Source organism: Amblyraja radiata, chromosome 29 (genome assembly GCF_010909765.2).
Source record: "Amblyraja radiata isolate CabotCenter1 chromosome 29, sAmbRad1.1.pri, whole genome shotgun sequence".
Taxonomy (NCBI): domain Eukaryota; kingdom Metazoa; phylum Chordata; class Chondrichthyes; order Rajiformes; family Rajidae; genus Amblyraja; species Amblyraja radiata.
Genome location: NC_045984.1, coordinates 3,826,124 through 3,898,212, shown reverse-complemented (window position 1 = coordinate 3,898,212; position 72,089 = coordinate 3,826,124). Strand labels below are relative to the sequence as shown.

At 45.5% G+C, this 72,089-nt stretch overlaps 1 protein-coding gene across 2 annotated transcripts; it reads right to left on the bottom strand.

Annotated features, from left to right (window-relative positions):
* Nucleotides 1–27,389: 27,389 nt before the first annotated feature.
* On the bottom strand, nt 27,390–59,872 carry fam174c (family with sequence similarity 174 member C). 2 transcript variants are annotated; one of them, XM_033046452.1, is made up of 4 exons: nt 59,516–59,872; nt 44,208–44,330; nt 40,429–40,509; nt 27,390–28,142 (listed from the first exon to the last, which is right to left on the bottom strand). In XM_033046452.1, exons 1-3 carry the CDS (start codon nt 59,761–59,763, stop codon nt 40,476–40,478), a joined length of 405 nt encoding a protein of 134 aa, XP_032902343.1. In that variant the 5' UTR covers nt 59,764–59,872; the 3' UTR covers nt 27,390–28,142; nt 40,429–40,475. The 2 variants fall into 2 exon arrangements, with proteins under 2 accessions (XP_032902343.1, XP_032902344.1); XM_033046453.1 differs by lacking the exon at nt 40,429–40,509 and having other exon boundaries at nt 59,516–59,863.
* Between the last annotated feature and the right edge of the window lie 12,217 nt (nt 59,873–72,089).

The window sequence follows — 72,089 nt, the reverse complement described above, 5'->3', positions numbered from 1 at the left end:
GCCTGTCCCGCTGAATTACTCCAGCATTTAGTGTCAATCTTCGGTTTAAACCAGCGTCTGCAGTTCTTTCTTACACATCTGGCTAATCTCAGGTGATTAACGTGGCTCCAGAGACTTTGCTTAGTTTAGTTTAGAGATACAGCGCGGAAACAGGCCCTTCGGCCCACCGAGTCGACGCCAACCAGCGATCCCCGTACATTAACACTCTCCTACACACACTAGGGACAATTTTACATTCATACCAATACTGATTAACCTACAAACCTGTAAGGCTTTGGAGTGTGGGAGGAAACTGAAGATCTCGGAGAAAACCCACACAGATCACGGGGAGAACGTGCAAACTCCATACAGAAAAGCACCTGTAGTCAAGATCGAACCCGGGTCTCTGGCGCTCCATGGTAGCAACTCTACCGCTGCGCCACCGTGCCACTACATCTCCAGGTCTGCTGAAGGTGAGGTGTAGGAAGGAACTGCAGACTTATACCAAAGATAAGACACGAAATGTTGGAGTAGCTCAGCGGGTCAGGCAACATCTCCGGAGAAAAGGAATAGGTGACGTCTCGGGTCGGAACCCTTCTCCTGACTGAAAGATTGTGAAGGCCAGAACAAAACAGATGTCCTCAGGAAGGGTTGATTCCACAATTGCCCTTGGTTGGCTGGAGAAGATGTGCTAACAATAGGGATACAAGCGTATGAACTGTGTAACTGTGTGGGGGAGAGGGTGGGGCAGCGCTGGGCGGGGGGGGGGGGTGGAGAGAGAGAAGGAAGAGGGGGGAAGAAATACAGGAATTACTTGAAATTAAAGAAATCAACAATCAGGTCTTGGCCGAAGTTAGACACAAAAAGCTGGAGTAACTCAGCGGGACAGGCAGCATCTCTGGAGAGAAGGAATGGGTGACGTTTCGGGTCGAGACCCTTCTTCAGACTGGTTAGGGGTAAGGGAGCGCCGTTTTCAAAGTCCTGAGAAGAACAGTCCTGTATTTTACAACACATGTAGTTCAGATACTGTTGGGGTGTCAGAGGTTATGGGTTGAAGGCAGGAGAATGGGGGTGAGAGGGAAAGATAGATCCAGCCATGATTGAATGGCGGAGTAGTGTTGTTGGGCCAATTGGCCTTATTCGGCTCCTATAACTCGAGAACTTATGAACAGGTAGTTCTGCTGTAACGTGTATTTCCATCACACGAGTAACGAACTAAAGAACAACAATTGCATTAATTCGAGCCCAATTGATTCTAAAGTGATTTCAATCGGGAGCTAAAAAATAAATGCTTAAAAGTTGCTTTGGAAACTGACGATGAGGAAAAAAAGCTGTCTTGCATTTAAATAAATCTAAAAGAAAAACCTGCTGTAATCAGACACCATTGTCTCTGTAGAACATAAATGCTACTATAACCGCAGGTGGCCAGAGAAAATGACAATTGCATCCTTTAACACTAGTGCTATGATACTCTATTAAATAATGTAACATACAACCTTACGTATTTTTAGCTTGCAGTTAAAAAAAATAAACTTATTGCTATTGAAGAGACAAGAAAAATAACTTTGCAGATAAATAAGATCATGGCCTGCAGGAGGAAATCGTCGAGCTGGTCCCCTGCTCTTTCCCCGAAGACCTGGGAGGATGGAGCCGGTGATGTCGGATGTGAGGGGCGAGCAGCGTGGGAGAGGAGAGGGAACTCTCTGGCCCACTGCGACCTCGAGGTCAGCTGCGGGAAGCACCACCGGGCAACAAAGGTGGACGGTCGAGGGGAGGGACGTGGTGTCCAAGGAAGGAGATGGCTGGAGGCCCTGCAACAGCCTGGGGCTCGCCTGGAAAAGGCACTGCTCACAAGAACCAGAGCGTAGACGTTGAAAATGGTGCCAAAACATGGGGCCTCTTCCATGTGGGCTCAGTAGACCATTTTTGTACACTTGCTAATCGGGGATCGGGGGAATAGCAATACTCTACTGGACTGTTTGTAAGATAAAGAATTTCACTGTGTTAGCACTTTGCACATGTGAAGATAAAAGCACCATCGAAACGTTGAACTTTGATATTGTGCATCTGAATCTCTCTTACCCCATTTCCCCCATGGATATAACATAGACATAAAAAGCTGGAGTAACTCAGCGGGACAGGAAGCATATCTGGAGAGAATGTATGGGTGACGTTTCGGGTCGAGACCCTTTCTTAGACCCACGCAGGTATCAGGGAGAACATCCAAACTCTGTACAGACAGCACCCGTAGTCAGGATCAAAGCTGGGTCTCTGGGCAGCAACTCTACGGCTCAGCCACCGTGCCGACCATTAACACAGTTGTCTTTATAATGCAACTTTCTATTACATGAGCTTTCTTATGAACTCAGATGTTAATCTGTAACACACCTACCTGTTTCAGTAACGTCACACAAGATAACTCATATATCATTCCTGTCTGTCCCCATTCCTCAGCAAGAGTCTTAATTTAAGATGTTAAAGTGTGCATTTAAAAAGTCCCCCATTGACAGAATGGTCTTTATAACGCAATTATATAACACGAGGTTTAGTTTAGTTTAGAGATACAGCGCAGAAACAGGCTCTTCTGTCCACCGAGTCCGTATGACCAGTGATCCCCAGGGACTATTTAGATCATAAAGTCATGTGATAGGAGTAGAATTAGGCCATTCAGCCCATCAACTCTACTCCGCCATTCAATAATGGCTGATCTATCTCTCCCTCCTAACCCCATTCTCCTCCTTCTCCCCATAACCTCTGACACCTGTATTAATCAAGAATCTATCTATCTCTGCCTTAAAAATATCCACAGACTTGGCCTTGACTGCCTTCTGTGGCAAAGAATTCTATAGATTCACCACCCTCTGACCAAACAAATTTCTCCTCATCTCCTTCCTAAAATAACGTCCTTTAATTCTGAGGCTATGACCTCTAGTCCTAGACTTTCCCACTAGTGGAAACATCCTCCCCACATCCACTCTATCCAAGCCTTTCACTATTCTGTATGTTTCAATGAGGTTCCCCCCTCATTCTTCTAATCTCCAGCGAGTACAGGCCCAGTGCTTTCAAAAGCGCATCATAGGTTAACCTACTCATTCCTGGGATCATTCATCTAAACCTCCTCTGGACCCTCTCCAGAGCCAGCACATTTACAATTATACCAAGTCAATTAAACTACAAACCTGAACGGCTCCGGGAGGAAACCGGAGCACCCGGAGAAAATCCACACCAGTCATGGGAAAAATGTACAAACTCCGTCAGACAGCACCTGTAGTCAGGATTGAACACAGGTCTCTGTTGCTGTAAGGCAGTAACTCTACCGCTGTGCCACCGTGCCCCTCATTGACACAGTTGTCTTTATAATGCAATTCTCGACAGTATTACATGAGGTTTCTTAGGAACTCAAATGTTAATCTGTAGCACACCTACCTGTTTCAGTAACCTCACACAAGATAACTCATATATCATTCCAGTCTCTCCCCATTCCTCAGCAAGAGGCTTAATTTAAGATGTTAAAGTGTGCATTTAAAAAAAAAGATAAACACTCAGAAAAATCTACATCACTAAAATCAAACAGCAGGTCAGTTGTGTTACATTTGTTATGAAATATATATTTAATAAAACTTAAGGCACTATAAGTTTAATATATTTTAGTTGGTGCTGCTTAATTAGGTAACTAGACTAAGTGGGACCCGTTGGTTCCCATGTTCACACGGGAGGGCTGGTCCCCCAACGCAAAATTCCATCTCTCCACCAATTCCAATATTGCTGGCCAGTGGGGGGGGGGGGTGGGCCGAATGGATTCTGTATTGTGGGCCGAAGGGACTGGTTTCCAGAGGGCTAGTATGGACATTGTGGGCCGAATGGATTCTTGGGCTGGCAGCTCAGTCAATCAGGCTTGGCGGGCTGGCAGCTCAGTCACTCAGGCCAGGTGGGCTGGCAGCTCAGAAACTGCCAGAAATTCTGCCCAAACCAGGTGAGAGACTCTGTGAGAGAGAAGGAGGAGAGAGGGTGGTGAATCAATTTTAGACATTTTTCATCTTTTTCTGCAGATCACAGCAATGATGGAGGGAAGTCCATCCTGGCCTTGATCTCACAGGGAGCAAATGAAGGGAAGGGGAAAAATACTGGGGTGAGGTTTAATACTTGCAAGGGGAATACTTACTGATGGGCTGAAGGGACTCCTCCTGGGCTAGTAAAGGCCTGATGGGCCGAAGGGGCTCTTAAAAAAAAAAATCGGAGTGGAATCTCTGTGAAAGGCACTTTTTCTGGACTTTTCCTGGCCTGGCACGGGCCTTTTGGGCCAAAATGCTCCTCCTTGGCTAATGCAGAAAAGTTAAGGGCTTTTGGGCAAAATGGACTGGTTCCTCGGCTAATAGGGGCCTTGTGGGCCAAAATTAGTGGTTTCAGGCAGGCCAAACAACTCATTTCATTTCATTTCCTTCATTTCAAGCACATGGCAGGCCAAACAGCTCATTGGATTTTCATTTAATGTCCAATTCCATTGCAGTTTCAAGCGCAAGGCAGGCCGAACAGCTCATTGCATTTTCATTTCACTTCCATTGCCATTGCAGTTTCAAGCACAGGGCAGGCCGAACAGCTCATTGCATTTTCATTTCATTTCCATTGCCATTGCAGTTTCAAGCACAAGGCAGGCCAAGCCAAACAGCTGATTGCATTTTCACTTCACTTCCATTGCCATTGCAGTTTCAAGCACAGAGCAGGCCAAACAGCTGATTGCATTATCATTTCACTTCCATTGCCATTGCAGTTTCAGGCACGCCAAACAGCTGATTGCATTTTCACTTCATTTCCATCGCAGTTTCGAGCACAGGGCAGGCCAAGCCAAACAGCTGATTGCCTTTTCACTTCATTTCCATTGAAACTGCTGTTTCGAGCACAAGGCAGGCCAAGTCAAACAGCTCATTGCATTTTCACTTCATTTCCATTGCCATTGCAGTTTCAAGCACAGGGCTGGCCAAATAACTCGTTTCATTTTCATTAAGGGCTAACAAATCATTTATTGCAAGTACATTGCAGACTCACAGTTCAATTGATTCACAGCCTAGAATGAGATTCATGTCCACTCTCTCGCAATCTTGCAGAGTGACTGAGTTATGTTCAGGCATCCGGGGTTTTATAGTCCTGCACCCCACGGTAGGGGCGTTACCTTCATCGTGGTGATTGGCAGGCAAGAGGATCTCAAGGTTTTTTAAACACTCATAACTTTTTTATTTTTCATCGATGGGAAAATCCTCAGGGCCTGCTCAGCGGAGGAGGACTGTGAGTGAGATGGCCAAAAATCATAGCGATACAGGGTAGCGTTTTTTCTAAAATCAATATACAACGCAGACATGAAGTGGTCAAGATGACACTTTTAATTATATAGATATACATGATGGTTTATTACTGACCACCTTCGGGTGCAGCAATTGCCCGGAGTTGTCAATAGCGATTATGCTGACCCCAGCTCAGTTACCCTGGTGTTTACACAGAGCAAGAGGAAAGGTCGCAGACCTGAATTTGGGAAAGTGAACAGACGTTAATTTCGAGGTACAATGAAGAATCAGGCCCTTCGGCCCAACGAGTCCGTGCCGACCAGCGATTCCCCCTTCATTGACACTATCCTACACACTGGGATAGACACAAAAAGCTGGAGAGAAGGAATCGGTGACTCAGTCTGAAGAAGGGTCTCGACCCAAAATGTCACCTATTCCTTGTCTCCAGGGATGCTGTCTGACCCACTGAGTTACTCCAGCTTTTTGTGTCTGCTGTATCTTCACCGAGTCTGAAGAAGGGTCTCCACCCGAAACATCATCCATTCCTTTTCTCCACAGATGCTGCCTGTCCCGCTGAGTTACTCCAGCTTTTTGTGTCTATCTTCAATTTAAACCAGCATCTGCAGTTCCTTCCTGCACACTGGGGACAGTCTACAATTTCAACAAAGCCAATTAACCTACAAACCTGTACATTGTGTACATTGATCATCTACACTAAACCATTTGCCTGCATTAGTTCCATAGATTTCTATTCCTTACCCCACCAAATATCCCTTGAATGTAGAGACGAAATCTGATTTCATTAACTTTCTCTGGCAGTGTTCCAGATACTAATGAAAAATTCCCCTCAAATCTCTTAAAAACTCCCTTCTCTAATCTTAAAATCTGTTATTTTTGATGTCTTTGCCATGGGAAAAATATTATGTCTACCCTAAGCCTCTGATAATTGTACTGTATGTGCATTTACTGCATAATATCACCCCTCAACCTCCAACACTCTAGAGAAGATAATCACAATGTATCCAATCTCTCCCTATAACTCTTCAATCCAGGTCATATTCTGGTGAATCTCTAGTGGAACCACACTCAATGGTACAGTGGTTCAATGGTCATTTATTGTCGCATGTACAATGAATTTCATTTTTGTAAACAGTTCAGTACAAGTATCACTCACTATACATGAGCACCGAGATACATCTTAGATCAGCATCTCAGATACAGTACAAGTGTATAGCAGCAGTACACTGAGACAGTGTAGAGTCACCAGTTTGGTGCTATTTTCAAGTCCCAGTTGTTGTAAGTGCAGTGTTCTTGACCTGACCATGAAGGCCCGTTGTCCTGGCGATGTTGCAGGATCGGCCTGGCCAACATAGCCGTTGTGTCCTCCGCCGCTGCTCCACCGCTGTACTCCGCGTCCGGTCCACGCGCTCAGCCTCAAAGCGGTGCCCGGTCCAGCCGAGGCCCTGGCTGCTGCAGGGCCTCCAGCGGCCCACTCCACCGTCGAAGCAGTGCACTCGCTCCCACAGCCGGTCTGCTCACCGGCCCATTCCCTCCTCTCTGGGCCTGCGAGCAGGGCGTTCTGGGTGGGTTCTTGGCGGGCAATGGACCCTTTCTGTCATGCAGCCACTAGAATTACTCCAAGTGCAATCTAAAGTGTTTTAAGCCCCTGTCCCACTTAAACCTGAATGGACACCTCTGGAAACTTTGCGCCCCACCCAAGGTTTCCATGCAGTTCCCGGAGGTTCCCGGAGGTTTTTGTCAGTCTCCCTACCTGCTTCCACTACCTGCAATCTCCGGCAACCACCTGCAAACTCCGGGAACCGCACGGAAACCTTGGGTGGGGCGCAAAGTCTCCACAGGTTTCCGTTCAGGTTTCCTAAGTGGGACAGGGGCATTACAATATAACGTTCCAAATGATATCTACAGTTACAGTTTAGTTTATTGTCACGTGTACCGAGGTACAGTGAAAAGCTTTTGTTGCGTGCTAACCAGTCAGTGGAAAGCCAATACATGTTTACAATCGAGCCATTTACAGTGTATAGATACACGATAGGGGAATAACATTTAGTGCAAGGTAAAGCCAGCAAAGTCTGATCAAGGATAGTCCGAGGGTCACCAAAGAGGTAGATAGTATTTCGGGACTGCTCTCTGGTTGCGGTAGGAAGATTCAGTTGCCAGATAACAGCTGGGAAGAAACTGTCCCTGAATCTGGAGGTGTGCGTTTTCACAATTCAAATCTGAAATAAAAACACACGTCGCCGGAAACATTTGTGGAGAGAAAACCAGAATTAATATTTCACAGTAATCATCCTTCATCAGGCCCCATAGCAGAAGTGTCCTCGTCGCGGGGCTGAAAACTGGAAGTATCCTGAACTAATTCTGCTACCACCATCTCTATTGCGACAAGTGATGGCTTCCACTGATTGTCGCCGGAGGTTTGCGTCCTTTTCAGGACGGACGATGACAGCGAGGTCAACATTTGTAACAAGATGGACACGAAAAGAAGAAGAGATCCTTCATCAGATCAGACTGATGGCCATTGAATTCTAAGATTATAGGTAACAAATCAACAAATCCTATCAATCCCTCTCCCCTCAATATGCCCTTCCACTCTTTTCCACCCCCTCACTTCCCTGTGTCCAGCTGCGTACGCATCCATTTCGTCCACTATCCTTCCCCCCTTCCACTGATAACCCTCCCTCTTCACTCCTTATCTCACACCTTTTTGTCTTCCATGCAGTTCCAACCTTTGTCCACCCATCTGCCAATGAAACCACTGTGTGAGATGCCCCTGGGGAACAAAGGCGGACGGGCGAGGAGAGGAACGTCGGTTCGCTGGTCGATGCACACGGACAAGGAAGGCGACGGCTGGAGGCCCTGCAGCAGCCTGGGGCTCGCCTGGAACGAACACTGGAACGCAGTCTGGACTTTGAAAATGCCGCCAAAATCTGGCGTCTCTTGCATGCCGGCTCAGTGGACTATTTCCGTACAATTTGCTAATCGCGGATGTTAGGTATGGCAATACTCTACTGGACTGTTTGTAAGAAAATAACTTCACTGTGCGTTTGCACTTCGTACACGAGACAATAAAAGCACCGTTGAATCTCTCTCGTATTCGCTTGTGATTTACTCAGCTTTGTTTCCCCCACCCCCTCTACCTCACTTCCAGTTACATCCTCCTTACTCCAACCTGTCCAAAGAAGGGTCCTGACCCAAAACGTCGTCTCTCCGTGTCCTCCAGAGATGCTGCCTGACCCGTTGAGTTACTCCAACAATTTCTTTAGTTTAGCTGAGTTGAGTTGAGTTGAGTTGAGTTAAGTTGGCTTTAGTTTAGAGATGCAGCGTGGAAACAGACCATTCGGCCCACCGAGTCCATGCCAACTGATGATCACCCGTATACTATTCTATCATCCACACTTTGGATGTGGAGAGGGTGTTTCCACTAGTGGGAGAGTCTAGAACCAGAGTCACAGTCTCAGAATAAAATGTTGTACCTTTAGAAAGGTCATGAGCAGGAATCTCTTTAGCCAGAGGGTGGCGAATCAGTGGAATTCATTGCCACAGACAGCTGTGGAGGTCAAGTCGTGTTTGGTATTTTTAAAGTGGAGATTGACAGGTATGTGTAAGAAGGAACTGCAGATGCTGGATTAAACTGGATTAAACCAAAGATAGACACAAAAAGACTGCAGTCTGAAGAAGGGTCTCAACCTGAAATGTCACCCATTCCTTCTCTCCAGAGATGCTGCCTGTCCCTCTGAGTTACTCCAGCTTTTTGCATCTATTGACAGGTATGCGATTAGTAACGGTGTCAAAGGTTATGGGGAGAAGGCAGGAGAATGGGATTGAGAGGGAAAGGGAGCATAGAAACATAGAAAATAGGTGCAGGAGGAGGCCATTCAGCCCGAGTCATCATGGCTGATCGTCCCGAATCAATAACCCGTGCCTGCCTTCTCCCCATATCCCTTGATTCCACTAGCCCCTAGAGCTCTACCTAACTCTCTCTTAAATCCATCCAGTGACTTGGCCTCCACTGCCCTCTGTGGCAGGGAATTCCACAAATTCACAACTCTCTGGGTGAAAACGTTTTTTCTCACCTCAGTCTTAAATGGCCTCCCCTATATTCTAAGACTGTGGCCCCTGGTTCTGGACTCGCCCATCATTGGGAACATTTTTCCTGCACCTAGCTTGTCCAGTCCTTTTATAATTTTATATGTTTCTATAAGAAACCCCCTCATCCTTCTAAACTTCAGTGAATACAAGCCTAGTCTTTTCAATCTTTCCTCATATGACAGTCCCACCATCCTAGGGATCAATCTCGTGAACCTACGCTGCACTGCCTCAATCACAAGGATGTCCTTCCTCAAATTAGGAGGCCAAAACTGTACACAATACTCCAGATGTGGTCTCACCAGAGCCCTATACAACTGCAGAAGAGCGTTGGGAGTGGCTGTGAAAGTGGAATAACATAGAACTAGTGTAAATGGTTGATCGATGGTCGGCACGGACCCGGTGGGTCGAAGGGCCTGTTTCCTTGAGAAATCTTTAACTAAACTAAAGCTTATGAAGCAAAAATCCCACCAAAGGATCCTGTTTCTTTGCTGAAGCTTTCAATCAATCAATGAATAAAACTATTCCTTACATTAATGCTGTGCATTAATGAGAAATTAGTTTTGTGTAGATTAGTTTATTGTCACATGTACCGAGGTACAGTGAAAAGTTATTTTTGTTGCGTGCTATCCAGTCAGCGGGATGGTGATACATGACGGTGATACAAGCTGTCCACAGTATAAAGACACAGGATAAAGGGAATAACGTTTAGTGCAAGATACAGTCCAATAAAGTTTAAAGATAGTCTGAGGGTCCCCAATTTATTTATACTTGACTGGGTTTGGGGTTGGGTGTGGGTATTAGACATTAGGCAATAGGTGCAGGAGGAGGCCATTCGGCACTTCGAGCCAGCACCGCCATTCAATGTGATCATGCATGATCATCCACAATCAGTACCCCGTTCCTGCCTTCTCCCCATATCCCTTGACTCCGCTATCTTTAAGAGGATGTTGCCAGGACTCAAGGGTGTGAGCTAAAGGGAGAGGTTGAGCAGGCTGGGACTCTATTCTTTGGAGCTAGGAGGATAAGGGGGTGATCTTATAGAGGTGTACAAAATCATGAGAGAAATCGACCGTGTAGGCACAAAAAGTCACTTGCCCTGAGTAGGGGAATCGAGAACCCGAGGATGCAGGTTTAAGGTGAAGGGGAAAATATTGAATAGGTACCTGAAAGGTAATTTTTTCACACAAAGGATGGTGGGCGAATGGAACGAGCAGCCAGAGGAGGCAGTTGAGGCAGGGACCATCGAAATGTTTAAGAGGCAATTAGACAGGTACATGGACAGGACAAGTTTAGAGGGATGTGGGCCAAACACAGGCAGGTGGGACTAGTGTAGATGGGACAAGCTGGTCAGTGTGGGCAAATTGGGCCAAAAGGTCTGTTTCCACACTGTATAAAACTCCGGCTCCAAATGAGTGAATGTGAAAATATTAAAATTCAAAACACTTCTGATGCTCGGTACAGGATTCATTGCTTTGCAGTCCAAGACTGCCCTCCTATGGCCCTGTGGAGGCTTGACATCTGAACAACTCATTAATCAAAAATGTAGTCTGGTTTAGTTTAGAGATACAGCATGGAAAAAGCCCTTCGACCCACCGAGTCTGCACTGAACAGCGATCCCTGTACGCTACCACTATCCTACACACTAGGGACAAGTTACAATGATACCAAGCCATGATAAGGGAATAACGCAAATAAAGTTTAGTGCAGGGTAAAGTCAGTAAAGTCCGATCAAAGATAGTCTGAGGGTCACCAATGAGGTAGATCGTAGTTCAGAACTGCTCTCCAATTGTAGTTCTGGTTGTCCCACACTGACCTTTCTGTCCTGGGTCTCTTCCATTAGTTTAGAGATACAGCGTGGAAACAGGCCATTCGACCCATCGAGTCCATGCTGACCAGCTTTACCGAAGGCAATTAACCTAAAAACCTGCACGCCTTTGAAGTGTGGGAGGAAACGGGAGCACCCGGAGAAAGCCCATGCAGTCGAGGGGAGAAGGTACAAACTTCGTACAGACAGCACCCGTAGTTAGTATCGAAGCCGGGTCACTGGCGCCGTGAGGCAGTAACTCTACCGTTGCACCACTGCGGTGTTCATCAACAAAGAATATTTGTGGACACTTCCAATTAAATCTTTCATTTCCCGAACTCTGTACCTGGTGTAAGAGACGAGTCTGGTTAGGGAGGGGGAGAAGACTCTTAAACATGAACATGCCAAGATATCGGGCCCAGGAGACCACCATCTTCTCTCAGTGAAGTGCCCAGAGACAAGTTCTCTACACAATAGACAGTGCAGGGAAAGCAAGCTTCTATCAGTTAAGTTAAATTACAAAATACCAAGTAAACAATGAGCTAAAAAAAAATGAATGCAGCCCATGGGCCAAGTTAGAGTCTGATGAGAGGAAAGCAATATCTCAAATGTGTACGATTTACAAAACCCAATTAAAACTGAAATATAAAGTGTCTAATTAACGCAGAATTCATTAACACTTTCCCCCAATAGTACTAACCAAGAGTTCACCGGAACTGGTGACACTACTCCTGGGATCGCATGTTTGAGGATGCAGTTCCCCGTATCTTGTTCGAGACAAAGTGTTATTTTCCCCCATCTCGTTCTTCACACTGTCATTTATAGCTGCTGGTGAGAATTATACGGTGGGCATGTTAAACTGGGAGAGCAACTTCTGCACCTGAAGGGCAGAACAGAACCGCTGGCTTGGGAACAATCCAAGACAAGAATGTACTTGATCATTAACAAAGCTGCCTCCACCTCAAACTCACTGCTGCTGTTGTAATAAAAAATCTTCTCCTATAACTACAACGGCTTGGTGGCGCAGCGATAGAGTTGCTGCCTTACAGTGCCAGAGACCCGGGTTCGATTCTGACTACGGGTGTTGCCTGTACAGAGTTTGTACGTTCTCCCTGAGACCAGCGTGGGTTTTCTCCAGGTGCTCCGCTTTCCTCCCACACTCCAAAGATGTGCAGGTTTGTAAGTTAAAACAGGACCTTCTGCCCAACTTGACTATGCCGGCCAACATGTCCCATCTGCACTAGTCCAATCTGCCTGCATCTGACCCATATCTCTCTAAACCTGTCTTCTCCATGTACCTGCCTAATTGTTTCTTAAACATTGCGATAGTCTCTGCCTCAACTACCTCCTCCGCAGGTCATTCCACTGTGTGAAAACCCCTCCTTTGTGTGTAGTATTGTGCTTCTGTACGGGGTGATCGTTGATCAGCATAGACTCAGTGGGCCGGAGGACCCGTTTCCACGATGTATCTCCTCTCAAAATCTTGATGAGCTGGAATAAGGCCACTATGACCAGGGTAGAACTGCTGCCTACAACGATCCATCCTCGAGCAAAACACTAAGTACTGGAGCAACTTAACGGGTCAGGCAGCATCAGTGGAGGGAATGGGCAGGTGGCGTTTCAGATCGGGACCCTTCTTCAAACTGCTGGTAGTTTCTTGGAGTGATACAGCACAGAAACAGGCCCTTCAGCCCAACTTGCTCATACCGACTAAGATGCTCCATCTACACTAGTGCCACTTGCCTGCATTTGGCCCATATCGGTCTAAACCTTTACTATCCACAGTGGTCCAAATGTCTTTGAAATGTTGTTATTGTGTCTCCTGTGTCCCCTCCTTGTTGCAAACTCTCCCAATATGCTGCCATTTATCACTGGATCTTACACTTGGAACTAGGGGCAGCACAGTGGCGCAGCGATGAGTAGCTGCCTTGCAGGGCCAGAGACCCAGGTTCGATCCCGACTACTGGTGCTGTCTGTACGAAGATCCTTGTGACTGCATGGGATTTCTCCGGGTGCTCTGGATTTTTCCCACATTCCAAAGGTGTACAGGTTTGTAGGTTAATTGGTTTTGGTAAAATTGTAAATAGGCCCTAATGTGTCGGATAAACTAAAGTAACGCCTCGTATTGTGGCCAGGCACATTAAAGCTTTCAGATTGAACATTAGTTTAGTTTAGAGATACAGCGTGGAAACAGGCCCTTCGGCACACCGACTCCGCAGCGACCAGCGATCCCCGCACACTAACACTACCCTATACACACTAGGGGCAGTTTACACTTACACCAAGCCGATTAACCTGCAAACTTGTACATTCCGGAGGTGGCGGCGCTGCCCAAGCAGCAGCGGCTCGCCTGCAGTCCGTCTGTCTTTCCTTTTTTTGTTTGCTTTTTGCCTTGTTAGATGTGTTTTAGTTTATTTTTGTGGTGTATATGTGGGGGGTGGGGGAAACATTTTTAAAATCTCTTCCTTCTACAGGGATGCGACCTTTTCCTTGTCGTATCTCCGTCTCCGTCTGCACTGAGGCCTAATATCGTGGAGCCGGCGGCCTCCAACTGGAATGGACCTTGGGGGCTCCGGTGGCCGAGCCTGTGCACTCACCATCACAGAGCTGGCTGACTTCGGAGGCTGTGGTAGCGCTGTGACTGCAACCCGACTTCGGAGCTTCGGAGGCTTCGGCCCCGAGCCCTGTGGATGGTAACATCGAGAGCCTCGATCGCCTCGATGCAGCGGGAGAACAAGCAAGGAAGAGATAAGACTTTTTGCCTTCCATCACAGTGAGGAGGTGCCTGGAGATTCACTGTGATGGATGTTTGTGGTAAATTGTGTGTTTTGTTGCTTTTTACTGTCATGATTGCGTGGTATGAAATTTTGTTCGAACTTGTTTGAATGACAATAAAGGAAATTCAATTCAATCATTGGAGCGTGGGAGGAATCCGAAGATCTTGGAGAAAGCCCACGCGGTCACGGGGAAAACGTACAATCTCCGTACAGACAGCACCCGTAGTTGGGATCAAACCCGGGCCTCTGGCACAATTCTACCGCTGTGCCACCATTAATTGTTTGGAATTGATGAGTTTAATCTTATTTCCAGTTCCCACTGCCCTCTGTGATGCGAACCTCTTCAGGTCACCCTCCTGTTTAGAGAAACAGGCCCTTCGGCCCACCGAGTCTACGCCAACCAGTGATACCCGCACAATAACACTATCCTAAACACATTTGGGGCAATTTACAATTTTTACCCAGGTCAATTAACCTACAAACCTGTATGTCTTTGGAGTGTGGGAGGAAACCAGAACACCCAGAGAAAACCCATGCAATCATGGCGAGAACGTATAAAGTCTGCATACAAAATCCATAGTCAGGATCGAACCTGGGTCTCTGGCGCTGTAAGGCAGCGACTCTACCACTGCGCCACCGTGCCGCTCTGGGTTGTAATGGAACAGTACAGATAGAATAAACAATCTTTGCAGCATTCTGCAGTTTTGTATTTAGTGTTGTATTTATCATTGCCGCATTTACTGTTAACTCTGTGAGCTTCATGTCAACAAGGACTTTCATTGTTTGTGCATTGTCACCTTGTCGTGGTGGAGAAGCTTGTGTGGTCCTGAGATCCTGTGAGCGATGCTGTCTGGAGCTATGCTCCTGGTAGGGCCACCCATGGCAGTAAGGTCGAGGGGGGAGGTCCCTGACAAAGAGCAATCCAACCAAGACCTCAACGGTGGAACAGGCGGAGGACGATGGGTGACTTTAGTGGAGCGTCACAACGGCTGGGAAGGCGGATGAAGGCTGCAGCAGAAAAGAGTCTCCGGTCGTCTTGGACTCCATGCCACTGGATCCTGACCCAGATCTGTCAAGGACCGTCTGGTGGCTGTCTGTGCACCAGTCTCTCCACGTTAAACAAAGTCATGCACAGGCATCCTCCCAAAAGAGGACAGTCAACTCGTTTCGAGTGACCGCCGACGATGATGATGATGATACAATCAACTAAACTGAACCTGAATGGTCAGACTGAGTAAACTGGAGGGCCAGGCCTTCAACCCCTTTCAGGTTTAGTTTAGTTTAGAGATGCAGCATGGAAACAGGCCCTTCGGCCCATCTAGTCTGCAATGACCAGCGATCCCCGTTCACTGGCACTATCCTACACACCAGGGACAACATATAATTTTTACAGAAGCCAATTAACCTACAAACCTGCACGTCTTTGGAGCGTGGATGAAAACTGGAACAGCGAGAGAAAACCCACACGTCCACGGGGTGAATGTGCAAACTCTATACAAACTGCACCTGTAGTCAGCATCAAACCCGGGTGTCTGCCGCTGCAAGGCAGCAACTCTACCGTTGTGTCTCCATGCCACCATGAGGCATCAATTTACTCAAATTTACTATTTCACATTGTCTCAATTGGCAGTAATATGCTTTTACATTTTGTGTGTGGCTGGCCAATTAAAAAGCAGAAATGTGGCAGGGGAGCAGCTGGTAGAGCCGTTGCCTCACACGCCTGAGGCCCAGCTTCAATCCTGACCTTGGGTGCTGTCTGTGTGGTTTGCACATTCTCCCTGTGACCGCGTGGGTTTCCCACTGGGTGTTCTGGTTTCCTCCCATATCGCAAAGACGTGCGGGTTTGTAGGTTAATTGTAAAATGCCCCTGTGTGGGGAGTGGATATGAAAGTGGGTTAACATAGAACTCGTGTAAACGGGTAATCAATGGACGGCATGGACTCGGTGGGACGAAGGGCCTGTTTTCATGCTACATCTCTATACCAAACTAAACTAAAGTTTATTATGCAAAAATTACCTTAAAGTTATGCCCTTTAGTCTTTGACATTTCCACCCTGGGGAAAAGATTCTGACTGTAAATCCTAACAATTTTAAATTATTCTGTCAGATCTCTCGTTAATCTCTGCTGTTTTAGACAAGTTTGTCCAACACCTCCTTGTGGCTAATATCCCCTAATCTAGGATTTTAATGTTAATATTCAGGGGGTCATCCCTGATGTTCCAGGCAGTGTTCATACTTCAATCTACCTCACATAAGACTGTTTATAATTACAACGTTGTTACTTTAGCAGCTCATAATGCACTGACTGGGTACCATGCATTCCTAAACAGTGACCACACTTTGACGAGTATCTTATTGGCTGCAGGAGCTATATTAACATATAGCTTCCTTTCTTTTGCCATCTTTCAGGAGGTGTATCTCCAAAGGCCACTGTATCTCCACTGAGGCCGCACCGACCAATAATCACTCTGTACACTAACACTATCTTACACACTAGGGACAGCTAATTAACCGACAAACCTGCACATCTTTGGAGTGTGGGAAGAAACCGGAGCGCCCAGAGAAAATCCACGTTCACAGCAAGAACGTACAAACTCCGTACAGACAGCACCTGTGGTCAGGATCGAACCTGGGTCTCTGGCGTTGTAAGGCAGCAACTCTACCGCTACACCACTGTGTCACCCCATCCTATGCACTTCTAACCTCATGGTCTATTTAACAGGGCTTAGTGCGACTAATGTGACCGGAGACCAATTTAAACTTACAAACTGACAGCATTAAACGTGCATGGGCAGGTCGGAAATGCATCAGAAATCAACATTAAAATAATGGCGCAAAATATATATTTTTAAATCAAAAGCAATTTATTGGTTGTAGTTGAACACCTCAAGTTACCCAAGTACATTATGTACACGTCACATTTGTTTTTCTTTGTGTAGTTTCAGTCTTGGTTATAATATGCTCTCCTTTCAATCTGAATCCAACCACTAAAGAAAAGCAAAAATACAATCTATATATCAAGAGGGGTTGAAACTAAAGTTACATTAATCGCAAACACGTTGAACTGCCGTCCAATGTCGGCCTTTTAACCCTGAATAAACCATGTTAACAGTGACATTTGGCATCAAATGTAAGTGTTTATGATCATTGAAAAATAAATATTTTCTCCATCCATCCATCCGGGAGGGGCGGGAATTGGTCCAGAGTACCTCAAGGAGATAGTACGTACCTTCAAAATGGTTTTGTCAGGAAACATCCCACTCCAATTAGCAGAAATGTGGAATTCACATCGCACCACCATCTCGGTCCCTTAGTTCCTACCACACTCGAGGATGTTGCTATGGAGGGCCTGAGCTGTAGAGAGGTTGAGCTGGCTAGGGCTCTATTCCTTGGAGCACAGTAGGATGAGGGGTGATCTCATAGAGGTGTACAAAATCATGAGAGGAATAGATTGGGTAGACACACAGAGTCTCTTGCCCAGAGCAGGGGAATCGAGAACCAGGGGACATAGGTTTAAGGTGTGGGGAGGGGGAATCTGAGGGGTAACTTTTATTCTCAAAGGGTGGTGGGTGTATGGAACGAGCTGCTGGAGGAGATAGTTGAGGCAAGTACGATCACAAAGTTTAAGAAACATTAAGACAGCAACATGGATAGGATAGGTTTAGAGGGATATGGGTCAATTGTTGGCCGGCATGGGCAAGTTGGGCCGAAGGATCTGTGCACAGATATGGCCAAGATAGATACAGGCATGAATGGTGGTTCAGGTTTGTGGGGATGCAAATCCTAAACTTGTCCTTATTAAAATGAGGAAACAAACAACTGCAATGAAGGCTTATTACCAAAGATATATACAAAGTACTGGAGCAAACCAGCAGGTCAGACAGCATCACTGGTGAAAGAGGTTGGATGACTGAAGGTAACCCAGTCTGAAGAAGGGTCCAGACCCGAAACGTCAACCGTCCGTTTTCTCCAGAGATGCTGCCTGACCCGCTGAGTTACTCCAGCACTTAGTGTCTGTCTTAATAAAATGTGACCATGGTATATGGTGTTCCAATATGGACAATGCAATTTAAAGTCAACACCCCAAGTTCCACTCGCACTGCATTGGGAAGGTTTGCAACATCCGGAAGACAAAGAACTTGGTTCTATTTAGCAATACTTTGTGAGCAGTGAGCAGAAACAACTGAAGTGAAGGGCAAAGCTGGGTCAGAAATAAGACAAGGTCAGGGAACACTTAGCAGGCGAAGAACATTGGTTAAAAAAGTTGCCAGTCGATATTTCAAGCATAAACTCTGTTTTAGGACTGGATGATTATAAAAATAGTTTGTTTGGATGATGGTGAATTCATTTAAGGCAGCAACTCTACCGCTGCTCCACCGTGCCACCCACTACACTAATCTGCTTCCCAGGACTCGGGCCTGTCGCATGGTTCACCCCCATCTGAATAACATTTGTCCAAGTCAGTTACAAAAGACCTCACTCAAAATACCCAACAGATCATTTGATCTGCATGCCAAATGTGCAGGAAGGTACTGTAGATGCTGGTTTATAACGAAGATAGACACAAAATGCCGGAATAACCCAACGGGACAGGCAGCATCTCCGAAGAAAAGGAATAGGCGACATGTCAGGACGGACCCTTCTTCAGACAGAAACTGAAACAGTCTGAAGTAGGGTTCCGACCCGAAACATCACCTATTCCTTTTCTCCAGAGATGCTGCCCGACGGAAACAGTCTGAAGAAGGGTTCCAACCTGAAACGCCACATATTCCTTTTCTCCAAAGATATTGCCTGACCTGCTGAGTTACTCCAGCATTTTGTCAATCTTTGATCTGCATGTATGGATCAGAGTATTTTAACAAAATAGTGCCACAAAGGTAATGAGACAGACCCCAGCCCATACAAAAGAAAAAAGTTTATTTTACCCCAACCACTCCAACTAATCCAAAATGGCTGCCCTCCATCACAATGTAGATCGCTAAACAGGCCAAACCCAAAATACACCAGTGGGCGATCACATGAAGCATTTAAATGATCCAAGATAAATTCACTTCAAGATCACAATACGTTCTTATTGCAGGTCCTCCCCAGGTCATGACTGGTTTGCATTTCGTTCACAACCCAAAAGTGGGAACTGAGTCTACCTGATAATATATTGAAATTAAAAAGTCGCTAACCTAGGCCTAGATGCAGTTATACCAGAAGCTGCCAACCAGGGGGCAACGTGCAGTTATACCAGAAGCTGCCAACCAGGGGGCAACGTGCAGTTATACCAGAAGCTGCCAACCAAGGCCAAAATGTAGTTATACCGGAAGATCCCCGTTGCCTCAGAGCAACAGGCAAATCCATCCAACTGGTCTCCCAAACATTCAATTGTATGTCCATGTCAGTTGATCGTAACCTAAAGAGGACTTATACGTGACTTTTAACAATAGATTGAGGTTAGTTCCTCCAACAATAATTATACGGCCACAGAAGAGAGGGGAATGTATGTAAATCTTATACACAGACTACCTCTCTCAGTATCTGCACAGATGTTCATTAACCACATTCAATTTTCTCCCCCCCCCCTCTCAATATCAGAGCCAGATAGTCAGCATGCATTGTTTAGTATAGAGACACAGCGTAGAAACAGGCCCATTGGCCCGCGCCCACCACCGATTACCCGTATACTAGTTTGAGCCTACACTCGAGGGACAATTTACAGAAGCCAATACATACCTACACTTTTTGGAATGTGTGAGGAAACCAGAGCACCATGAGGAAACTTGGCACTGTAAGGCAGCAGCTCTACCGCTGCACCACTGTGCGACCCTTGGTCCAGTACTCGTCCAGTACAGCTATTCTTTACCTGGGAGACTAGAAGGGAATGGGTAGCAGAAATCTCAATTCCTAAGTTAACTCCTTGGTCACATTCACATTGGTACATACTAGGAAGGGGCAATGAAGGTAGTATAAGAAGGGTCGCAACTCAAAACGCCACCCATTCCTTCTCTCCAGAGATGCTGCCGGTCCCGCTGAGTTACCCCAGCATTTTGTGTCTACCTTCAATTTAAACCAGCATCTGCAATTCTTTCTTACACAGTATAAAACAGCAGTCCCCTTTCCCAAACAGGAGCCGGATGACAGATTCAGGAAATTACGCTCGAGTCACAGGGGGCGACTCTCCAAAGGTTTGTTCTCACAGGGCCTGCAGGTTTACCAAGGATAATGGTTTTCGTACAAAGCAAAAGCATTTTACACACATGCCATGGGTTATGAGGAGAAGGCAGGAGAATGGGGTTGAGAGGAAACGTTAGATCAGCCATGATTGTATGGCGGAGTAGACAAATGATGGACCGAATGGCCGAATTCTGCTCCTAGAACTTAAAAAATGAAATCAATTGTTCATTTGCATGCTAACACTCACTAGTCAGATTTCCTGAATCTCACCACTTGGCAGGCAATAAATGAAAGAGGCAAAGGCATGTTTAAAGCAGCTATTTTCCATGGGTCCGAAATTAAACTTGGTCTGTTCCCCTGGGATGAAAATGGCTAATGTACTATGAAGTGATCCATTACACAAAGCGATTCACTCTTCTGCTAAGTACAAATCTCACTTTTTTTTTCCCTCTCGATTAGTACAAGGACATAATATAATCCATAAATTTTTAAGGCTGACTAATGTCCTCCTCACACACTATGCGAAGGCTCAGCAGCATCCTTAATGTCTCGATGATTCCTGCTGTAACTTGCCTGTTTTGTGCTGCTCAGCTGATTTCAAAACAAGAGTGGAACAAACCATCGGGGACCAAATACTGCGCTTTTGTAAGTAAGCACATTCATCAAAGAATAATCCGACTCGCATTTGTCCGGTTTGCTCTTTTCCCTGCAGCTTGTCTCCACTCGTTGCCTCTTGCCATGGTTCATACACAATCGAGGGATTATGGGGAGAAAGCAGGAATGGGCAACTGATTTTGGATGATCAGCCATGATCATATCCAATGGCGATGCTGGCTAGAAGGGCCGAATGGCCTACTCCTGCACCTATTTTCTCTGTTTCTATATTTGCTCAAGGTGGAAGAATTCCTCTGCCCTCTGTGCCGAATCAATGAAAATCTAGACATTTATGGTATAGAAGACCATTTAGCCCATCAGTTATGATACTTTCCCCACCCAAGTTAGGCTTTAAAATTGTCCTGATTGCCACATTCATTCTAATTCCCATTAGCAGACTCTCCAACTCTTTCATTTCCATTAGAAACCTTGGCTAACTCAGCCCCATTTGCTCAACTCAGCTTCTCAGGCAGGTGTCACTGGTCCCATGGATACGTCAGCTAGGATAAGTTCATGGTCGAATTAATTAATGTTCGTACATTATTTCCCATAAGCAAAGCTGCCCAGAGACTTCAAGCTACAATAACAATGCTCCTCTGAATCCAAAAGTAATTTAGTCAATTTATAAAAAACATGGAACAACAAAAATCTGACACGGAGGTCACACATACTGCCAGATATTCTGCCAACTCCCTAACCCATTGCAGGTTCAGTAACAGCTTCCAAGCAGCAGGAGAAAGGAGAGAACTGGAAAAGCATACAAGGCCGAAAGGTATGAATGGAACAAAAAACTGGCCAACTCATTCACCTGGTGCCAACGTGGCCTTCCCTGAAGTTGTATTAATAATGGCATTAAGTTACAAATGTGTTGGATGAAAGGTGCTGACTTTAGCCTCTCTAATCAGGTGGATGTGGACCCAGCAACAATGTCGATTGGCTTCTCCAGGCTGTTTAACATATGTGTAACAACATGTAACTGGCATCCTATTTAAACCGGGAATCAGCCCATTACATGGAAGACCACATACATTGACATCACTTTGGCCAGGCAAAGGAGAGTTTTAGTTTTTAGTTTTAGAGATACAGCGCGGAAACAGGCCCGTCGGCCCATCAAGTCCACATCGACCATAGGCGATCCCCGCACATTAACACTACCCTACACATACTAGGGACAATTTTACATTTTATACCAAGCCAATTAACCTACGAACCTGCACGTCTTTGGATTGTGGGAGGAAACCGAAGATCTCGGAGAAAACCCACACGTGGTCACGGGGAGAACGTGCATACAGACAAGCACCTGCAGTCAGGATCGTACCCGGGTCTCTGGCGTTCTACGGCAGTAGCTCTACTGCTACGCCAGTGATGCCTATACTAGAGAGGTTGGGCAGATTAGGACTTTATTCCTTGGAGCGCAGGAGGAAGAGGGTTGACCCTATAGAGGTGAAAAAGATCATGAGAGGAATAGATATGGTAAATGCACAGTCTTTTACCCAAAGTAGGGGAATCAAGAACCAGAGGACATAGGTTTAACGTGATGGGGGGTGTCAGGAAGATTTAATAGGAACCGGAGGAGAACTTATTTTTTATACAAAGTGTGGTAGGTATATGGAACTAGCTGGTAGAGAAGGTAGTTAAGGTAGGTACTATCACAATGATTAAAAAAGATTGACAGGTTGGGTACATGGAGAGGATGGAGGGATGTGGGCCAAACGGGACCAGTGTAGATGGGGCACATTGGTCGGAATGGGCAAGTTGGGCCGAAGGGCCTGTTTCCATAACACAACAATTCAATCACCCATATTGACCACACTATTATTAATTAGCGAGATTGATTTTGAGTACAACCTAGATAGATATAACTGTTCGGCACGTGCTGCATTTTTCTAGAATATTTACCGTGCGAGAAGTCGCTGTATATTTCCTTTGCGATTTACTTTATTTTTTTGAGCAGTCTTAACATGGAAGACTGCAATCCCAGTCATACAACCTGCCTCACCTCCCTTTCACTGGCTGACATGGCCATTATCAATAATTTAGTTTAGTGGTACAGCATGAAGCAGGCCCTTCGGCCCACCAAGTCCGCACCAATCAATGGTCACCCGTAAACTAGTTCTATCCCGCGTAGTAGGGGCAATTTACAACAGCCAATTCACCTACAACCCAGCACTTCTATGGAGTGTGGGAGGAAACTGGCGCACCCGGAGAAAACCCACGCAGTCACATGGAGAGCATACAAACTTAATAAATACAGCACCCGTAGTCAGGATCGAACCCGGGTCTCTGGCGCTGGAAGGCAGCAACTCTACTGCTGCGCCACCGTGCCACCCCTAATGTGGAATGTGGATGAGTTCACTGTCCGCACTGTAACAGCCAAGAAAAAAAAGGCATCTTAAAAATCACAAAGAGAAAAGACAAAGTGCTGGAGCAACTCAGCGGGAGGGGCAGCATCCCTGGAGAACATGGACAGGTGATGTTTTGGGTCAGGACCCTCCTTCAGTGATTGAAGGGTGGTGGGAAGGTAAGAAAGCTAGACTAGAGGCACAACTAAGGGTGACAGGTAATCGGTGAACTCAGGTGAGGGGAGTTTGATTGGCAAATGGTTGGACTAATGCCCAATTTAGAAGGTCCCCCAACCCAAAACGTCACCCATCCATGTTCTCCAGTTATTCCAGCACTTTCTGTCTTATCTTTTGTGGAGCAGCATCTGCAGTTCCTTGTTTCTACATCTTAAAAGTCACCTCATTTTTCAAAATGCCTTGACTTTAAAGCATTCGGATAGATGTAACGCCTCAGGTTTGTCTTCAGGCTGCACAGTATCTTGCGGAACCAATAAATTGAGCTTAAGTTGTCTAAATCAAATGAATATAAAAATAATATTAAAATAAATTAAATGAATATAAAATTTGCACTGTGGGGCGAGGGGACAAATCTAACCCTAATTAGGCACTGACATTATATAGCAACCTGAAAGGCCTCTGATTCCAGATGACATGGAGAAATACTGCCGTCTGTTGCAATGTGGGTGCTATCCACAGTGGGCAGGTTTGCATTGGAACTTGGTCAAACTTGTTGTAGGGTGCAAATGTGAGCATTTTGTTTAGTCCCTCATATCCATCCTGGATGTGCTCAATGTCGGAACAAGGACGCGTTCCATGCTTCGGCACAGATTCTGATGAAGATGAGGCAACATATACCAGTGCACCAGCAACATTTCTGGAGAAAAGGAACAGGTGACGTCTCGGGTCACAACCCTTCTTTAAACACTTCTTCTGAAGGGTTCCAACCCGAAACGTCACCCGTTCCTTTTTTCCAGATTTGCTGCCTGACCCGCTGTGTTGCTCCAGTACTTTGTCTCTCTTCGGTATAAACCAGCATCTGCAGTTCCTTCCTGCAGCAGTGCATTAGGGCAAATATTATGCAGCTTTGGTCCTTTCTTCCAAAAGTATCATTAATTATTCCACCCCCCCCCCCCCACCCCTTCACTATTGTTTCTTTCAGCACTTTTGTTGACTTTGATTACTTCATACATTGTGGAGTGAACCAATGCTTCTGCAATGCATTCACCAGGCCAAGGGCAGCAGTGGTAGAGTTGCTGCCTTTCTGCGCCAGAGACCCCAGGTGCGATCCTGACTATGGGTGCTGTCTGTAGAGTTTATCCTTCCTTCCTGTGATTGCGTGTGTTTTCTCCGGGTGCTCCGGTTTCCTCCCACATCCCAAAGACGTGCAGGTTTGTAGGCTAATTGACTTCTGTAAATTGTCCCCAGTGTGTCGGATAGAACTACTGTACAGGTGATCGTCGGTTGGCGTGGTCGAAGGGCCTGTTTCCACGCTGTATCTCGAAAACAAACACTTTCTATGAAACACAGCACATCACACGCCCCCGTCAATTGTTTCTGCCGAAGACACTTTGTTTTAAAAAAGGGGAAATGTGGTTTAATTTCTTCTCAAGTTCCCTAATGCAAAAGCAATTCAAACCACAAATCTAAAATTAAGTTACATTAGAAGCGCATTTTAGCCGCTGCTTATAAAATGCAGTGAAAGCTGCATTTTGGTAATGTACTCCAAGGACATGTTATGTAATTCCAACATTGTACCTCCAATAACTAGATTCATTTAACAATAGAATTAGTGTCAAAGTCACGAGTTTCTTTATTTCCAACGTAAGAGATATCACTAGTGGAAGTGACATAATATGCCAGTCTGTGCAATAGAAATGGCAAACAGGCATAGTGGAAGAGGCAGATACAATAGTGGTGTTTGAGGCTTTTAGATAGGCACATGGAGGGGTATAAATCATTGCAGGCGAAGGAGATTAGTTTATCTTGCATCATGTTTGGCACAGACTTTGTGGGCAAAAGGGCCTGTTCCTGTGCTGTACTTTTCCATGTGTCAGGGTTTAGTTTAGTTTGGAGATATGGCAGAGAAACATGCCCGCGTCGACCAGCGATGCCCACACACTAACACTATCCTACACACACTAGGGGCAATTTACTTTATTTTTAAACTAAAGCAATTAATCGACAAATCTGCACCTCTTTGTAGTGTGGGAGGAAATCAGAGCACCCGGAGAAAACCCAAGCAGGTCACGGGGAGAACGTGCAAACTCCGTACAGACGCACCTGTGGCCAGGATCAAACCTGGGTCTCTGGCGCTGTAAGACAGCAACTCTACCGCTGCTCCACCGTGCCACCTGTGAACAAATTATCTTGTACTACCAGTCCTCCACTCAACCCTCCTCCTTCCCATCCGCAAACTCCAGAACTACCTTACTTGAGGTCACTGGTACCTGTCACAATGACCCTCATTACACCACTCCCCAGCCCAAGTTGAAGCAAACATTTTATTTTGGCACAATACATTGAATAACAAATCTCAATTACTTTACCCCTCATCTGGTACACGGCTTTAACATCCAATTTAAGGAAATAGAGCCACTTGTCCAGGAGAGTCCCATCGGCAGCAGTTGGTCAAACGTCAGAGGGAACCAGCTACTTCTCTGGGGCTGTAATCTCTGAGCCTCTCTAACTGCATCTATTAATCCTACTTGTTAAGAATTGTTATGTTGCCAAGAGCATCAAACATATTTTAAAAGGTTAAAAACACCTTTGCAATGAACTACCAAGTTAAAAAAAAAATCTATAGTGCTCAACTGCAATTTCTTTCATGTTATTTAGAAGGGATGTAAGAAGATATGTTTGCACTTTGGTCATGATGCCTCGTTGGTCCAAACTGAAAGTGGTGGCACATGGAATGAGCTTCCAGAGGAGGTCATTGAGGCAGGTACAATAACAACATTTAAATAAATAAAAGGGAGTACCTTTAGGAAGGAGATGAGGGGAATTTCTTTAGATAGGAGGGTGGTGAATCTGTGGAAATCATTGCCACAGAAGGCTGTGGAGGCCAAGTCAATGGATATTTTTAAGGCAGAGTTTGATAAGATTCTTGATTAGTCCAGGTGTCAGGGGCTATGGGGAGAAGGCGGGAGAATGGGGTTAGGAAGTAGAGATAGATCAGCCATGATTGAATGGCGCAGTAAACTTGATGGGCCAAATGGCCTAATTCTGCTCCTATCACTTGTGACCTTATGAAAACGCATTTGGACAGGTACGTGGACAGGAAAGAATAGTGGCCAAATGCAGGCAAAGCTTAGATGAGGCATCTTGGTCGGCCCAGACGAGTTGAGCCAAAGGACCCGTTTCCATGCTGTATGACAACTATGACAAACCTCAAAGTCATGTGGTAAAAGCACGGCTGAGTCCACATTAAACAGGATTTCAGTTAATTGAAGATTGTAAATCATGGTGACATTTGTAAAATGCAAATCAGCAGCAAACTGATGCATCGCCTTCTTGTAACCAGTCAGTTCCTCAAATGTGTGTAGATCATGTGTAGGAAGAAGCTGCAGATGCTGGTTTAAACCGTAGACACAAAATGCTGGAGTAACTCAGCAGGACAGGGCAGCATCTCTGGAGGGAAGGAATGAGTGACGTATCGTTCATTTATTTTAGTTTTTCAGAGATACAGCGCGGAATCAGGCCCTTCGCCCCACTGAGTCAGACCGACCAGCGATCCCCGCACATTAACATTATTCTACATGCTCTAGGGACAATTTACATTTATACCAAGCCAATTAACCTACAGACCTGTACGTCTTTGGAGTGTGGGAGGAAACCGATGACCGCCGAGAAAACCCATGCGGTCACAGGGAGAACGTTTAAACTCCATACAGATAGTCAGGATCAAACCCGGGTCTCAGGCGCAGCAAGCTCTGTAAGGCAGCAACTCTACCACTGCGCCGCCGTGTTCTATATCTCTCTACATCACTGTCTATATCTCTCGTTTCCCTTTCCCGACTAGTCTGAAGAAGGGTCTCGACCCACAACATAATCCATTCCTTCTCTCCAGAGATGCTGCCTGTCACGCTGAGTTTACCCAGCATTGTGTGTCTATGTGCGTAGGTCATATTTGTTTTTACCTGGGACTTGAGAGTTGCTCCTGATTGCAACAATTCCGATTTCCTACTAGTCTCGCTGCAAACGAGACATTTTTACCTGTTCTTTCCCCATTGCTTTCCCATCAAAGATAACTTTTTGGTGCATTAGAATCACGAGTGCAATAGATTAAGAAACATTTTATAATAAACAGCAACCAATGATACCCAATGGATCCTTTTGCATCCTTCTTTAGTCTGAGCAGTACATGTCAATCCCATGTTTAAAAATTAATTGTACCACAAGGTTTGACAGGCTTTCTGAAAATTTAATTTAATTTAATGGGGACAAAGAGAATACTGCCATGTTTGAAATGTAATACCAACCTCTTCCTGGGAGGGCCATGGTTATTTAACTTTGCTCTGTATTTAAGATGGATGAAACTAAAGATGCCACAAGAGGCAAAAATTTACGCGTTTCCTTCAAAGAGTATCTGTTCTCTGCCAATCACTAAATATTTATACACCAGTCTCCGTGTTGCGTAAACATGTGGCTCTCCGCAGTGAACGGCTTAAGAGCGATCATTCCAGTCGGTGAAACGTTGATGCAAATATTTCATGACAGAAAACCAAATGTGTTTTAAGGTTTGCAAATCCCACTTGCTGCAAAGTAGTACTTTAAGAAAAACAATTAACGCAGACATTTCTTCAATTCATCTTTCTGAACGATCGATATAAAGCGATACAGAAACTTCAATGCCAGCATAAAACCTCCGCCCAAAACTGTCTCCTTCAAGGTAGAGCGTCTGGCTGTGCCTGAATTGTTACCTGTCCCACACAAAACCATACAAATATTTTCAGTCACTGGTTGGTAATAAGTGGGTGACAGGGAGCTTCTTAAAATGGCAAACCAGGAAACGTCACGTTCTCTGCTTGTCCCTTGTTATCTGGAAACAAAAAAAAAAGTATAATTAATATCACAAATTGAAACTGTAAAATGACAAATTTAAAGTGCTTGCAACATGCCCAACAAAACTAGGTTCAGAAACAAACACTTGGGACATTAAGAAAGGGCCAAGGGTGGTGAATCTATGGAATTCATTGCTACTGACGGCAGGGAGGCCATGTCATTGGGTAGAGATTGTCATTTTAAAGCAGAGATTGACAGGTTCTTAATTTGTAAAGGCTTCAAAGGTTACGGGAAGAAGGCAGGAGAATGGGGTTGAGAGGGAATAATAGAACGGCCATGATCAAATGGCAGAGCAGTCATAGAACCATACAGAGTGGAAACAGGGTCTTCAGCCCAACTTGCCCATACCGACCAATATGCACCATCTACACGAGTCCCACCTGCCTGCATTTGACCCATATATCCCTCTAAACCTGTCCTATGCATGTACCCCTCCAAATGTTTTTTATACATTGTGATAGTACCTGCCTCAACTACCTATCCGGCATCTCTGGGATGTCCCAATGTTGACAGATACTAATGATAGACCCAAAATACTGGAGTAACTCAGCGAGAAAAGATATAGGTGACGTTTTCAGGTCGGAACCTTTTATCAGATTTCTTCAGAAGGGTCTCGACCTGAAAATGGGGTAGGTCATTTAGAACGGAGATGAAGAAAAACTTTTTCACCCAGGGAGTTGTATATCTGTGGAATTCTCCGCCTCAGAAGTCAGTGCAGGCCGATTCGGGGAATGGGGCACAGATTGTGGATGATCAGCCATGATCACAGGGAATGGCGGTGCTGTTTCGAAGGGCCTACTCCTGCACCTCCTGTCTATTGTCTATTGACAAGCCACCTATTACTTTTCTCCAGAGATGCTGCCTGACCAGCTAAGATACTCCTGCATTTTGTGTCTATCTATTGGAGTAATAGGCTTGTGTTAATGATGAAGTGAAGGACCCTTCATCAGACTCCGACAGATCAAATCTAGTTGAACCATAACCATTCCATAACAAGCTAGGTACTCAAAGCCTAAGCTAAAATATTTAGTGTTTATTTTCTTTCTGAGAGTAAAAAGGCAGAACAATCGGCCCCGCTTCAAAAACACTTACAAATCAATGATTTGCTTGGTCATTTTTGAACTGAAGAGTCATTTGTACCCCAAGGGTCTGGAGTCAGACACATGCCAGGGCAAGTGAAGACTGAAAGTTTTTCTTCCTTCAAAAAGGATCTTAGAGAACTAGTTTGTTTCTGCGTAGAAACAAAGAACTGCACATGCTATGATGCTTAAGAGTCGATCATACGAGTTGAGTGTGGTTTATTGTCACGTGTACAGAGGTACAGTGAAAAGCTTTTGTTGCATGCTAACCAGTCAGCGGAAAGAATGATTACAATCGAGTCATCGGTGTACAGACACATGACAAAGAAAACGTGAATAACATTTAGTACAAGATTAAGTCCAGTCAAGTCAATAGGTGCAGGAGTAGGCCATTCGGCCCTTCGAGCCAACACTGCCATTCAATGTGATCATGGCTGATCATCCACAATCAGTACCCCGTTCCTGTCTTCTCCCTATATCCCATGACTTCGCTATCTTTAAGAGCCCTATCTAGCTCTCCCTTGAAAGTATACAGAGAACTGGCCTCCACCGCCCTCTGAGGCAGAGAATTCCACAGAATTCCTCTGTGAAAAAGTGTTTCCTCATCTCCGTTCTAAATGGCTTACCCCTTATTCTTAAACAGTGGCCCCTGGTTCTGGACTCCCCCAACATCGGGAACGTTTCCTGCCTCTAGTCGGATCAAAGATAGACCGAGGGTCTGCAATAGTGTAGGTAGTTGCTCAGGACTGCTCTCTAGTTGTTGGTAGGATGATTCAGTTGCCTGATAACAACTGGGAAGAAACTGTCCCCGAATCTGGAGGTGTGCATTTTCACACTTCTATACCTTTTGCCCAATGGGAGAGGGGAGAAGAGTGGGTGGCCAGGGTGCGACTTGACTATCCTGTTGGCCTTGCCGAGGCAGTATGAGGTGTAAATGGAGTCAATGGAAGGGAGGCTGGTTTGTGTGATGGTCTGGGCTGCGTCAGTGCTTGGGTCTGGAGTCAGGCACATGCCAGGACGAAGATTTCCTTATTTCAAAAAAGGATCTTACGCGAACCAAAGATACACAAAAGTGCTAGAGTAACTCAGCGGGTCAGGCAGCATCTCCGGAGAAAAAGGATGGGTGACATTTTGGGTGGGGACCCTTTTTCAGACTGAAAGTAGGGAGTGGGGGTGCGGGGTAGGGGTGGGGGTGAAGACCAGGAGGCGACAAAAAGTACTCCGGCACTTTGTGTCTACCTTCGGTATAAACCAACATCTGCAGTTCTTTGTCCCGATGCCTGAAGAGAACCAGGTTGTTTTGATGACAAAACCAGTAATTTCACCACCTCCACAATTAATACACGCTTCTCGAAACTCATGAATGAACTATTTAAATTCCAGTAATGATAATGTAGCATCGTGGTAAGGTTACTGGGCTTGTATCCAGCTGCCTGGACTATTTATCAGGAGACTTTATTTCGAGTCGCACCATAAGCAGCTAGTAATTCAAGTAATCAATTCTAAACAGAACAAAAACAGCACCCGTATTTGGGCTGCTGCAAGCATCAATCTGGATTACAACTGTTTATCAGAGAAGAACTTTCACCATCCTCGTGTGGTCTGGACTACAAGTGCGACTCCAGAACCACTTAACTGCCTCCTCAGCCGAGCAGCAAGATGCGTGGATAACAAATGCCAGCAGCATCTGCATTCAAGAGTCAAGAGTGTTTTAATCATATGTCCCAAACAGAACAATGAACTTCTTACTTGCAGCAACACAACAGAATATGTAAACATAATTCTCTATAAACAATATAATAAACAAAAAAGTTTGGCACACATATAAAAATACCGTGTATATATATATATATATATATATATATCTCTCGTTGTTGGCTTCAATTAGTTTTTTGTACCTTCTTACCTCTAGTTTCCCTCTCCCGACTCCCAGTCTAAAGGGGACCTGAAACGTCACTTATTCCATTTCTCCAGAGATGCTGTCCAACACGCTTATATTACACACACATAAATATATGTAATGAATATGTAATGAAATATAAAATATCTTTATATGTTCATATACACACAAAAATACATACAAATATTCTGACTAATTTTATATAATATCTATATCTATCTCCACATAAACAAACAAAAATAGTGCAAAAAGACAAAACTAGTATTTGTAGTTCAGAGCTTATTTGGAGGTTGTAATGTTTAATAGCCTGAAGGTGCATGGGAGAAGCTGTTCCTGAGCCTTAACGTTAGTTTTCAGGCTCCTATACCTTTGTTCCAATGGCAGGAGTGAAATGAGAGCATGGCCAGGGTGGTGTGGGTCTCTGATGATTGTCGACTGTCTTTTTGAGGCAGTGACCCCTGGTAGATCCCTTCGATGGTGGGGAGGTCAGAACACGTGATGGACTGGGCAGTGTTCTATAGAGGAAACTCTTTGTTCTAGGTTAAGGTGACCGAGCTACTGTCCCTGGATGGTGAGAGGACTTTAAACCATGTTAAAAACTGCAATCAATACTGCTGGGACTGCAGCAGTAACAAATGCTTGCTGGGTTCTGTTGAAGTTAGCTAGGAAAACCAAGCTGTTGGATGCAGTCACCAGAGTAAACTATCCCAGGTGGGAGAATAGACAGGTTTTCCTCCCAGAGGAAGGAATCCCAGTGGGGTACAGGGATGAAAAGAAATGTTTTCTATGACTTTAGGATACCGAGCTTTGTGGGGTAGTGAAGTGGGAGACTACTTTGATTAACAGCCTTCCTTTAACTGTGGTTCATAGACCTTCCCATTATTTATATAGTACTTTAGAGCTTGTAAATTCAGTGTAGGCATCTAAAAGTCCCACGCCAAATCGTCATCTAGCCATGTTCTTCAAGGATACTGCCTGACCTGCTGAGTTATTTCAGCACTCTGTCTTTTTTTTTTAAAACACACAAAGCGGAGTCAGAGTCATGCAGCGTGGAAACAAGACTTTCAGCCCAACTTGCCCAAGCCGACCAACATGTCCCATCTACACTAGTCCCACCTGCCTGCGTTTGGCCCATATTCCTCCAAACCTGTCCTATCCTCCAAACCTGTCTAACTGTTTCTTAAACGTTGCAATAGTCTCTGCCTCAACTACTGCCTCGGGCAGCTTGTTCTATACACCTTTGTGTGAACAAGTTACCCCTCAGATTCCCATTAAATACCCTTCACCTTAAACCTATGCCCTCTGGTTCTCGATTCCCCTGCTCTGGATCGTTCAGTGTACTGACGATGCCCTTCTCGCCTGGCCACCTTTGTGCTCCGGGGCCGGCCTTAGGGGCACGGGAAGCAAGACCCCGGTTGACTCCCCTACCGACCTTGCTCCTTGCAACCGTCGTCACTGGCTCCCTCTTAATAATAATGATATATTTTATTGTCATTGCACATAAGCTCAACGAGATTTGGTATGCAGCTTCCAACCGATGTCATAACATAAATAACTAATAAAATTTGGATTTAGATATTGATATCCTGAGAACATGGATTGTAATAGAACAGTGAAACAGTCAAAACAGTTCAACAGACTAAAGTGCATATGTGTCTTCAGTACTCTGGTCTTCGCAGAGACAAACTCAGGCTCAGCGGCATCCCCTCTATAGGCCACGGCCCGCCGGGTCTTCCTGGTCAGCGGAGGTTGGGGATCATCAGGTTATTTGTGGGACCGTACCCGAGCAGTTATCACTGCAGGGGCCTTCACTACATTGATATTATTGTAACAACATTTCTACTGAGCTGTTTCACTGGAGAGTGGGCAGCTTAATGGAGACATCCATTGCTTAGATGATGAACTAATCTAACAAAGCCAGATTGGGGTAGAGGGATTTATATTGGCAATAGATCCAATGCTAGTTTCACTGTCAAAACAGGGAGCTGGCTGTGGGATGGACACATTACAAGTATCTTTGATACGAGTAACCATATAACCATGAGTACTCGACCCATTTTCTGTCATTGAAGTGGCCAGGATGTCAGGACATCGCCCTCTGGAGCTGAAGTCCTCCTTCATCACATCAGTCGGTTCCAGGATCAAGATATATGTAAAGATGACCATGTCCTGTGGCAAGTGGAACCAAAATATGCACGTCATATATTTGTCTTAAAGAGAGTGGCTGAGACACTATACTACTCATTCTTGACAGCAATGCTCATCCCATGAAGGAATTGATTCGAGTCCTCTTCCAGAAGATGATGCACCCATCCCCATGTTCTTTAACCTGGCCATCGCCTGTCAACATCTCACACAAATGGCAATTTCCACATGGAAACATCCGAGCACCTACGCCATGATAGCTGAAGCGGTAGAGTTGCTGCTTTACAGCGCCAGGGACTCTGGTTCCATCCTGACAATGGGTGCTGTCTGTAAAGAGTACGTACGGTCTCCCTGTAACCGCGTGGGTTTCCTCCCTCATTCTAGTTTGCTTATTTGCAAATCTTTTCCAGTGGGGCAGTTGTTCCTGTGGAAGTAGCCTAATCCGTGTGCACCTGGCAGAAATAGGTCCAGATCCTGTGACATATGAAACCAAGATAAGCAGAGAGCAGGATGAATCGATTTCTGCTCACTCGCAGAAGTGTCACACGGTTGCAATAAGGAATTGTGTTTATACACCTGGGAAGCAGTGAGTTGCTTGGATAACATAAAGGGAGCATCATCTGCATTTACTTTATGAAATACATTGTCACCAATCCATGCTCGCCAGAGATGCTGCCTGACCCACTGAGGTACTCCAGTATGTGTCTTTTTTTGTAAACCAGCATCTGCAGTTCCTTGTGTCTACCTAATTTTGAAGTTTAGCCCCATTATTATAGAGTAAATTACAGCAGCCAATTTACACAGTACAAATTCTTACACACCATTTCAAGAAGTTTTAACACTGACTAGAGGAGTAAATAATGCAACGGTACTGGGAAGATGCCAATGCCTTTTGAAGAGAGCCACAAGATCTCTCATGCTCACCCGCAAAGACAGACTTATAACCCTGTCCCACGGTACGAGTTCATTCCAAGAGCTCTCCCGAGTTTAAAAAAAAATCAAACTCGTGGTAAGCACGGAGAATGAACATAGCGGGTACGTCGGAGCTCGGGGACGTCATTTAGCGGCTCGTAACGCTAACGGCAGGTACTCGGGAATACTCGCTAACGGTAAGCACGAGAAGACTCGTGAAGATTTTTCAACGTGTTGAAAAATGGCCACGAGAGCCCCGAGTACCGACTAGTGGCCATTACCATAAATCTCAGAGTTCGAATCAAGTTCAAGTTCAAGTGTTCAAGTGAGTTTATTGTCACGTGTCCCTGATAGGACAATGAAATTCTTGCTTTGCTTCAGCACACAGAACATAGTAGGCATTTACTACAAAACAGATCAATGTGTCCATATACTATAATATAAATATATACACACATGAATAAATAAAATGATGAAGTGCAAATAACAGATGATTGGTTATTAATAATCAAAGTTTTGTCCGAGCCAGGTTTAATAGCCTGATGGCTGTGGGGAAGTAGCTATTCCTGAACCTGGTTGTTGCAGTCTTCAGGCTCCTGTACCTTCTACCTGAAGGTAGCAGGGAGATGAGTGTGTGGCCAGGATGGTGTGGGTCTTTTATGATACTGCCAGCCTTTTTGAGGCAGCGACTGCGATAAATCCCCTCGATGGAAGGAAGGTCAGAGCAGATGATGGATTGGGCAGTGTTTACTACTTTTTGTAGTCTTTTCCTCTCCAGGGCGCTCAAGTTGCCGTACCAATCCACCATGCAACCGGTCAGCATGCTCTCTACTGTGCACCTGTAGAAGTTAAAGAGAGTCCTCCTTGACAAACCGATTCTCCGTAGTCTTCTCAGGAAGTAGAGGCGCTGATGAGCTTTCTTGATGATTGCATTAGTGTTCTCGGACCAGGAAAGATCTTCAGAGATGTGCACGCCCAGGAATTTGAAGCTCGTGACCCTTTCAACCATCGACCCGTTGATATAAACAGGGCTGTGGGTCCCCATCCTACTCCTTCCAAAGTCCACAATCAGTTCCTTGGTTTTGCTGGTGTTGAGGGCCAGGTTATTGTGCTGGCACCATATGGACAGTCGCTCGATCTCTCTTCTATACTCCGACTCATCCCCATCAGTGATACGTCCCACAACAGTGGTGTCGTCAGCGAACTTGATGGAGTTTGCACTGTGACCGGCTACACAGTCATGAGTAGAGAGGGAGTACAGCAGGGGGCTGAGCACACAGCCTTGAGGTGCTCCCGTGCTGATTGTTATCGAGGCTGACACATTTCCACCAATACAAACAGACTGTAGTCTGTGAATGAGGAAGTCAAGGATCCAATTGCAGAAGGATGCGAATCGGGAGAGCTCTTGGAATGAACTTGTACCGTGGGACAGGGTTTTAAGTTTAACAAGTCGTCCAAAATGTAACACTTCTTGCAGCGGTAGAGTTGCTGCCTCACAGCACCAGAGCCCCGGGTTCAATCCCGACAACGGGTGCTCCCCGTGACCTGCGTGAGTTTTCTCTGGGATCTCAGGTTTCTTCTCACTCCAAAGACGTACAGGTTTGTAGGCTGATTGGCTTGGTATGATTGTAAATGGTGTGTAGGATATTGTACGCCCGTGGGGATCGCTGGTCGGCACGGACTCAGTGGGCCGAAGGGCCTGTATCTCTAAACTAAACTAAGCAGCAAGCTGTATTTAAATATCAACTTTTAAACAAAATGTTGAACCCCCAGAAGGAGGACTAGAATTGACGGCCACATGATTCCATGGCTTGAAAGTTACCAATGAACCAAAGCACCGAAGTAAACAGCAAATACAGCCAAGAAACAACACGGTTAAGTCTAAGCATTTGAAAGCTGAGAATTCCCTACGAAAACCTTCTGAAACCAATCAATAATATGCAAAAGAAGAAATGCAAGAATTTGCTGCAAGGATCTTTAAATAGAAACATCTCTCGCTGAAAAACATTAATTGGAATTCACATTCAGTGCATGTTGCTGTATGCTGCCATTCACAAACAGGCTTGTGCCACTTCAAATCTCAGAGGCAGGAGCAGTGGGAAATAATGTTTTCTAAAGTCGGGCTTGCGATTTTCACAAAAGGAAATATTTCACACCAACTAAACACTAATTAAAATTCTGAGTGACTGAAATCCCCAATAATCAATTTAATGAGATTTTGTGTGTTACCAGCTGAGTGGCAGAAAAGGAAATGGTGCAGTTTCCAGGGAAAATAGCGAAGAGTTTAATGCCCATAGTATTATTGTGCAAAATAATGTGACAGCATGGAAAATATACAGTGCATTCAGAAAGTATTCAGACCCCTTCACTTTTTACACATTTTGTTTTGTTACGGCCTTATTTTAAAATGGATTAAATTCTTTTTTTTTTAATCATCAACCTACACACAATACCCCAAAATAAAGCGAAAACAGGTGTTCGGAAATTTTTGCGAACTAATTAAAAAAAGAACTAAAATATCGCATTTAAATAAGTATTCAGACCCTTTACTCAGTACTTTGTTGAGGCACCTTCGGCAGCGATTACAGCTTCAAGTCTTCTTGGGTATGACGCTACAAGCTTGACACATCTGTATTTGGGTAATTTCTCCCATTCTTCCCTGCAGATCCTCTCAAGCTCTGTCAGGTTGGTTGGGGTACATCGATGCACAGCTATTTTCAGGTCCCTCCAGAGATGTTCGATTGGTTCAAGTCCAGGCTCAGGCTGGGCCACTCAAGGACATTCACAGACTTGGCATGAAGCCTCTCCTGCATTGTCTTGGCTGTGTGCTTAGGATCATTGTCCTGTTGGAAGGTGAACCTCCGCTCTAGTCTGAGGTTCTGAACGTTCTGGAGCAGGTTTTCATCAACAATCTCGCTGTACTTTGCTCCGTTCATCTTTCCCTCGATCCTGACTGATCTCCCAGTTCCTGCCTCTGAAAAACATCCCCACAGCATGATGCTGCCGCCACCATGCTTCACCATAGGTATGGTATTGGCCAGGTGATGAGCGGTGCCTGGTTTCCTCCAGACGTGACGCTCGGCATTCAGGCCAAACAGTTCAATCTTGGTTTCATCAGACCAAAGAATCTTGTTTCTCATGATTTGAGAGTCCTTTAGATGCCTTTTGGCAAACTCCAAGCAGGCTGTCATGTGCCTTTTACTGAGGAGTGGCTTCTGTCTGGCCACTCTACCATAAAGGCCTGATTGGTGGGGTGCTGCAGACATAGTTGTCCTTCTGGAAGGTTTTTCCATCTTCACAGAGGAACTCTGGAGCTCTGTCAGAGTGACCATCGGGTTCTTGGTCAACCTCCCTGACAAAGGCCCTTTTCCCCCGATTGTTCAGTTTGGCTGGGTGGCCAGCTCTATGAAGAGTACTGGTGTTTCCAAAGTTCTTCCATTTAAGAATGACGGAGGCCATTGTGCTCTTCGGGACCTGCAATGCTGCAAAAATTGTTTTATACCCTTCTCCAGATCTGTGTCTCGACTCAATCCTGTCTCGGAGGTCTACGGACAATTTTGCTCAATTTTGAGTGTCATAGCATATGGTCTGAATACTTAAGTAAATGCGATATTTCAGTTATTTATTTTTAATTACTTTGCAAAAATTTCTAAACACTTTACGCTTCTTCATTCTGGGGTATTGTTTGTAGATTGATGGTAAAACAAATGAATTTAATCCATTTTAAAATAAGGCTGTAACGTAACAAAATGTGGAAAAAGTGAAGGGGTCTGATTACTTTCTGAATGCACTGTACACAGCAAGTTGTTGAATTGGTCTCAATTCCCTATCCAGAGTATTAATTACAAAACATAAGAGTTGGAGTAACTCAGCAAGTCAGGCAGCACCTGTGGAGGGAATAGATAGGAGATGTTTCGAGTCATGACCCTTCTTCGGGCTGATTGTAGTAGTTCATAAGTTATAGGAGCAGAATTAGGCCATTCGGCCCATCGTGTCTACGCCGCCATTCATCATGGCCGATCTGTCATTTCCTCTCAACCCCATTCTCCTGCCTCCTCCCCATAACCTCTTGCACCAGTAGTAGGGGGGGAAGAAAGCTGTAAAGGAGGATTGGGGTGGACAAAGCATGGCGGGTGATAGGTGGATACAAGCGAGATGGGTTTTTGATTGCCAACTGCGATAAATGACACAGGCCTATCCACTCCCTCTGCAGCATACTGTCTACTCATACTGCCCGTTGAGTTCCTCCAGCACTTTGTGTTTTGCTCAAGATCCCAACGTCTGCAATTCCTTGCATCCCTAGGCTTTCCCCAATTATGGGTGAAAAAGATGGAGAATTACCATCCATGTTTCTTATTTACAGTAAAATCACAGACCTGCACGGGAAAAATCTTCGCTTTACAGGAAAAGGAACAGTGTTGGAGTAACTCAGCGGGTCAGGCAGCCATATTCTTGAGGACATGAATACGTGATGTTTTGGGTTGGGGCCCCTCAGATTGATTGGAGGGAAGGGGGGGGTGGAAACCTGGAAGAGAGGAGGGGCAGGACAGATCAGCAGGTAATAGGTGAATACAATCGAGACGGATTTTTGATATTCAGATGGTTGGACAAAGGCCAGAGATTTTTTTTAAAACAGAAGTTACGGGCCAAAAAGATTAAAGAGTTGCAAATTTTTGGGCTGGAGGAAGCAATATATGTAGAGGAGAAAAATAGTGCGTCCAGGTGGGGCATAGAGGGGGGGAGGGGAGTGTGGAAGAAAGGGGAGGGGATGTTTGTGTTATTAGAGGTGTCTGAAATTGGAGATTTCAATGTTCATACAGCTGGGGTGTAAGCTACCCAAGATGATACAAGATGTTTTTCCTCCAGGTTGCATGTGCCCTCACTCTGCAACAGAAGAGGCCCAGGACAGAAAGGTCAGTGTGGGAAAGGGAGGGAGAGTTAAAATGGTGAGCAACCATGTGACTCAGTAGGCCATAGTAGACTGAGCGCAAGTGTTCGACGAAACGGTTACGGAGTTTGCGTTTGGTCTTGCCGATGTACAATCTTGGTCCAGCTTTACAGGGTTCAGAATAAAAGGGCGCACCTTTATAAGGGAGATGAGGAATTTATTTCGTCAAGAGGGTGGTGAATCTGTGGATTTCATTGCCACAGAAGGCTGTAGAGGTCAAGTCAATGGATATTTTTAAGGCAGCTATTGATAGTTTTTTGATAAGGGTGTCAGGGGTTATATATGGTGTTGAGAGGGAAAACAGATCAGCCATGATAGAATGGGAGTAGACTTGATGGCTTGAATGGCCTAATTCTGATCCTATCGCTCATGAAATGTGTGGATAATTGCTTATTTGTTTACAATTAAAAGATGACTAAATAATAGGATTGTAACACTATCCAACCATAAAGCAGAACCTTGGGGGGGGGGGGGGGGGGGGGGGGGGGGGGGAGGTACGGTGGTGTAGCGGTAGAGTTGGTGCCTTACAGTGCCGGAGACCCGGGTTTGATCCTGACAACGGTGCTGTCTGTACAGAGTTTGTACGTTTGGCCCCGTTACAACATGGATTTTCTCAGATCTTCAGTTTCCTCCCACACCCCAAAGTCGTACAGGTTTGCAGGTAAATTGGCTTTGAATAAATATAAATCCCTAGTGTGTAGTAGTGTTAATGCACGGGGATCGCTGGTTGGATGCGGACTCGGTGGGCCGAAGGGCCTGTTTCCGCACTGTATCTCTAAACTAAACTAAGCAACCCCTCCCCTCACAGTTTTCTGTTCCTCCTACATTTTCTGGACATTTAGAAACACACTCCATTAATCTCTGGTTCCTCTTCTACCGCTAAGTACAAGCATCTTGGAGGGGGTTACATCCTGAAAAGCAGCACTCAATTCAAACATGCACAAACTGAACATACATTTTACACAGGTGTCAATTTGAGTGTGTTCTTTCAAAAATACAGCGTATAAATTAAGTTTTGCGTAGATCAAACTCGCATGAAAAGTGAAGTGCCTGAACTCGTTCATCAAACCTTTAGTCCATGTTTCCATTTTTTTTTAAAATACGAGATTCTGCTTAATTAGATTTATTCCTCTCCCAATCACACAACAATCTTCAGACAAACAAACATGGATATTTACGAAAGGGATACAGCGGAGGAATTGGGAAAGGAATTTTGTTAACGAGAGTCATAGAATAAGGTGGGTTGGAAGAGTGAAGGACAAACACCCATGAAACTCACAGCAAAGCAGCAGAGCGTGTCCAGAAGAATTTGCAATGGCTGTAAAGTCAACAAGATTGTGAGGCTGTGTAGTTAACGCTCCTGCAAAGATTGAAAGAAAGCAGGAGAAAAGAAAAAGAGTTTCATCTGTTATAGCAGACCAAATATTTGAATGCAAAGCTGAGCACCTACACCATTTCTCAACGATTAGAGTCAGAGTCATACAGCATGGAAATAGGCCCTTCAGCCCAACTTTCCCACACTGACCAACATGTCCTATCTATTACACTAGCCCAACCTGCCTGCATTTGGCGCCTGCCCCTCGAAACCTGTCCTATCCATGCACCTATCTAATTGTTTCTTAAACTATGCAATAGTCCTCTGCCTCGACTATCTCCTCTGGCATCTCATTCCATACAGCCATTATCCTTTGTGAAAAAATTACACCTCAGATACCTATTAAAACCTTTCCCCCCTCACCTTAAACCTGTGTCTTCTGGTTCTTGAGAAGCTGCGTGTCTACCCAATCTATTCCACTTATGATTTTATACACCTTTTTCAAATCATCCGTTATCCTCCTGCTCTCTGAGGAATAGAGTCCCAGCTTAAACCTCTCCCTAGAGCTCAGACTCTTGAGTCCTGGCAACATCCTCGTAAATCTTCTCTGTACCTTTTCCAACTTGATAGCGTTGTATGACAAAACCAAAATATACAAAACAGCTTGGTTTCCATTTCAGGCATTGAATATCAGCAAGCTGAACCTGGTTAGTCTTTAAAATTTCAGATGCATTGTGAATCACTCTCTATTCTTTCCAAACAACAGATGACTTCAGTATATCCCATGGTCTCTTTAACCATGAAATCCAGGGCAGATTGCAATGGGTCAATGACTCGTAGGTCTGGACTAATCTCTCGAATCATTTTACAAGGTCCCCATGGATGGGTTGTCATGATTCTTGTCTAGATGTCAAGTATGCCACGTATAATGAAATGAAAAACGTACACTTCCCCCATCATTTTGCAAAATGAATCAAAATGTAACTTCCCAGAGTAATCTTATCAGGTCAGTACTCACATCAGGCTGGCATGGTGATGAAATCCCCGACCATGAACCCAGCAAAACATACCGATCACCGCCAACGACAAAATAACTAGGCAGGTAACTAGCCAGATTTTAAATGAAAGTCAATACTCTACACATTATATAAATAGAGTGTTGGTGGCAGCTTTTAGAAACATAGAATAAATAGGTGCAGGTGTATGGCATTCGGCCCTTCGAACCAGCACCGCCAATCAATGTGATCATGGCTGATCATTTAAAATCAGTACCCCGTTCCTGCTTTTTCCCCCATATCCCTTGATTCCTTTGGCCCTAAGTGCTAAATCCAACTCTTACTAGAAAACATCAAGCAAATTGGCCTCCACTGCCTTCTGTGGCAGAGAATTCCACGGATTCACAACTCCTTGGGTGAAGAGGTTTTTCCTTATCTCAGTCCTAAATGGCCTACCCCTTATTCTTAAACTGTGATCCCTGGTTGTGGACTCCCCCAACATCGGGAATACATTTCCTGCATCTAGCCTGTACATTCCTTTAAGAATTTTATATGTTTCTATAAGATCCCGTCTCATCCTTCTAAATTCCAGTGAATACAAACCCACTCGACCCATTCTTTCACCATATGTCAGCCCCGCCATCCCGGGAATTAACCTGGTGAATTCCCTCAAAAGCAATAATGTCCTTCCTCCAATTAGGAGGATTTTGGTTTGAAGATCACTACTTTTCCCATTTAAATCTTATCCTCCAAAATATCAATGTTATATTTATAAATTTATGATTTTTTTTAGTACTTTTTTTCCCATTTAAATCTTATCCTCCAAAATATCAATGTTATATTTATAAATTTATGATTTTTTTTAGTACTTTAGTTTAGTTTAGAGGTACAGCATGGAACCAGGCCCTGCAGCCCACCGAGTCTACTCTGACCATCGATCACCCGTTCATACTAGTTCTATGTCTGCACACTAGGGGCAATTTTATTGTGGACAATTAACATGCAAACCTGCATGTCTCTGGGATGTGGGAGGAAACCCATGCGGTCACAGGGAAAACGTGCAGATTCCACAACGACAGCACCTGAGGTCAGGATCGAACCCAGGTCACTGGTGCTGTGATGCAGCTGATCCACCAGCTGCGCTACTATTCTGGCCTAATAACTTAATACATTTCTTTACAATATGATCAATCATGACCGGTCGATTACCATCCATCTTAACACGTTCCACCTGTTGATGAGCCTCTCTGTAAAGTTAAACCTCCCAGCCTTTCCTTACACCATTTCTTGAAAACCCTGAACCTGCCATTTTACTTTTCTCCTCCCCTCTCCCACCATAGTCATCCTACCAGTTCCACTGTTTGCATCCTTGTATCCTACTTGTTATCACACCTTCATAAATTCATGTTCTAGGAGTAGAATTAGGCCATTCAGCCCATCAAGCCTACTCCGCCATCAATCATGGCTGATCTATCTTTACGTCCCAGCCCCATTCTCCTGCCTAACCCCCGACACCCGCACTAATCTCAACTGTCTCTCGGCTTTAAAAATCTATCGACTTGGCCTTCACAGACTTCTGTGGGAATTAATTTCACTCTGACTAAAGAAATTCCTCCTCATCTTTCTAAAGGAACATCCTTTTATTCTGAGGCTATAGCCTCTGGCCCTAGACTCTCCCACTAGTAGAAACATCCTCTCCACATTCACTCTGCCAAGCCTTTCTCTATTTGATACGTTTCAAAGAGCTCCACCCCCTCATCCTTCTAAACTCCAGCGAGTACAGGTCCAGAGCCTTCAAACGCTCATCATGTGTTAACCCAATCATTGCCAAGATCATTCTCATAAACCTCCTCTGGACCATCTCCAACATCAGTGCATCCTTCCTCAGATATGAGGCCCAAAACTGCTCACAATACTCCAAATGCGGTCTGACCAGTGCCTTATAAAGCCTCAGCATTACACTATTGTTTCTGTATTCGCCCTCTCAAAATGAATGCTAGCTTGGATTTGCCTTCCTTATTACCAATTCAACATTTTTGGGAATACTGCACCAGCGCTCCCATCTACTTTCCATCTGAAAAAGGGTTCCGACCTGAAACGTTACCAATTCTTTTTCTCCAAAGATGCTGCCTGACCCACTGAATTACTCCCGCATTTTGTGTCTCTCTTCGGTATAAACCAGCATCTGCAGTTCCTTCCTACACCTCACTTTTCTGCCTCGGCAGATCTGCAAAACTTGTTCTGGGCTTAACTTATTTAAATCTACCAGTGACTCTGTAAATGTAATGTATACAAGGACAAAATATGCTAAGAACTTGGAACTCACATTGGATTCACTGCTCGCTCCCCTCAGCTTTGTAGCCACAAGAAACGGAAGTAGTTGTAATGAAGCAAGCATAACATATTGAGAACTCTGCCATTCTTAAGTGCAAGAGTCAATTTTAAAAGACTAATTTGCTCAAATAATAAGCAGTTGCCTCTATCCACCTCCTTTAAATTTGTTTCATATATTCAGCATTAGAGGTGCTTAGAAATGGGGAGAGTTTACAGTAAATAAAATATAGCCACACAATAAAACTTGAAAAATGGACACAAAATGGAGTAACTCAGCAGGACAGGCAACATCTCCAGAGAGAAGGGTTTCATGTCAAGACCCTTCTCAATGAACTCCCCTGAGCACAACAGCTCATAAGCAAAGTAATGAAGCTCAGAAGGGTGGGGACTGGATGCACAAACCACAATCATCACCTCCTCAGGCTCTTTGCTTCAAATAAAGTAGTGTCATCATCATCTGTGTCCATCGGAGCCATCTCCACATGGTCATCGAAGGAGGAAAGCAGCCCATACTTCTTCCTTTGCTTTTTCTTCAACCTAAGAAACAAAACGTCATATTTTAAATTCAATGAATGATACAATACTTTATTGCATACAACCCGACATATCATACAGCAGACCTCACCCAGGCAGTCCAGTCACCATGTTTCTGGCACCAACAGTCCAACAGAACTTATCTGAAGGAACTGCAGATGCTAGTTTACAAAAAATTTGCTGGGGTAACTCAGAGGGTCAGGCAGCATCTCTGGAGAACATGGATAGGCGACGATTCAGGTTATGATTCTTCTCCAGACTGGAAAAGTAATCTATCCATGTTCTGAAGGGATGCTGCCTGACCCGCTGAGTTACTCCAGCACTTTGTGTCTTTTTTTAAGGAATCAACATGTTGGTTCTGTTTCTCAGTTTCAATGAAGGGTTCCGGAAATGAAACATATCTTTCTAAAGATGCTCAGCATTTACTGTTTTAGTTGATATTGGACAAGATGGTTTACGAAAAACAAATCGCCTTTTTTTGCAGATGATTATTAAACATGGTTTCCCGAATCAACATAGAAAATAGGTGCACGAGTAGGCCATTCGGCCCTTACATCCAGCACCGCCATTCAATATAATCATGGCAGATCATCCAAAATCAGTACTCTGTTCCTGCTTTCTCCCCATATCCCTTGAATCCTTTAACCCCAAGAGCTATATCTAACTCTCTCTTGAAAACACCCAGTGAATAGGCCTCCATTGCCTTCTGTGGCAGAGAATGCCACAGATTCACAACTCTTTGGGTGACCCCTGGTTCTGGACTCCCCCAACATCAGGAACATTTTTCCTGCATCTAGCCTGTCCAATCCGTTAAGAATTTTACATGTTTCTATAAGATACCCTCTCATCCTTCTAAATTGCAGTGAATATAAGCCCGGTCGACCCATTCTTTCATCATATGTCAGCCCAGCCATCCCGGGAATAGAAGGAGAAGTGTAGCGGGAAACTGTCAGGTTCTTATATAATGGAGCGATTTATTTTTAAAAACACCAATAAGGGGCAAACTGATGATCCAAATTTCGAGAGATACTTATATGACAGTTTTGAAATGCTTGCAAGGTCTTCGATTTGAAGACTCCCAGATGTGCGTCTTTAAAAATGTGAATTCTTGATAGGTCTTTGCCTCTGTTGATTGCACATGCTTCAGTGCTGGGTTCTGCATGGATTTCTGCACCCATGGAACCAATTTTCATTACCAACAATGAGAAATCCAGGAGTTCTACAGATTCACCATTGAAAGGCTACAGTCAGATTGCAATACAAGTTTGGCTGGGAACAGCTCTGTCCAAGACTGCAAGTATGATGATCAGCGGCACAACAATACTCCCACAATGCCCCTGGTCTCCGACACTACTCCCACAATGCCCCTGGTCCCCGACACTACTCCCACAATGCCCCTGGTCTCCGACACTACTCCCACAATGCCCCTGGTCTCCGAAACTACTCCCACAATGCCCCTGGTCCCCGACACTACTCCCACAATGCCCCTGGTCCCCGACACTACTCCCACAATGCCCCTGGTCTCCGACACTACTCCCACAATGCCCCTGGTCCCCGACACTACTCCCACAATGCCCCTGGTCACCGACACAACTCCCACAATGCCCCGGTCACTGACACTACTCCCATGTGATGTATGGCTTGGACTATCAAGTGCAGGTACATGAAATCCCATAATAGATGTGCCAATTCTACAGATGCACCACAGAAAGCATTTTATCAGACTGCATCACAGCATGGTTTGGACACAGCTCCATCCAAGACGGCAATAAATTGTAGAGTGTTGTGGACATAGCCCAGATCATCACGCAAACAAACCTCCCTTCCATTGACTCCATCTAGATGGGTACAAAATCATGAGAGGAATAGATTGGGTAAACACACAGTGTCGTGCCCAGAGAAGGGGAATAGAGAACCAGAGGACATAGGTTTACGGTGAGGCGGGAAAAGATTTAATAGGAACCAGGAGGGTAACACACGCGGGTGGGACCAGTGAAGAAGGGGCATCTTGGTTACTGTGGGCAAATAGGGCCGAAGGGCCTGTTTCCACACCGCAAGACTATGAAATTGCCTGGTTCAGCAATTTAAAGAATTATGCTTAGCTAGTGATGTACAGTAATTTTAAGTAATTCTCATGCAACTGGCATCACATTCCTGATGGATATCTGATGGCAACTATCGCAACATTTAAAAATAACATTTTGGCATGTACATGGATAGGTTCAGAGGGATAGGGGCCAAATGCAGGCAGGTGGGACTAGTGTGGATGGGGCATGTTGGTCAGTGATGACTATGCGATCATCTTTTGATTTTAAAAAGCATGTAAGTGGCTGCACACATGGTCAATGTAGACAGGTATTTTTAAAAGGTAGATTGCCACAGACTGTTTCCAAGTAACAGCTGGCAATGACATGCATGACCAGTAATATTATGCAACCTCCGTTGCCCTGCAAGAGCAGAGCCAGCAGGCTTGGCAATGGATCCAGCAACCTGCACGACATCCTTTTTATTAAACACAATGCTAATGGTGCAGACTGCAGGTTAAAACACTGATGTTAAACAGGATATTTAAGTGCTCTAATTGCCTCATTAGGGGCTTCAACACCTTGGGTTACTTAAGCAAAATAGGCTCTTAATTCATTTATAAATGTTTTTCTACAATGCTGCATAACGAATGGAACAGAAATCCATTGTTAGACATTAGACAAAGCAAATTAAAAATCCAGTTCTGCTCAATTACCTAAAGAGTAACAACGTTAAAGGGATGAAATGTGTAGGAAGGAACTGCAGTTGCTGGATTAAACCGAAGATAGACATAAAAAGCTGGAGTAACTCAGCAGGACAGGCAGCATCTCTGGAGAGAAGGAATGGGTGACGTTTCCCTTCTTCAGCTTGTTTGGAGAGATGACCAGCTCTCTGGGCAGAGTAGCTTATTTGTGCGCTGTTTTTCTACACGATATAAAAGTGCTGAGAGTTAAGCCAGCAAAAGTCCCTTGTTCATTTAATACTCCAGTCTAATTAATGGACCACACTACAACAGTAACTGAGACTTAACCTGCCCTGCATTATTTGACCCGTGAAATACAAGACAAGAATGCCAGGTATTATTCCCAAGTGCTCCAGTTAGTGCAGCGTTCAACTATTCAACTTTAAGGCACTTTCACTCTGATCCAATTAACCATGTGGTGGTGTGTGAACCACACCATAATTATCACACTTAGAGTCATTCAGCACAGAAACAGGCCCTTCGGCCCAACTTGTCCTTGCTGGCCAAGATGTCCCATCTAAGCTGGCTGCATTTGCCCACATTTGACCATTATCCCTCTAATCCTTTCTTATCCATGCCAGTCCCCCCCCCCTTTCCTTTTCGCTCCCCCTTTCTTTACATTTTACTCCTCTTTAGTTTAGTTTAGAGATACAGTGCGGAAATAGGCCCTTAGGCCCGCTGAGTCAGCGCTGATCCCTGTACACTAGCCCTATCTTACACCAGGGACAATTTACAATTTTTACAGGTCAATTAACCTACAAACCTGCACGTCATTGTCACTTACTCCACTCGTGCCAATTAAACACCACCCCCCCTCCCCATCCCCTTCCCCATCTCCCCCCCCCCCCCCCCCTCCCTTCCCCCCCACCCACCAGCAACCTTCTATCACTTGCCAGTTATTCTACCATCCCCAGAAGATGGACACAAAAAGCTGGAGTAACTCAGCAGTCAGGCAGCATCTCTGGGGAAAAGGAATAGGTGATGATTTGGGTCGAGACCCTTCGTCAGGTCTTAAATCAAAACGTCACATATTCCTTTTCTCCAGAGATGCTGTCTGACCGGATGAGTAACTCCAGCTTTTTGTGTCTATCTTCGGTTTAAACCAGCATCTGCAGTTCCTTCCTACACATTTGCCACCACCCCGACCTGTTCCGACTTCTGCAAATAAAGTCAACGGAAAATTCATGCTGTGGTTAGAATGTGGAAGCTGCAACCATGACGTTGCGGAGATTAATAGTGTATGAATATTTAGGAGGAAGCTGAATGAACAATTGTAGAAGAAAAGATTGGAGAAGTGCGATGTTTAAGGAGGGGAAAGGAGCAAAAGGGAATTAATTTGCAGTAGGAACAGCGTGGCAGCAGTGGTGCAGCACAACAGGAAGAGTTGCTGCCTCACAGCACCAGAGACCAGGGTTCGATTCTGACCTCAAGTGCTGTTGATGTAGAGTTTGCAAGTTGTCCCTGTCAGGATTGAACCCGGGTCTCTGGTGCGATGAAACTAACTGCAAAGCACCTTTGGCAAAATTCCGATGCATTAAAATATTCACTCATTGAACTCCTTGTTAAAGGGCACAGAGGCGCCACTAATAAAGCATCTGTTTCACAATACTGGGGAACAGAGTTCGATCCTGATCTCGGGTGCTATCTGTGTGCAGTGTTTGTACATTCTCCCTGCAAGCACGTGGGCTTCTTCCGGGGTGGTCCAGTTACCTCCCATATTCCAAATACATGCGGCTCTGTAGGTTAATTGGCTGCTGTAAATTGCCCCTAATGTGTTGAGAGGAGATGCGAAAGAGGGATAACATAAAAAAACTAGTGTGAACAGGTGATTGATGGTCAGCATCAACTCAGTGGGCCAAAGAGCCCCATTTTCATCCTGTATCTTTCAATCAATTAAATCAATAAGTGTGATCTAGTTGATCTGCTTTCAGGCAGCATAGGATGGCACAGTGGTGCAGCAGTAGAGTTGCTGCCTTACAGCTCTAGAGACCAGAGTTCGATCCTGACTACAGGTGGTGTCTGTACAGAATTTGTACGTACTCCCTGAGACAGCGTGGGTTTTCTCCAGGTGTTCCGGCTTCCTCCCACATTTCAAAGACGTATAGGTTTGTAGGTTAGTTGGCTTGAGCAAGTTGTAAAATTATCCCGAGTGTGTAGGATAGTGGTAGTGGACGGGGTGATCACTGGTGGGCACGGATTCGGTGGGCCGATGGGGCATGATTTTACACTGTATCTCTAAAGTCTAAATTTCACATTATTCTACACAAAAGCTTCTAGGAAATGCAGAACAAGGTTTGAAGTGCTCTCAACCGTTGCAATCTAAAGTTGTAATCTTCCTCAGTTCTACAATACAAATCAAGAAGTTAATGAGGGGAAGAGTAGAAAAGTCTCTCAATGTTCCTCCACGGAATCACAATGCAAATGTTGATGTTTATTTTAGACACACTTGTACAATGTTCGCATCAAAAAGTATTCACCACACATGCACGAAGCCTGAAAGAAGACACAAGAAGCCTGAAAGAAGACAGGTCTGTGCATGTGTTTGAAGGAACCGCAGATGTGGAGGAAGAACTGCAGATGCTGGTTTAAACCAAAGAGACACAAAAAGTTGGAAGCAGGTGTGAAGAAGGGTCTCAACCAGGGGTGGGGAACCTGCGGCCTTCTAGGCCATTAAGTGCGGCCTTTTGACTGAATCCAAATTTTGTAGAATAAATCCTATTATTTTTATTAATATGTTTTTGTTCCCCTTTTATTATTTTTATTTTAATCTTAAAGTGAACGTATTTAAATTACGAAAGAGGTAAAAGAAGATTCAACGACATAATCCTCCCCAACTGACGGCCACAATTAAAACATTAGTAAGTCATGAGGGCTATTTTAATAAAATAATGTATATTTTGTAGTATATCTATTGAAGTTTCTTGGATGCGGCCTTATTAGATTACAGCTAACTTAATGCGTCATTCCAACATGAAAAGGTTCCCCACCCCTGGTCTCGACCCAAAACGTCATCCAGAGAAGCTGCCAGTCCCGCGAAGGAACTGCAGATGCTGGTTTACACCGATGCTGGACAGAAAAAGAGTAACTCAGCAGGACAGGCAGCATCTCTGGATAGAAGGGTGAAGTTTCAGGTTGAGACCCTTCTTCAGACTGAAGAAGGATTTTGTGTCTATCACAGGTTTGCGCATGGTGGAAAGACAGAAAGGCAGAATATATATTTTTTTTAAATGCTGTAAGATTGAAAGGGGTTCGTGCTCAGAATGGCCTTGGTGTCCTTGCATACACATCATTGAAAGTACAACAAACAGTACGATGGCCTCTATTGCAAAACATTGTGTGTACAAGAGAAGACACTTTGCACCTATGATGTCAGGACCCATCTGGAATATCACGTTCAGATCTGATCTCCCTGACCAAGGATGATTACAGAAACTTGCAGAATTGAAAAAGGCCTGGATAGAGTATGCTTCCGGAAATGGGAGAGCCCAGGACCAGAGGGCGCAGTCTCAGAATAAAAGGACGTACCTTTAGAAAGATGAGGAATTTCTTTAGTCAGAGGGTCACAAGGTGTCAAGGGATAGGAGTGGAATTAGTCCATTCGGCCCATCAAGTCTACTCCATAAATCAATCATGGCTGATCTATCTCTCCCTCCTAACCTCATTCTCCTGCCTTTTCCCCATATTCTCCGACACCTGTACTAATCAAGAAGGTGATAATTTTTTGCCACAGACGGCTGTGGAGGTCACGTCAGTGGGTATTTTTTAATGTGGAAATTGACAGGTTCTTGATCAGTATGGATGTCAAAGGTTATGTGGAGAAGGCAGGAGTAAGGGGTTGAGAAGGAAAGATAGATCAGCCGCAATTGAATGGTGGAGGAGACTTGATGGGCCGAATGGCCTAATTCTGCCCCTACGGCTTATGAAGATGTATGATAGCAGGATGAAGGTGAAGGTTGACCAGAATCTGGAGATGATGGGGTTGTTGCACCAGGAGAGATTTCGCTCACTGGTCCTATGATTCATAGCAACATGATTTGATTCATAGCAAAGGGATTTGATTCATAGCAAAAGGATTTGATTCATAGCAAAAGGATTTGAGTATAAGAGCAGGGAGGTTCTACTGCAGTTGTACAGGGTCTTGGTGAGACCACACCTGGAGTATTGCGTACAGTTTTGGTCTCCTGAGGAAAGACATTCTTGCCATAGAGGGAGTACAGAGAAGGTTCACCAGACTGATTCCTGGGATGGCAGGACTTTCATATGAAGAAAGACTGGATAGACTCGGCTTGTACACGCTAGAATTTAGAAGGTTGAGGGGGGATCTTATAGAAACTTACAAAATTCTTAAGGGATTGGACAGGCTAGATGCAGGAAGATTATTCCCGATGTTGGGGAAGTCCAGAACAAGGAGTCACAGTTTAAGGATAAAGGGGAAGTCTTTTAGGACCGAGATGAGAAAATCATTTTTTACACAGAGTGATGAATCTGTGGAATTCTCTGCCACAGAAGTTAGTTGAGGCCAGTTCATTGGCTATATTTAAGAGCGAGTTAGATGTGGCCCTTGCGGCTAAAGGGATCAGGGGGTATGGAGAGAAGGCGGGGATGGGATACTGAGTTGGATGATCAGCCATGATCATATCGAATGGTGGCGCAGGCTCGAAGGGGCGAATGGCCTACTCCTGCACCTATTTTCTATGTTTCTATGTTTCTATGTATAATAGAGTTCAGGAGAATAAGAAGGTCCCAGAGGCATAAAGCAAAGCTTTGGTTACAACCGTGCCAGGGTGCCTAGAGCATTGGAAGCCCATCGAAAAATGTGAGCTCCTCCATTCAGTGCAGAAGCGAGAAGAAATTATTTTACATATAGGGTGGCGAATCCATGAAATCCTTTACCCAACATGACTGGGGAGCTTCAGTGAGTGAGCATTTTTTAGATCGAGATTGATTTCATAAGGGAATCATGAATTACAGGGCGAGTAGAGGAAAGCAGTGTGAAGATGAAAGGGGATTTGGATACTGAAGGAAGCACAAGAGGCTGAGCATCCTGTTTCCATTTCTTATATAAAATCTTCACATTGACAGTAGTTGCATTTACCAGTAATAATCAGAAATTCAAAAACAAATGTATCTCTAATTAGCAACGTTTCGGGCCGAAACCTAATTAGTTTAGTTTAGAGATACTAAGAGTGTGGGTGTAAGGAACGAGCTGCCGGAGGACGTAATTGAGGAGGTAGTTGAGGCAGGGACTATCGCAACGTTTGAGAAACAGTTACATGGATAGGACAGGTTTAGAGGGATATGTGGCTAAATGCAGGGAGGTGGGACTAGTGTAGAAGTGACTTGCTGGCCGGTGTGGACGTTGGGCTGAAGGGCTCGTTTCCAAGCTGGAAGACTATGACTATACAGCATGGAAACAGGCCCTTCAGCCCACCGAGTCCACATCGACCGACAACCACCCGTACACTAGTTCTATCCTACACACCAGGGACAATTTACACAAGTTAATTAACCTACAAACCTGCACGTCTTTGGAATGCGAGAGGAAACTAGAGCACCCGGAGAAACCCACGCGGTCACAGGGAGAAGGTACAAGCTCCGTATGGACAGCACCAGAGGTCAGGATCAAACCCGGGTGTCTGACTGTAAGGCAGCAACTCCACTGCTGCACTACTGTGCCTTCTAATCTATGCAGTTAGCCCATGATGGCCTTCCTTGATTATATGTTGCCAGTCCTGCTTTGATCTGACCTTTTCTTACCATCAGTTCCCTGCCCTCTACTTTCAGTCTGAAAAAGGGTCCCAATCTGAAACGTCACCCATCTTTTTTCTCCAGTGATGCTGCCTGACCCACTGTGTTTCTCCAGTGCTTTGTGTCTATCTGCAGTATAAACCAGCATCTGCAGTTCCTTTCTGCACATTTGAGGTGAGACACTACTTCATTGGGAGGCAATGTGGGTAGTAAAAAGCAATGGTGATAAATGAACAAGTCTTGATGCGTATTAGGGCAGCAGAATTTTGGGAGTCAGGTTTAGAGAGTAGAACAATGGCTACACTTTTCAGCAGATTATTTCATGTTTCAACTGAAAAAAATAACTCTAACCCCATCTGACCACCAAGTATACACCGACCAGCGATCCTCACACATTAACACTATCCTACACACACACACACAAGGGACAATTTACACTTATGCCAAGCCAATTAATCTACAAATCTGTACGTCTTTGGAGTGTGGGAGGAAACCGAAAATCTCGTTGGAAACCCACGCAGTCACGGGGAGAACGTACAAACTCCGTACTGACAGCACCCGTAGTCAGGATCAAACCCGGGTTTCCGGCGCTACAAGCATTGTAAGGCAGCGACTCTACTACTGCGCCACCGTGCATATTAATTTGTAAATTCGCTCGAGTTGTAAATATGCGGGAAGGAAACTTGCAATCTCTTGAAACGCAAAACTCTGCCAGAGTCAACATTTTCTGTTCAGTGATGATTAATTACTCCTGAATGGTTACATTTAAGCCATACCCTTATGAGTTACAACTTAGAATATTAGCAGATTAAAGAGTAAATATATTAATCTCAATTTAACTGCTGTCTCTCTGCTCTCCCTTTGTTCTTGAGCTTTGGAAACAGTAGGCTGAGATAAACACAAAATGCAACATAAGTTAGCGTGACAGGCAGTATCTCTGGAGAGAATGAATGGGTGACATTTCGGGTCGAGACCCTTCTTCAGACTAGTCAGGGTAAAGGGAAACGAGAGATAGACGGACGTATAGCGATACAGAACAAATGAAAGATATGCAAATAAAGTAACGATGATTAAGGAAACGGGCCATTATTAACTGTTTGCTAGGTGAGAACGAGAAGCTGGTGCGACTTGGGTGGGGGAAAGGATGGGGGTTACGTGAAGTTAGAGAAATCAATATCAATATTCCCAGTCAATCAATATTCCAGTAGACTGGGAACAGACATTAAGTGTGAAGTTCTTTTCAGATTACATCAAGGATGGAGGCTATCCGTTGCAGCCCCACCGTCCCTTCCAGAATATCACTGAAAATTAAATAACAGCATCAACTTCAGCAGAATATTCACCAGAAGGAAAAGAAAATCCATTTAGGTTTTACCTTTGAAACAGCTCTATGAGTTTCGAAGAATTATCCTAGCTTAGAGTGTAATCAGACTTGGGTGTTCCGAAGAATTGCAGAGCAGAACCTCACAAATAGATGAAAAGTTGAATACATCACTAAACAACAGTAGTTAAGTTTATTGTCACATGTACTAAGGGGCAGTGAAAAGCTTTTGTGGAATGCTAGTGCTAGCCAGTCAGCGGAAAGACAATGCATGATTACAATCGCGATGTCTAAAGAGTACAGATACACAAGGGAATAGTGCTTAGTACGAGATAAAGTCCAGTAAAGTCCGATGAAAGATAGTCCTAGGGTCTCCAATGAGATAGATAGTAGCTCAGGACTGCTCTCTGGTTGTTGGTACTACTGATCCACTGATCACTTGACAGAGGTTATAAAAGATAGACAAAATGCTAGAGTAACTCAGCAGGAAAGGCAGCATCTCTGGAAAGAAGGAATGGGTGACATTTCAGGTCGAGACCCTTCTTCTGATGAAAGGCCTCGACCCGAAACATCACCCATTCCTTTTCTCCAGAGATGCTGCCTGTCCTGCTGTTACTCCAGCATTTTATGTCTATTTTTGATTAAACCAGCATCTGCAGTTCCTTCCTACACAGAGATTATATATGTAGTGTATAGAAAAGCAGTCCATAGTACATTGTTATAATTCTTGCATCTAGCAGGCAGAAGTCTCACTGTTCACTATTCCACTATGTTTACGAGGACGTTGCATGGACTGAAAGGCCTGAGCTATACAGGGGGGGGGGGGAAGGGCTGGCTAGGACTTTATTCCTTGGAGCACAGGAGATGAAGTCCTACCCTGCCAAACCTCTCCCTAGAGGTCTGGCCTTGTAAGGATGTACAAGATCATGAGGGTAATACATAGGGTGAATGCAGTGTATTCTACCAAGAGGAGTGGAATCAAGAACCAGAAAGTAGGTTTAAGGTGAGAGTAGAAAGATCTTATAGGAACCCGAGCAGCTAATTTCACAGAGGGTGGTGGGTACATTGAACGACCTGCCAAAGAGGTATTCGAGGCAGGTACAGTGCCCTCCATAATATTTGGGACAAAGACCCATCATTTATTTATTTGCCTCTGTACTCCACAATTTGTAAATGTAGCCCAGTCTATCACACAGACCAGATTTCATGACCCAAAGCACTTTTCCGTGCTGGCTCCAACAGTGTCTGTCCAACATTTGTCCCTCAATCAGAACTATCGTAGATTGGCTGAGTGACCAAATCAGCTTGTTGCTATTTTCAACCATTTGCCCTGCATTTCCATTTCAAAATAATCAGTTGTTTGCAAGTCAAACATGTGATTACTATGCAATAGCAATGCTGGGTCTGTGGAGGAAGATGGACATTCGACTTTCTGGGTCAGGACCCTTGACCTGATGACATCCTGACACAAAACATCAACTGAACCTTTCCCTCCATAGATGCAGCTCGAACTGCTATTGTTCCAGAGTTCAGGACCTGTAGCCTTGTACCTCCAGCAATTAACATGTTCATAAGTTCTCGGAGCAGAATCAAGTCAACTCCACAATTCAATTATGGCTGATCTATCCCTCTCAACCCCATTGTCCTGCCTTCTCCCCATAACCCCCGACACCCGTAATAATCAAAAATCTAGCAATCACTGCCTTAAAAATATCTATCGTCTTGGCCTCCACAGCCGTCTGTGGCATTGAATTCCACAGATTCACCACTCTGACTAAAGAAATTCCTCATCTCCTTTCTATAGGTACGTCCTTTTATTCTGAAGCAACGGCCTCTGGTCCTCGACTCTCCCACTAGGTGAAATATCCTCTCCACATCCACTCTATGGTGTTTTCCGTACAAGAGACAAGCAAGAAAATAGTAATCCCAAAACAAACCTCTGATGGACACAATCGCATATTTGTCTCCAGTCTGAAATAGAATCATTCAAACACAAGCCTCTGCTTTTGTATTTCAACAAGTTTTGTATTATCAAAGACATCTCAACTTTATCCTCCTGATTTGTTTTTTAATAAATCTTACTTTCAGTTAATAGCAACATGTTCATGGCTGCCACCTAATATTGCTCCATGCACAGTAACGCAGCGGTGGAGTTCCTGTCTTACAGTGCCACTGACCCAGGTTCCATCTTGACTACAGGTGCTGTCTGTGCAAAGTTTGTCCGTTCTCCCCGTCACCGCGTGGGTTTTCTCCGGGATCTGCAGTTTCCTCGCACACTCCAAAGACGTACAGGTTTGTAGGTCATTGGCTTGTATAATTGTGAAGAGTGTGCGTGCGCCTGCGCATGGTAGTGTTACGGTGCGGGGATCACTGGTCGTTTGCTCAGCGCGAAGTCGGTGGGTTGAAGGGCCTGTTTCCGCGCTGTATATCTAAACTAATTACCGTCTCCCAAACATTCCAGATCACTAATGCAAGATTGACCAAGCTGGATTGCCAAGTCTATCTGCCTTCTGAACAAGTCAATTTGGGCAGCACGGTGACTTAGCCGGCGGAGTTGCTACTGTACAGCGCTAACCGCGTCAGAGACCTGGGTTCAATCCTGCCTACGGGTGTTGTCTGTACGGAGTTTCTACGTTCTCCCCGTGACCGCATGGGTTTTCTCCGAGATCTATGGCTTCCTCCCACACTCCAAAGATGTACAGGTTTGTAGGTTAATTGGCATGGTATAGATGTAAAATTGCCCATTATGAGTGTAGGGTAGTGTGTGTCAATGTGCGGGGATTGCTGGTTGTTCGGTCAGTGCGGACTCGGTGGGTTGAAGGGCCTGTTCCCGCGCGGTATCTCCAAGCTAAACGAAAACTAATTACCTTCACCCAAACTTCCCTGATCACTATTGCAAGACTGACCAAGCTGGTTTGCCAAGTCTATCTGCCTTCTGAACAAGTGAATTAACCTTCACATATCCACAATCTTTTGGCATCTCTCCCGTCACTTCAGTAATATTCCAGCGCTCATCTTGACATCAAGTTAAACACATCCTGACAATTAAAATAAACATCACGCAAAAGCAAAAAAAATCACTTATTTTATTGAATGACACGTCACAAAAATAAGGGAAATATCTGGTGCTTCAAAGCTCCACCGGCTTTTAAACATGAATTAGTCCAGAACCCGAGGCCACAGTTTAAGAATAAGGGGCAAGCCATTTAGAACGGAGATACAGAAACACTTTCTCCCAGAGAGTTGTGAGTCTGTGGAATTCTCTGCCTCTTCTCTGATGCTTTCAAGAGAGCTTGATAGGGCTCTTAAAGATATCAGAGTCGGGATATGGGGTGAAGGCAGGAACGGGATACTGATCTGGGATGATCAGCCATGATCACATTGAATGGTGATGCTGGCTCGAAGGGCTGAATGGCCTACTCCTGCACCTATTGTCTATTTGTAAACGAATCGTGCAAGGTAATTAATAGTCAGAATCCAAGTCATACAGTGTGGAAACAGGTCCTTCGGCCCAACTTACCCACACCAACCAACGTGCCCAACCAACACTACTCCAGACTACCGTTTGCCCCCCCCCCCCCCCCGAGGTAATCTATTGCCGGCCGTGGTTTCGTCCTGCCCCTCCTCGCTTCCAGTTTAGTTTACAGGCGCCCCCTCCCTACACTGAGTCCCTACAAAACATCGCCTCTCCAGAGATGCTGCCTGACGCACCAAGTTACTCCAGCATTTTGTGTCAGTCTTTAGTATAAACCAGCATCTGCAGTTCCTTGTTATTGCAGAAAGCTGTCCTAATCCAGAATAAAATGGAGCAAAAAGCAAGCTGATGAAGAAATTCAGTGGGTCAGGCAGCATCTGGGGAGAGAAATAGACAGTCGATGAATCGGGTACAAGACCTTAATCTGGACAGCATTCTTGACTGAAAGCATCGTCATATGGAACAAACCGCCAGAGGATATAGTTGAGGCAGGTATAGTGACAACATGTAAAAAACAGGTACATGGAGAGGAAAGATTTAGAGGCATTTGGTCCAAATGGGACTAATTTAGATGCAACATCTTGGTCAGCAAGGACGGGTTGGGCTGAAGGGCCCGTTTCCGTTCTGTGTGACTCTCTGTACATTTGCCTCCACAGATACTGCCTGACCCACCGACTTCCTCCAGTAGGTCATTCCTCTCTCCAGCTTCCAGCATTTTCAATCAACGTGTCTTCATGAATAAAATGAAATTTTTTAAATGTGCAATGTTATAGAATTAGGCCTTTCGGCCCATCAAGTCTACTCCGCCATTCAATCATGGCTGATCTATCTTTCCCTCTCAACTCTATTCTCCAGCATTCACCCTGTAACCCCTGACACTCGTACTAACCAATGTATAAACAGAGCTGCTGGTTTAAAATAAATTTAAGGCAGGTATAAAGACTGATGAGGGTTTTAACTCGAAGATGATGGCAAGCAATAATTTGGAGAGTTGGGTCTGCAAGATTCAAACCATCTTAGTCTCAACGACAATTAGACAACTTCAGCATTTTGTTAATTTTCAAAGTATTTGAAGTAAAAATCAGTTGACTGGTTTCAACACAATTTCCTCCCATGAAATCACCACATCATGAGTCACATCCCCTCACTTGCACGACTCCTTCCTTGGCCAACCAACTTTCGTGATCTTTCCAACTCTACCCTTTTAAAACACTCTTTATCCACCCTCATCTCACAACTCATTCCCACATTACAACAAAGCCAATAATCACCGAAAACACCTCCAAACTAATCCCCCCCCCCCCCCCGCCTTCTTACCTCCCTCATTCCCCACCTCCACCCTCTCAGCTCCCTACCTACACAACTCCCTCCATTCCCACCTCCCTCACCCTCTCCCCTCCCCACATCTTCTCCATCCCTACCTCCTTCTCTCCACCCCCTTCCTCCCTTCACCCCATCCCACATTTCTCTTCTCTCCCCGGACCTTCCTCCCTATCGCCCTCCAACCCCACTCCCATCTTCCACCTCCATCCTCTCCCCCCTGACCCCTATTCCCCTCCATGTCCCTTCGCCCCCATCCCTCTTAGCTCCCTACCCATCCCCCTCTTCCTCCTTACCCACACCTCACGCTATCTCCATTTACCATCCTTCTTACCCCGTCCCTATCCCTCACCTCCCCCCCCTCTTCTCTACCACCCCACACCCCCTAGTACTAGCTCCCGACCTGTCCCTCCCCCACTTCACCCAACCTCTCTTTACCCTCCCTCATCTCCCCCCGTATTCACACCCCTTCCCACTCTCAGCTCCCTACCTACTTCCCTCCCCCCTATTCCCCGTCCATTCCCCCCCCCCCCCCCCCCACCCCCCACCCCACCTACCGCAGCCCCCGCACCAGCAGGTAGACGAGGCCTAGTCCACTGACGCCGAGCGCCACAGCCACAGCGCGGCCGATCACCGAGCCCTCGCTGGAGCCGCCGGCGGCCCGGGGCGGGGTGGACGCGGTGCCGGTGCCGCTCTGCTCAGTCACGTTGTCGGCCCGGGCCGGCGGCAGCGCCAGGGTCAGGGTCAGGGTCAGGGTCAGGCAGAGGGCGGCGGCGGCCGCGGGCAGCACCGGGCCCAGCGTCATCTCCAGGAACCTCCGGCCCGGCTCCGGCTCCTGCTCCCGGCGGCGGGGAACCTCCTCCCTGTAGCACCGCGGCGCAGCAACCGTGTCACACCCCTAGTGCTCCGGGCAGCAACCGTGTGGCCTCACTCCCCACCCCTACACTCTCACTGGTTGATCAGCTAATCACTAAGATACTCCTTCTCAACCCACACACAGTCAACCACTGATTAAGCACTGATCACTAAGTCAATCATCACACTCACTCACCATTCAACCCACACTCAGTCAACCACAGATCATTCACAGTCATTATCACTGATCAATCTACCCAGCTATGCCTGCCTCTTTGTAGGGTGCGTCGAACAACCCTTGTTTGAGGCGTACTGTGGCCCTAGCCCCGAACTCTACCTCTGCAACATTGACGACTGCATTGGTGCTACCTCCTGCACCCATACAGAACTCACTGAACAGCCATGATTACATTGAATGGCAGTGCTGGCTTGAAGGGCTGAATGGCCTACTCCTGCACCTATTGTCTATTGTCACTGACTTCATCCATTTCACCACTAACTTCCATGCGGCACTCAATTACACCTGGACCATTTCCGACATCTCCCTACCGTTTCTAGACCTCATTATCTCCATGGCAGGTAACAGACTATTGGCCGACATCTACTACAAAACCCACTGACTCCCATGGCTATCTGGACTACACTTCTTCCCACCCTGCTTCCTGTAAGGACTCTATCCCCTATTCCTCCGTCTACACCGCATCTGCACCCAGGATGAGGTGTTCCACATCAGAGCATCGGAGACGTTCCCATTCTTTAGGGAACAGGGGTTCCCCTCTTCGACTATAGATGAGGCTCTCACCAGGGTCTCCTCTATAAGCCGTAGCTCCGCTCTCACTCCCTATCCCCCACTCGTAACAAGGACAGAGTCCCCCTTGTCCTCATCTTCCACCCTACCATCCGTTACATACAACAGATAATCCTCCGACATTTTCGCCACCTCCAATGGGATCCCATCACTGGCCAAATCTTTCCATCTCCTCCCCTGTCTGCTTTCCACAGAGACCGCTCCCTCCGAAACTCACTGGTCAATTTGTCCCTTCCAACCCAAACCACCCCCTCCCCTGGTACTTTCCCTTGCAACCACAGGAAATGCTACACTTGTCGCTTTTCCTCCCCCCTCGACTCCATCCAAAGACCCAAGCAGTCATTCCAGGTGAGGCAGAAGTTCACCTGCACCTCCTCCAACCTCATCTGCTGTTCTAGATGTCAACTGCTCTACATCAGTGAGACCAAGCTCAGGCTTGGCGATCGCTTCGCCCAACACCTCCACTCAGTTCGCATTAACCAACCTGATCTCCCAGTGGCTCAGCACTTCAACTCCCCCTCCCATTCCGACCTTTCTGTCCTGGGCCTCCTCCATGGCCAGAGTGAGTCCCACCGCAAATTGGAGGAGCAGCACCTCATATTTCACTTGGGTAGTTTACACCCCAGCAGTATGAACATTGATTTCTCCAATTTCAGGTAGTCCCTGCTTTCTCCATCCTTCCCCTCCACAGCCTACTGTCTCCACCTCTTCCTTTCTTTCCCCTACATCAGTCTGAAGAAGGGTCTCGACCCGAAACGTCACCTCATCCTTTGCTCCATATATGCTACCTTTTGGGATATCCCAATCCGTTTGTGGAACTAAAATGATTTGGTAATAAAATGTAATGTCACCGGGCAGCCACGGTGGTGCAACGGTAAAGTTGCTACCTTACAGCCAATGCAGCGGCGGAGACCCGGGTTCGATCCTGACTACGGGTGCTGTCTGCACGGAGTTTGTACGTTCTCCCGGTGACCTGCATGGGTTTTCTCCAAAATCTCCGGTTTCCTCCCACGCTCCAAAGAAGTACAGGTTTGTAGGTTAATTGGCTTGGTAAATGTAAAAATAGTCCCTAGTGGGTGTAGGATAGAGTTAATGTGTGGGGATCGCTGATCGGCGCGGGCCTGGTGGGTCGAAGGCCCTGTTTCCGTACTGTATCTCTAAACTAAAGTAAACAAATGGAAATAAGTGTAGACAAATCGTAGAAGCAAAGAACTGCAGACAGTTTGTGCAACACCCTGCCTGCCTGGCATTATTTGGGGCCGGCCCTGATTGAACCTGCTCTGTTCTCGCTCCAGCTCTTTAACCCCCTCCCCCTACTTTCAGTCTGAAGAAGGGACCTGACCTGAAACGTTACCCATCCTTTTTCTCCAGGGATGCTGCCTGACCCGCTGAGTTGCTGCAGCCAGCTAACAATGGCCTGTTTCCTTTATCAGTTTCTTTTTTGCATATCTTTCATTCATTGTTCTTCATGTCTCTACATCATCATTTATATCTCTCAATTCCCTTATTCCTAACTAGTCTGAAGAAGGATCTCGACCCGAAACGTCACCCATTCCTTCTCTCCAGAGATGCTGCCTGTCCCGCTGAGTTACTCCAGCTTTTTGTGTCTATCTTAAACCAGCATCTGCAGTTCATTCTTACACCTTTGTCCACAAGTCCATCAGGCAGTGGTCAGCATGGAACGTCCTGCAGGCACTGCAGGGAAATGACTCCGTTGTCCCAGAATAGAATGCCATGCTTGTCTGGCAGAATGCCTCATTGCCAGAACTCACTAACAAGCACCAAAACCTGGTTTGGCTGGTGGTGAGGGGAGCCCTCCCAGTCTGATCCTTCCTGCACCGTCGGAACCTCACTACCAGCGCACGCTGCCCTCGGGACGGCTGCTATGGAGAGGGCTACGTGCCTCTTATATGGTTATATGGAGACAGATGCCCACCTCTTTGCAGAGTGTGGATTTACAAAGATAATCTGGAGAGGTCTGCAAGGGTCCCTGTCACGGTTTATCCCGAACATATCCGTCACAGAGAACTCTATGATTTACGGACTGTTCCCAGGAACACATTCGGAGATGGATATCAAGTCTGCTGGAAGGTCATCAACTCGATGAAAGATGCTCTGTGGTCTGTCTGAACCTTGTTGACCTCCCTGCAGAGTGAGATGTCCTTCAGGGAATGCTGCCGACTGGCCCGCTCCAGACTGTAGGAGTACGTGCTGAGGGACATAGAAACATAGAAAATAGGTGCAGGAATAGGCCATTCGGCCCTTCGAGCCAGCACCACTATTTAATATGATCATGGCAGATCATCCAAAATCAGTACCTCGTTCCTGCTTTTTCCCCATATCCCTTGATTCTGTTAGCCCTAAGAGCTGAATCTAACTCGCTCTTGAAAACGTCCAGTGAATTGGCCTCAACTACCTTCTGTGGCAGAGAATTCCACACACTGAAGCTCGGTGCAGCCAAAGCCAAGGCTCTGTGGGGGAGGACCGCTGTCTAGGGTGCTTCCACTGCTGGACTTTGGGGGGCCCGGTGTGGTGGAGACGCCCCTCAAATGAGGAAAGGGGGCCACATGAGTGGCACGTGTACTTGGTATAATGATAGTTTGCTGAACACTACCACATACAACACACTAATGAGTGGGTATAGTTGCTGAGAATGTCCGAGGAATTTTGCACATCTTTTGTTTTGTATATAATTTTTATTCTGAATAAAGTTTATTTTTGGAGACAAAAAGGACTTTATTAATAAAGGGTGGCACAGTGGAGCACTTAGAGCTGCTGCCTCACAGTGCCAGAGACCCGGGTTCAATTCCAACCTCGGGTACCATCTGTGTGGAGTTTGCACGTTCTCCCTGTGACCGTGTGGGTTTCCTCCAGATGCTCCGGTTTCCCTCCAATCCCAAAGACGTGCGGTTTGTAGGTTAATTGACCTCTGTACATTGCTGCTAGTGTGTAGGGAGTGGATGAGAAAGTGAGCTAACATGGAATTAGTGTGAACGGGTGATCGATGGTCAGCATGGATTTGGTGGGCCGAAGGGCCTGTTTCCATGATGTAACTCTAAGACTAAAACTATAACTTTTATATCAAACTGCTTTAGCCTCCAAGTGACTCAGGTCAAAAGTTCACAATTACTATATTCTGCTGTAATGATTTATGATGCCAATATTAGTGTATTTTGTTTAAGTCCTAGTGTGGTGGTTATTTTCTGAACTTTTACTACCTGCGTTTGTTTCCCTTGTAAATAGAGTCACAGACACAGCTGCTTACTAATATCCATTTCAAATTGATCCTTGGACTCTGGATTTTGACTGAGCAATCGTCCAGTCTTTTGATGTCAAAAGTGATCTGACCTTGTTATCTGACATGTTTACTGTAATGCAAAGGACCAAGTAAACCCACATGAACTTTTACGTTGATAAGAGTTACAAATAAGCAAGAGGCCATTCACATCCTTGAAAGCAAACACATAGAGAAACATTAGACAGACACAAAGAGCTGGAGTAACTCAGCTGGTCAGGCAGCATCATCACCTATACCCTTTCTCCGAGATGCTGCCAGACCCGTTGAGTTATTCCAGCTTTTTGTATCTATCTTTGGTTTAAAACATCAGTTTCTTCCCACACATAGAGAAACGGTGATGGAGTTTAGTTTAGTTTAGTTAAATTTAGTTTAGGAAGGAACTGCAGATGCTGATTTACACCGAAGATAAACATAAAATGCTGGAGTACCTCAGCGGGACAGGCAACATCTCTGAAGAGAAGGTACAGTATGGGTGACGTTTCGGAGCCCCGCTCCCCTGACCCTCAGTCTGAAGAAGGGTCTCGACCCGAAACATCAGCCATTCCTTCTCTCCAGAGGTGCTGCCTGTCCCACTGAGTTACTCCAGCTTTTTGTGTATTTCTTCCAAACATTGATGTTAATGTTATACCTGTTCCAGTTCAAGTTACAAGTTCAAGTTACATTTATTGTCATGTGCACCAATTGGTACAGTGAGATTTGAATTACCATCAAACGTTGATGGTAATTCAAGATGCGACTCGGAGAAAAGACGCATCCACGACCAGGTAGTGACTGGGAAGCGGTTTCCCCCTTTCCCCCTCCCCCCCCCAACCCCAACCCCCCACTTTAAAAATCCTGGACACCGCGCGCGACTGCACGTCACTGCCTTTACGCGTCACGACCCCCGTCGTGCGTTGTGACGCGTAAATGATGTCACGTAAATGAAGCGCAAATGACGCCCAAGTGGGACAGGCCCTTAAGAAACCTTTAAAACAAACTTTTAGACATACTAAAAATAACATATACTTGTATCAAATGATCATGAAGTCTCAGAAGGTCATGAGTACAGGGACTGCCTTTAAACAGATACAGGTACTTGTTATATGCGCACACGCATATTTTAAAAATTAATTTCAGATTTCCAACATCTGCAGGTGTTTTTTAAATTTTCATTGTGTGGTGTAAGCTGCTATTTTGCGGGATCTTGCTGTGTATATTGGCCGCCAACTTTCCTGTAGCGCACTACATGGTCTACACTTCAACTGAGCATCACTTAAAGTTGCTATATAAATGCAAGACTTTCGAACCATTAAGGCAATTAAGAAGATGTGAAAAGTAACTTTATTCCCAAGAAAATGAGAATTTGGTCCAAGATTTGGCCATGAGGGAGATTTGAACCTCCTTTGTGGATATGTTCTATGTATCTGTGCTATAGAAATATAGAAACATTGAAAATAGGTGCAGGAGTAGGCCATTCAGCCCTTCGAGCCAGAGAAAATCAGAATCCCGTTCCTGCTTTTTCCCCATATCCCTTGCTTCCGTTAGCCCCAAGAGCTAAATTTAACGCTCTTGAAAACATCCAGTGAATGTTCTATGTTCTTCGGCCCATAATGGCCATACCAACCATGATGCCTGGTCAAACGACCACACCTACCTGTGCATTACGGAACTCCCTCTATACCACATACTTCCATGTGCCAATTTAGAAGCCTCTTAAGCACCACTATCATATCAGCCTTCACCATCATCCTTGGCAATGCGTTCCAGGCACCCACTACACACTGTGTAAAAAACCTGCCCCACACATCTCCATTAAACTTTCTCCCTCTCACCTTATAGCTATGCCCTCCAGTGTTGGACATTTCCACCTTCAGTTAAAGGCTCTGACTGTCTACCCTATCTATGGCTAAGAATGTTATATACTTCTCTCAAGTCTCCCCTGAACCTTTGACGTTCCGGAGAAAACAATCCAAGTCTATCCAACTTTTCCCTGTAGCCTCTAATCCAGGCAGCATTCTGGTAAAGAATATAGACACAAAGTGCTGGAGTAACTGAGTGGGTCAGGCAGCATCTCTGGAGAAAAAGGATAGGTGACATTTCGGGTCTGGACCCTTCTTCAGACCACACAGCATTCAGGTAAACCTCCTTTAAACCTTCTCCAATTCCTCCAAATCCTTCCTGTAACGAGGCAACCAGAACTCCAAATTAGGCCTAACCAAAGTCCTAACGAGCTGCACCATGACTTCCTGGGGAAGGTTTTCAGGGATATGGGTCAAATGTAGATCAATGGGAAAGATATTATCAAGCTTGAAAGGTTTCAAAAAAGATTTACGAGGGTGTTGCCAGGACTAGATGATGCGAGCTATAGGGAGAGGTTGAGTAGGCTGGGTCTCTATTCCATGGAGCACAGGAGGATGAGGGGAGATCTTATATAGATGTACATAATCATGAGAGGAATAGATCGGGTAGATGCATAGAGTCTCTTGCCCAGGAAGAATCGAGGACCAGAGGACAGAGGTTCAAGGTGAAGGGGAAAAGATTTAATAGGAATCCGAGGGGTAACTTTTTCACACAAAGGGTGGTGGATGTATGGAGCAAGCTGCCAGAGGAGGTAGTTGAGGCTGGGACTATCCTATCATTTAAGAAACAGTTAGACAGGTACTTGGATAGGACATGTTTGGAGGGATATGGACCAAGCACAGGCAATAGTGTAGCAGGAACATTGTTGGCCAGTGTGGGCAAGTTGGGCGGAAGGGCCTGTTTCCCGCCTTATAACTCTATGACTCTATGGGACCAGCTTAAATGGGCATCTTGGTCAGCATGGATGATTTGGGCCAAAAGGCCTGCTTCTATACTGTGTTAACCTGTAACTCCAATACTCTCTATCAAGTCTACCCTCCTTTAGTTTTTTGTTTAGATGAGAGATACAGTACGAAACGGGCTCTTTGGCCCACCGAGTCCGCACCGACCAGCGATACCCGCACATTAACACTATCCTAAACACACTAGGGACAAATTTCACATACACTAAGCCAATTAATCTACAAACCTGTACGTCTTTGAAGTGTGGGAGGAAACCGAAGATCTCGGAGGAAACCCACGCAGTCACGGAGAGAATGTACAAACTCCATACAGACAGCACCCATAGTCGGGATCGAACCTGGGTCTCTAGCGCTGCAACCGCTGTAAGGCAGCAACTCTACCGCTGCGTCACCCTTCTGTACAATAAGAACTTTGGCTTAATTCCAAAAGTCTTGATCCCTTCATGGTTGAATAAATCAACCTCATCATTGATCGGACCCAATGACTCAGCCTCCACAGCCCTCTGGGTAGAGACATTGAAGCAATGGGCGGCACAGTGGTTCTCCCTGTGACCACATGGGTTTACCCCGGATGCTCCAGTTTCCTCCCACACTCCAAAGACTCCAAAGTTTTATAGGCTAATTGGCTTGGTAAAATTGTAAATTGTTCCTAGTGTGTGTAGGATAGTGTTACTGTGCAGGGATCGCTTGTCAGCGCGAACACGGGGGGGCTAAAGAGCCTGTTTCTGTGCAGCATCTCTAAACTAAACACACTTAGAGGACATAGGATTAAGGTGAGGGGGAAAGAATTAATAGGAACCTGGAGGACAATGCTTTTTATACAAAGGTATATGGAACGAGCTGCTGGAGGAGGTAGTTGAGGCAGGTACTATCACAATGTTTAAGAAACATTGAGACAGGTAAATGGATAGGATAGGTTTAGATATATATATAGGAGGACACGCCAAGAACCGCGGATACAATTATACTTGGTATAATTGTAAATTGTCCCTTGCGTGTGAAGGATAGTGTTAGTGTGCGGGGATCGCAGGTTGCCACGGACTCGGTGGGCCGAATGGCCCGTAAATTGCCTCTAGTGTGCAGGATAGGGCATTGACGATTGTTGGTCGGAGTGAACTCGGTGAGTTGAAGGGCCAGTTTCCACTCTTTACCTATTACACCGGGTGGCGCCACCTGCAGTGCCTGCCTCAACAACAGTCTGTCTGTCCTTTCTTCTTTTTGTTATTTTTAGTATGTGTTAAAAAGTATGTTTTAGTGTTCCTTGGTTTGTTTTATGTGTGGGGAGGGGGTGGGGGGAGGGTTAGGGGAATTTTTTTTTTCAATCTCTTACCTCGATGGAGATGCGATTTTTCCCCATGTCACCACCGCGGCCTAACATCATGGCATTGACGGCCTTTCCTGGAGACCAACGGGCGCTCCAAGCCGCAGGCGTCTGCGGGACTTTTAACATCGCGGAGCTTGCGATCCCTTTGCCAGGGATCAAATCTCCAACCGCGGGGCCTGTGGACTTTAACATCGTGGAGCCCGCGGTCTCTGGTAAGAAGAGGCCGACTCGGGAGCTCCATGCTGTGGAGTGAGTTTCAACCTCCCCGACGCAGGAGTTTCGATCACCCCGACGGGGGCTTCGATCGTCGGCTGCGGGGGCTTTGATCGTCCAGACTGTGGATGGTTTGACTGCCCCGACTGCGGGAGAACAAGAGGAAGAAAATTGAAATTCATTGCCTTCCATCACAGTGAGGAATGTGGAATCCACTGTGGTGGATATTTATGTTGACTTTTATGTGGTTGTGTGGATTGTTGTTTTTCACTTAGTATGGCTGTATGGTAACTCAAATATCACTGTACCTTAACTGGTACATGTGACAATAAACTGACCTTGAAACCTTGAAACTAAATGAAAAGCCTATATCTTTCGGAAAGAATAAATTCCTCCTCATATCCGTCTTAAGCGGCCAACTTATTCTGAGACTACAGTTTGTAGATTCCCTGCACAGGGAAAGAATCATAACAGCAGCCAAACAGGCAGGCTCCCACAGAAAGAAATATGACCTAGGTAAGTGGCATTATTAATGATGGCACTGCTGGTTTCCACCGGAATACGCTGATCACAGCTACACTTTCATTCCCATCCATCTCTTTATACCATGTGAGCTCTCCCTCGTGGTATAGCTCATAACTAACATTGTTCTTTGGAAAGATAGAAGTTCCCAGCATATCACCACTTTTACATTCTCTGGGGCGGCACAGTGGTAGGGCTGCAGACTCACAGCGCTGGAGACCCAGGTTCGATCCTGACCTGGGTTGCTGTCTGTGAGGAGTTTGCACCTTCTCCCTGTGACCGCGTGTGCTTCCTCCAGATGCTCTAGTTTCCTCCCACGTCCAAAAGATGTGCAATAGTTTAGTTTAGTTTAGTTTAGTTTAGTTTAGTTTAGTTTAGTTTAGTTTAGTTTAGTTTAGTTTAGAGATACAGCGTGGAAATAGGCCCCTCGGCCCACAGGGTCCGTACCGACCAGCGACCCCGTACACTAGCACTATCCTACAGACTAAAGGGCCTGTCCCACTTACGAGACTTTTCAGCAAACTGTTTGCGGCCTTCAAGCTTGGGGGTACTCGACTGAAAAACCGCGAGCTGGATCGACCGTCAGCGCGGAACACACACGCACGCACGCACACGCATGCACGCACACACTCACACACACACACACACACACACACACACACACACACACACAAACACATCGCAAAGGCGGGGGCCAGGGAAAGCGGGGGAGTGCTGTCTGAAATTCACACAGAGCAAAGCCAAGGTGATACCCGCGATGAACAGGAAGGTTAAAGACGGCTAGCACAGTGTACGGTAAGTCCTTTAAAAGAGCGTAGAGGAGAAGGAGGGAGAAGGGGGGAGAAGGCGGGAGAAGGAGTGGAGACACATTTTAAGAAGCCAGACAACAAGCCAGAGATACACATGTGTGAAGTTTAGCGGGCATTTAACATTACCAGTTGGTTTTCCTTGGTTCATAAAACTCGTGCTTACGTTTTTTTTTCCCGATGAGCCAATTATATTGCCCAGCAAAGGACATTTCCTACGGCTATCTCGACTACCTACAACAACATGGCTACCCCACTACAACTGCACTACGATTTCAAAAGTATTGATTTTCTCCATGGCGACAAATTTTTGGTTGCAGAAAATGTTTCAACATGTTGACCATACTGAGGCCGGGAATAGTTACCACCAAGAGGGAACTCCTCTTGACCATGAAGGACTCATCAGAGACCACCTACGAACATGTGGGCGAACATGTGGGCGAACATGTGGCAAGCTGGTGGCGAGTGCTGAGTCTCCTAAACTTGCCAATAAGGTCGCCTCAGTCGGACAGGCCCTTAAGGACAATTAACAGAAGACAATTTTGATTTTAGACTTTAGAGATACAACGCGGAAACAGGCCTTTCAGCCCAGCGAGTCCGCACCCATTAGCGATCCCCATACATTAGCACTATCCTACACACTACGATACGATATGATATGAGACGATAAAGCTTTATTCATCTCCGGAGTGAAACTGGTCTGCCGACAGTCACATCACACAACAAGGTACACAACACTTGAATTTAAAAGTGAAACGAAAAGAAAAAGATAAGCGACTGTTGGGCGACTGCTGTGCGCACAGCGAAACGAACGAACAAACACAGACTTATCTCCTGGGCACAGGATTCTAAAACGAAAGTACCCCCCTCCCCCACACCGGCTCCCCCTTTGTTTTCACACTGTCCCTCACAGTGGACCCCCCACACCAGGTCCTCAATTGTCTTCCTCTCCCCCCCCCCCTCAAGCTCATCATAGAAACATAGAAAAATAGGTGCAGGAGTAGGCCATTCGGCCCTTCGAGCCAGCACCTCCATTCAATATGATCATGGCTGATCATCTAAAATCAGTACCCCGTTCCTGCTTTTTCCTCTTATCTCTTGATTCCTTTAGCCCTAAGAGCTAAATCTAACTCCCTTTTGAAAACATCCAGTGAATTGGCCTCCACTGCCTTCTGTGGCAGAAAATTCCCCAGATTCACAACCCTCTGGGTGAAGAAGTTTTTCATCATCTCAGTCCTAAATGGCCGACCCCTTATTCTTAAACTGTGACCCCTGGTTCTGGACTCCCCCAACAAGGGGAACATTTTTCCTGCATATAACCTGTCCAACCCCTTAAAAAAATGTATATGTTTCTATAAGATCCCCTCACATCCTTCTAAATTCCAGTGAATACAAGCCCAGTCGACCCATTCTTTCATCATATGTCAGCCCCGCCATCCCGGGAAATAACCTGGTGAATCTACGCTGCACTCCCTCAATAGCAATAGTGTCCTTCCTCAAATTAAGAGACCAAAATTGCACACAATACTCCAGGTCTGGTCTCATCAGGGCCCTGTACAACTGCAGTAGGACCTCCTTGCTCCTAAACTCAAATCCTCTCGCAATGAAGGCCAACATGCCATTAGCTTTCTTCACTGCCTGCTGTACCTACATGCTTATTTTCAGTGACTGATGTACAAGCACACCCAGGTCTCGTTGCACCTCCCCTTTTCCTAATCTGACACCATTCAATAATAATCTGCCTCCCTGTTCTTGCCACCAAAGTGGATAACATCACATTTATCCACATTATACTGCATCTGCCATGCATCTGCCCATTCACCCAACCTATCCAAGTCACCCTGCAGCCTCATAGCAGCCTCATCAGAACTCACACTGCCACCCAGCTTTGTATCATACGAAAACTTGGAGATGTCACATTTATTTCCCTCATCTAAATCGTTAATATATATTGTAAATAACTGGGGTCCCAGCACTGAGCCTTGCGGTACCCCACTAGTCACTGCCTGCCATTCTGAAAAGGACCCGTTAATTCCTACTCTTTGCTTCCTGTCTGCCATCGTTCTCTATCCATGTCAATACCCTACCCCAATAACATGTGCTCTGATTTTGCACACTAATCGCTTGTGTGGGACCTTGTTGAAGACTTTTTGAAAGTCCAGATACACACATCCACCGGCTCTCCTTTATCCATTCTACTTGTTACATCCTCAAAAAATTCCAGAAGATTAGTCAAGCATGATTTCCCCTTCATAAATCCATGCTGACTTTGACCGATCCTGTCACTGCTTTCCCAATCCGCCGCTATAACATCTTTAATAATCGACTCAAGCATCTTCCCATCTACTGATGTGAGGCTAACTGGTCTATAATTCGCCGTTTTCTCTCTTCCTCCTTTCGTAAATAGTGGGGTTACATTGGCTACCCTTCTGTCCACAGGAACTGATCTAGGGTCAAGAGAACATTGGAAAATGATCACCAATGCATCTATGATTTCTAGGGCC

Bases quoted from the DNA above. Each gene is read 5' to 3' on its own strand.
- fam174c (XM_033046452.1), bottom strand. From the start codon at position 59,763: ATGACGCTGGGCCCGGTGCTGCCCGCGGCCGCCGCCGCCCTCTGCCTG. The intron at 44,331-59,515 runs GTAGGTGGGGTG...TTTGTTTCTTAG, and splicing joins CTGCTGGTGCGGGGGCTGCG to GTTGAAGAAAAAGCAAAGGA. The intron at 40,510-44,207 runs GTGATGATTGTG...CAATCTTTGCAG, and splicing joins GAAGCAAAGAGCCTGAGGAG to GAGCGTTAACTACACAGCCT.